The 72,089-nt window shown below is 35.8% G+C and overlaps 2 protein-coding genes across 2 annotated transcripts; both read right to left on the reverse strand.

Annotated features, from left to right (window-relative positions):
• Positions 1 to 32,658: 32,658 nt before the first annotated feature.
• LOC114181218 (lysine histidine transporter 1-like) lies at positions 32,659 to 38,748 on the reverse strand. The gene is made up of 8 exons (XM_028067610.1): positions 38,592 to 38,748; positions 35,296 to 35,447; positions 34,600 to 34,983; positions 34,057 to 34,450; positions 33,544 to 33,649; positions 33,357 to 33,448; positions 33,078 to 33,146; positions 32,659 to 32,986 (listed from the first exon to the last, which is right to left on the reverse strand). Exons 1-8 carry the CDS (start codon positions 38,649 to 38,651, stop codon positions 32,888 to 32,890), a joined length of 1,356 nt encoding a protein of 451 aa, XP_027923411.1. The 5' UTR covers positions 38,652 to 38,748; the 3' UTR covers positions 32,659 to 32,887.
• Positions 38,749 to 64,450: 25,702 nt separating this feature from the next.
• On the reverse strand, positions 64,451 to 65,794 carry LOC114180515. The gene has a single exon (XM_028066828.1). The coding sequence runs from the start codon at positions 65,792 to 65,794 to the stop codon at positions 64,451 to 64,453; it is 1,344 nt and encodes a 447-aa protein (XP_027922629.1).
• Between the last annotated feature and the right edge of the window lie 6,295 nt (positions 65,795 to 72,089).

The following is a 72,089-nucleotide window of genomic DNA, read 5'->3' on the forward strand; positions in this document are numbered from 1 at the left end:
ACATCTTCTGCTATCGCTCAAGCGAGCCAGGCTCGCCTAGGCGAAAGTAGGCGAAAGTAGCAGCGGCTCAAACCTGATTCTGCTTGAGCCTCTCGCTCAAGTGAAGAGCCCAACATTTTGGGCGACAGAGCATCTCCCTCAGGCGAGAATACTCGCCTAAGCGAGAAATCGTGAGAGAATTGTGTGTTTTGCTCTAATCGCCGCCCAAACGATAGATTTTGGCTCTGGGCGAGGAGTGATCTCGCCTAAGCGAGAGGGTGTCACCTAAGCAAGCCTTTGCAAATTGTCCCTGTGATGCATTTGCTCAAGAGAGAAAGCCCAACTTAAGCGAGTCAGACCTGATCACTTGAGCTAAGGTTTCTAGCCCAAGCAAGTTTAATGCAGTTTGTGTGTGTTGTTTGTACGCATTGATGCGGACATGGATCAGGGGATGTTGGGCCATGAGCGAGTAGGTTCATGGATGGTGGTTAACACGTGATGATATGAGCGGTAAGGTTCATATCCAATTACTCTCATGTGGGGATACGAGAGAGGTAGGTTCGTATGTTTCGTGCTCACATTCGAGAGATGTTGCATGCAGGGAGGTACATAGCTAGTGGATCACGTGTGTTGGACTACGAGCGACAGGTCCATAGAGTAGGACTACGAGCGGGGAGGTTCGTAGAGGCAGGACCACGAGCGGGCATGTTTGTGTGAGCATTATAAATCTTGAGTCCATGGCTAACTATGTTATGTGATGTGAAGGTTGAAAAGCCTTCGAGTGTTAAGAACTTGGCCAATGTCTAATTTTAATAATATAGTTGGGTGTAATTATATGATTGAACTTTTGTGTTTCTTTGTGTTTGGCGATGATCGTGTAATTATTTACATGGGAGTAGCAGATGATACAAGGGATGTTGCTAACGCTTGAGACGGAGAGAAAGGCTAGCTTAGGTTGGAGCTAGGGATTTTGTTATGCTTTTATTATTTATCAGAATTTTTACAAATTTGTAATAAGTTTATTACTCCACTTTTTTGTAAATTATGGCGCTTTGATTTATGTTTTGAATTTTTTCGTGTTGGGAATAAGAAAAGTTTGACGGTTGATGTTCTTTTCTTATTTATTTATTTTAATTAAGTAATTTCCAGTAGAGATGTTACATTTGGTATCATAGCAAATGTTTTAAGATGTTTGGGAAACTCTTGGGAGTGAGCTGATCGTGTTTCCTCCATGAAACTATTGTGTGATATTGATTGTTAACAATTGTTTGTTTTCTTATATAATTAGAGTTGTTTAATGTTAACAGCTGAAAAATATGGCGTGCACAGGCAATGGCAAATAGGAGACGCAAGAATAACGTTAGGGCTGATGAGATTGTGAATGCAATTCATAGGATGGTGGACGTTATGCAGCCTGTTGTAGCGCATTCGAGGGCGATGATTCCACCTGTCAGACCAGTGACGACGGAGGACTTCATGCGTCACAAGCCGACAAAGTTCACTAGCAAAGCCACCCTGGATGAGGCCGATGTATGGTTACATGAATGTGAGAAGATATTCCGGGTGATTGAGTGCACAAAGGCCTAGAAGCTTACTTTTGCCACCTTTTTGCTGGTGACTGATGCAGAGTGTGGGTGGATGGGGATACAGCAACAGATGCAAACCCGCGAGGAGAGGAGAATTGGGTCAACTTCAAGAAAAGGTTCCTGGAGATGTACTTCCCTGACAGCGCTAGACATGAGCGCGAAGGTGAGTTCCTCACCTTGCAATAGGGGAATATGTCAGTGCAGGCATACGTGGAGCGATTTGAGTATTTGGTAAGATTTTACTCGCAGACAGTTATTGAGGAGTGGCATTGCAGGAAATTTGAAAGTGGCCTAAAGCATGAACTGAGGCGCTTCATTGTACCACTGAGGGTTAGGGAGTTTCCTGTCTTGGTCGACCAGGCTAAGAGCGTCGAGCAGCTGGAGATGGGGCCCAGTAGGGTCAGTCGACCCCAGAAGACCAGCACTGAGGGCAGACAGTAGAAGAAGCCCTACAGTCGACCTTAGTCATCTTCACAGAAGTTACGATGCTATAACTATGGAGGAGAGCACCTAAGGAGAGATTGTACTCAGCCAGCAGACAGTGGGGGAAGCAGTGCTACCACTCGCAACTGCTATTCTTACAATCAGCCGCGGCACTTTGCTAAGAAGTGTCCTAATAAGAAGACTACAACAGGAGCACGACCTCAGCCACCCTCAACGGAGAGGCCTAGAGCAGCAGGTCGAGTCTTTGCCATGACCAAGACGGAGGGCACCCAGTCAGGTAGCCTTATACTCTACTTTTGTTTATTGTTGGGTAACCGGGTGTTATTGTTGTTTGATTCAGGAGCTTCGTACTCCTTCATATCTCACGACTGCGTGAAGAAGCTGGGATTATCGACTCGTGATCTGGGATGCGAGTTAATAGTCTCAACACCAGCATCAGGACAGGTTTCAACCAATTATGCCTGTGTTGGATGCTCGAATGAAGTGGAGGGTAGAAGATTCAAGGTAAACCTTGTTTACATGTCGTTGGAGGGTTTGGACGTGATCTTAGGAATGGACTAGTTGTCAAGCAATCACATAGTCATTGATTGTGAACGACGCAGAGTGGTGTTCCCAAAGTCTAAGGGGATTAAGTTGATCTCAACTCACAGAGTCTTGAAGGAGATTGAAGATGGAGCTACTTACTTCATGATAGTGGCTTAAGGAGAAAAGAAGAGTACCACCGAGCTAATCAGAAGTATCCTAGTAGTGGATGAATATGCCGACGTGTTTCTAGATGAAATACTTAAGTTGCCACCTAGCAGGGACATAGATTTCTCCATTGATCTAATCCTTGAAGCAGGTCCAGTGTCGGCAGCACCGTATAGAATGGCAACAACAAAACTATCAGAATTGAAAAAGCAGATAGAGGATTTGTTGGAGAAGAAATTCATTAGACCTAGTGCGTCGTCGTGGGGAGCTCCTGTGTTACTGGTGAAGAAGAAAGATGGAAGTTCTCAGTTATGTGTTGACTACCAGCAACTGTTAGACCAGTTGAGAGGGGCAGGTGTATTCTCAAGGATTGACTTGAGGTCTGGATACCAACAGATCTTAGTTAAACCGGAGGACGTCCAGAAGACAGCGTTCAGGTCAAGATTTGGACATTACGAGTATGTAGTAATGCCATTTGGAGTGACTAATGCTCCAACATTCTTCATGGATTACATGAACCGAATTTTCTGGCCTTATCTGGACAAGTTTGTGGTGGTGTTCATAGATGATATTCTCATCTACTCCAAAAATAGGGAGGGTCATGCGGACCATTTAAGAGTTGTCTTGGTAGTAGTCAGAGAGTATCAGCTTTATGGCAAGCTGTCCAAATGTGAGTTCTGGTTAAAAGAGGTAAAATTTATAGGGCATGTCATCTCTACCTATGGAATTGCAGTGGACCCAAGCAAGATTGATATTGTGTTATAATGGGAAAGACCGCGAACTGTGACAGAGGTACAGAGCTTCTTAGGATTGGCTGGATACTACAAGAGGTTTGTAGAGGGATTCTCTAAAATGGTGAGTCCTCTAACTCAACTCACTAGAAAAGACCAACCATTTTCCTGTACAGGGGAGTGTGAAAATTTTTTTGAGGAGATGAAGAAGAGGTTGATTACAGCTCCAATACTAACCATACCAGACACAAGCAAGAGGTATATTGCGATGCATCCTATCAGGGCCTGGGGTGTGTGCTGATGCAGGAGAAGAGGCTAGTAGCCTATGCCTCTAGACAGTTGAAGGTTCATGAAAAGAACTACCCCACCCATGATCTAGAGTTGGTTGCGGTAGTGTTCACTCTTAAGACTTGGAGGCATTATTTGTATGGCTCCTAGTTCCAAGTTTTCAGCGATCATAAAAACCTGAAATACTTGTTTGATCAGAAGGAGTTGAATATATGACAACGACGCTGGATGGAGTATCTCGAGGACTATGATTTCGAGTTACTCTACCATCCAGGTAAAGCAAATGTAGTGGCGGACGCCTTGAGCCGAAAGAGTATTCACATGTCAGCAATGATGGTAAAAGAGCTGGAGTTGATTGAGAAGCTCAGGGATATGAAACTTGGTATATAGCTGGGAGAGGATTTTATCTGGTGCAGTGCACTAACACTGACTAGCGATGTCTTGGGGATGATCTAAGATGCACAGAAGAATGATGCTAAGTTGCAGGAGTTTGTGAGTTGGTTGGGTACTGAGAAGGGGAAGGATTACAAGATTGGGATTAGATGGCATCCTGCATTTCCGAGACAGGGTATGTGTACCGGGAAACTAAAGGTTGAGGAAACAGATTCTAGAAGAGGGTCATAAAAGTCGTCTTAGTATACATCCAAGTATGACTAAGATGTATAAGGATCTGCAATAGTCCTTCTGGTGGAACGGGATGAAGACTAATTTCGTCGACTTTGTGGCATAATTCTTGGTGTGTCAAAAGGCAAAGATTGAACATCGGGGACTAGGTGGTACCTTGCAGTTGTTGGACATCCCGCAATGGAAATGAGATAGTATATCCATGGACTTCGTGACTCATCTGTCGAGATCGGCTAAATGGCATGATTCAATCTGGGTAATTGTACACTGGTTGACTAAGTGTGCCAATTTCTTGGCAAATAATTAGAAGATGTCAATGGACAAGCTGGCTGGGTTGTATGTTAGAGAAGTAGTCATATTGCATGGGGTGCCGGCTAGCATCATATCTAACAGAGACCCGGGATTCACTTCTCATTTTTTGCAGTCGCTACAGGCAACTTTGGGAACCTAACTGTGGACGAGTTCTGCGTATCATCCTCAGATGGATGGCTAGTCTAAGAGGACTATCTAATCATTGGAGGATCTACTACGAGCCTGTGTTTTGGATCATATGGATAGTTGGAGTGAAATGCTTTCATTGGTGGAATTTACGTACAACAATAGCTATCACTCAAGTATTGGTGTGGCGCCATATAAGGCCTTGTATGGGCGACGATGTAGAACGTCGTTATGTTGGAATCAGGATGGTGAGTCGCTGGTGTTGGGTCTAGAGTTCTTATAGCAAACTTCTGAGAAAGTCAAAGCCATTCAGGAAAGAATGTAGGCAACTCAGAGCAGACAAAACTCCTACGCAAATAAGAGGAGAAGGCCTTTGGAATTTGAGGCAGGGGATCATGTGTTCCTCCGAGTCACACCGACGGTTGGCATTGGAAGGGTAATCAAATCAAGGAAGTTAACTCTGAGATTTGTTGGGTCATATCAGATCCTGAGGAGAATAGCCACGACAACATATGAGATTGCCTTGCCACCGCATCTGGCGAACCTGCATAACGTATTTCACATTTCCCAGTTGAGCAAATACGTAGCAGATCCCTCGCATGTGCTGGAATCAGATGACATCCAGATTAGGGAGGATCTGACATTGAATACCAAACTAGTCAGAATACTAGACTCTCAAGTGAAAAAGCTACGGGGAAAGGAGATCCGGACGGTGAAGGTCCTCTGTGATGAAATTACTCAGGAGATGACTTGGGAGATGGAGGGTCGCATACCGCAATCCTACCAACACTTGTTTCCGGGTAAGTCTAATTTTCAAGGACAAAAATCTTTTAAGGTGGGGGGAATGTAAGACCCAAAAAATTTAAATAATTAATTAAATAATTATTTAATAAATACGGGTAACAGGAGCCTTTATGGCATTTAATACAAATGTTTATGATGTGAAAAAGTACTAGCTCAAGTGGTTGAGAGTACTTGGTTGTGTGAGAGGACTTGGGTTCCGGTCCTATGTATGCTAATCGTATGTTATTTTAAATGGTGCATTTTTTATGTTATATATTGAATGGGAATAGTGATAATGTAATCCTAAAATTATAGGAATTATCACGAAACATGAATTGGTTGAATTGGTTGTGCTTTGACTTTGAAATTGTAGGGTTGTGTGTTCAAACTTTGCTCAGAATGAAATTAAGCTCTTTATTTTTTTCTAGTATAATTGTGTCTGAATGTGGAAGGGTGGGGAAACCCTAGAGACAATGGGCCTCCAAGGGAGGATCGGAAAACAACCCATAACGGGCTGTTAAAGGCAATTATAGTTAATTAAAAAGCATTTTTCGTTTTTTTTCTTCATTTAACCATAATTGGGACCATATAAAAAGGGAAAATTAGGCAATTGGGAGGGTTTTTGAGACTACAATTTCGTGAAGGAATGAGAAGAGAAGTTTATAGAACCATTCTAATTGCTTCGGGAGTGTGAGAGCTAAGTTTTGGAGTGGCAAAGGAAGGCAATTTGGTATCATAAAGAAAAAATGGCTAAAAGACCATTAGGAGCAAGGATTTTCCAGGTAAGGGGAGCTAATTTCAAGTTTTATGTTCTGTATATGATTAAGAGTCATGCTCTCATAATTTTCTGATTGTGTGCTATGAACTTTCGTGCTCAATATGAGGTGAATTAGAGGATAGCTATTTTGATGTTTCTTGAACAATATCTTATGCAATTGTATGAATATAATGGGGGTTTCTGTATTGTATGATTGTTTGGCTCAATGTTAAATTGGGTGGTCCAATCAAGTTAGAACATGTTTATGCGAATTGCCACTGTTATAGAATTGCTTGGTGGTGTTGGAAACGTGGTTTGGCATTGTTTCTGGTGTTGTGCGTGCGTAAACAGGGAAAACTTTTGCTATTATCGCTCAAGCGAGCCAGGCTCGCCTAGGCGAAAGTAGGCGAAAGTAGCAGCGGCTCAAACCTGATTCTGATCGAGCCTCTCACTCAAGCGGAAATCGTGATAGAATTGTGCGTTTTGCTCGAATCGCCGCCCAGGCAATAGATTTTGGTTTTGCGCGAGGAGTGATCTCGCCTAAGCGAGAGGGTGTCACCTAAGCAAGCCTTCGAAAATTGTCCTTGTGATGCATTCGCTCAGGCGAGAAATCCCAACTTAAGCGAGTCAGGCCTGATCGCTTAAGCTAAGGCTTCTAGCCCAAGCAAGTTTAGTGCAATTTGTGTGTGTTGTTTGTACGCATTGATGCGGACGTGGATCAAGGGATGTTGGGCCATAGGCGGGTAGGTTCATGGATTGTGGTTAACACGTGATGATATGAGCGCGGAGGTTCATATCCAGTTACTCTCATGTGAGGATACTAGCGAGGTAGGTTCGTATGTTCCGTGCTCACATTCGAGAGATGCTACGTTCAGAGAGGTACGTAGCTGGTGGATCACGTGTGTTAGACTACGGGCGACGGGTCTGTAGAGTAGGACTACGAGCGGGGAGGTTCGTAGAGGCAAGACCATGAGCGGGCAGGTTCGTGTGAGCATAATAAATCCTAAGTCCATGGCTAACTATGTTGTGTGATGTGAAGGTTGAAAAGCCTTGGAGTGTTAAGGACTTGGCCAATGTCTAATTTTAATGATATAGCTGGGTGTAATTATATGATTGAACTGATGTGTTTCTTTTATTAATGAGCTCACCCTTTCTGTTTGTGTTTGGCGATGATCGTGCAATTATTTACACGGGAGCAGTTGATGAAATAGGTGATACTGCTAATGCTTGAGACGGAGAGAGGGGCTAACTTGGGCTAAAGCTAGGTATTTTGTTATGTTTTTATTATTTATCAGAATTTTTACAAAATTGTAATAAGTTTATTACTCTGTTTTTGTGTAAATTATGGTGCTTTGACTTTATGTTTTGAATTTTCCCGCATTGGGAATAATAAAAGTTTGACGATTGATGTTCTTTTCTTATTTATTTATTTTAATTAAGTAATTTCCACTAGGGATGTTAAACAAATTGCATGGTTGTGAGTTCGAACCTTGATAGACACAAACTAAGTTTACCTTTTACCAAAATTCTTTTTGGTATGAATGAGAGGGATCAAGAAACCCTACCTGTATGAGGAGCATATGGAAAGGCTGGAAAACCATTTCATAATGATTTATGAATGGCAATTAAAGTCATTTCAATTCCAATCTCATTTGTTTCTGCCATAAACCACAATTAAGGTAGTTAAGGGTCTAATTAAGAGTGTTATAAGGTGTTTTGGTGTCTACCATTGTTGAACATTGTGGGGAGAGAAAATTCAGAGTGAATCACAGTATTAGTGAGTGAAGAGGAGGGTTGAACTACAGGGGAACAAAGGAAGGTTTGGGATCAAAAAGCTAATGCAAGAAACCTCTAATTGAGCAAGGAGACCAGGTTAGGAGAGCTGGACCACGTTAATTTTATTTTTAGATCAACTGCATGATGTATAGCATGATTATGTATGATTTTTTTTCTGCCTTTGCTTGAATTTCGTGTCTCTGGAAATTTTTCAGAAACTGCCTGGCGGGCCTTCAAAGCCACCAGGCGACTCATGCTATTATTCTGTGAAATTTTGGATTCCTGTGAGGAACAACCTAGTGGCAAGAACCAACCGCTAGGCGACGCATGTATGCTCCCAATTTTTTCTAGGTTTTTGAATGAAGGGCTTGGCAGTGATGAACAACCGCCAGGCGACGCGAGCACAGTGACTCGATTGATGTTTCTGTGTGTTCTGGGTGGATTCTGATCGGGGAAGAAAGGAGCTTTATCTATGAATTGATTATTGGGTACTAGAAATTTGGGCAATTATACTGTCAATTGAGGTTGATTTGATAAAATTGTATGAACGCTCTTTTAGGGTTTGGAAATTTAGGGTTTTTATATCATGAGGTTAATTGGTGGTTGAAATGCACTGAAAAATGTTAATGTATGTTTTTAAATTGTGAAATTATATAATTGTAAGGAGAATCACATGCGAAGTCGTAGAAATATGCAGAGAAAGGAAAATGGGAATGTTGGGTGTTTTTACAGGTGCAAGAATTGCTGGAAATTTCTAGAATTCTATGCACCGCCTGGCAACACGTGGACGGCCGTCAGGCACCAAACGCATACCAATGGCATTGTGCATCTTTGGACGAGCAATGAGTTGAGAAATTTGTGTGAAGTCAATCTTGAGCATGAAGAAGTAGAGTGGTAATATGTTGGCTATGGTATTAGAAAGAATAAGTAATACAAGGACTGATGTACCACACCTAGCCAAACTCGACCAAATAAATAAACAATGCATATACCAAGGCAGTCAAGTATTCAGCCTAGGCCGAGTCAGCCTAACTTGTACCGGTTCTAACCTATACATCTAGAGGAATAACCTGCACCTCATGTAACCAATATAAGCCGTCAAGGTAGGTAGCCGGTCCAGGTCGGCTACTCCAGCAGACCTGGTAAGACTAAAGCCTAGGCCGACTACTCCAATAAACTCAGTATAATGAAAACCCCCTAGCGTTCAATAGGTCCTAAGGGCCTAGGTTAGGGCCCAGGCCCACTCATAGCCCAAGCTAGAGCCCAAGTCAAGGCCCAGCCCATGAGGTAATTAGACATCATTAATGTTCTATAAATACGCGTGGACCCTAGTAATTAAAGGTACGCATTCATTAATCACTGATTTGACCTTTTGAGAGCTTTGACTTACTTGAGCTTCGGAGACTCTTCTGCAGGTAACCCCTCCTGGGTTCAAGTTGACATGTACCAATCGGGAAGAGACCAAATGAGGAGATAACGGACTACATGGTAAGGTGACGCTTGTGCTTGACTCATCTTATTTGTTCTCTGCAGGAACAATTGGCGCCCACCATGGGGCACGAGACGAACACCTTTAGTACCCGCCGTTTTTCTCTGAAGATGGTTTCCACCCGTAGCAAAGCTGGAGTGAACAAGCAAGCAGATGCTAGTCCCTCAGGACCTGCTGGCATCACCCATGATCTGGCCGCCATCCTAGACGGCCAAGCGAAGATGCAGCAAGAACTCGCAGATCTGAAGAAACGCAGCGCTGGTGAGATGGAGGCGCTACGACAAGAGAACTCTCGCCTAAGGCGAAAGATCAAAGTTAATCCCAACCTGAAGGGAAAATCCAAGGAAACCTCTGAAGTTGTGAGGTCTCCGACCTTCCAGCCCACAGAGGAAGAAAGCGAGTACAACCCCACTCCTCACACCTTCACCACCACTCAACAAACACCCATTCCCTTTACCCATCCCCCTCACTTCCCATCTACTCAACCAGGGCTCACTGCACCCCCAACCCCTGCCGCTACCCTCCCTACCACCCAAATCCCCTACAACATACCCACCACCCTACACACCACACATGTTCCACCATACAACCCACAATACCTTCCGACAACCCACATCCCCCCTCACAACCTCACCTCCACCTTCCCCGCTATGATCAACCATCCCATCCCACCTCACCTGCTCCCTCCCCACCAGCCCAGACGTCGTCACCCCTTCACTGACTTTATCGCTAACACCCCTCTTCCGGCCCAGTGGGAACCTTTCACCCTCGACCGCTATACTGGCAAAACCGACCCTGACGAGCACCTTAAAGTCTACATCACCCATGTCACCCTGTACACATCCCAAGATGCAGTCTTTTGCAAAGCCTTCCCCACCACCCTCAAGGGCCCTGCCTTAGAATGGTTCACAACCCTTCCGCCTTACTCCATCGACAATTTCGACGTCCTCTCTGACATGTTCTCCACCCATTTCGCTGGCAGCCGCCCGCACCAAACTACCACCATCTCCCTCCTGGGCATCAGACAAGAACATAGCAAACCACTCAGAGCTTTCATAGATCGCTTCTGTAAGGCAGCTCTTCGTACACCACACCTCAATCAGGAGATGATCCTCCAGTGCATGGCCCTTACCTTACAGCCCGGCCCCTTCGCCAACAACGTCTGTCTCCACCCACCTGCCTCCATGCACGAGCTCAAGTTACGTGTAGCTGACTATGTCCGCATGGAGGAAATGCAAACCCTCCACACTAAATTCTGCAACGACTATGCAGCCACCACCGCCAACCCTACCCCACAACCTAACCCACATCTTGATACCCACCCACGCGAGCCCCACCAACCTCGCTTCACCAGATACGCCCCTCTTACCGTAGCCCGCTCCCGCATCCTCGACGAGGCCCTACAAGCTGACATAATCCCTCCACCACGCAAGACAACCACACCTCCCAACGCTGATATGACCAAATATTGCCGCTACCACCGCAACCATGGTCACACTACAGAAGAATGCAAAGCACTCTAGGATAAAATAGAAGAACTGGTCCGTGCTGGCCACTTTCGCCGCTTCATCCGTAGAGACGACCATTCCTCCTCCTCTCGATCCCGCCACCCCCTTGATCCGATCACAAACGTCCTCCACAAGACTCCCATCACGACAGACGCCCCGCCCAACCCACCAGTCAAGAACCGGAGCCGGCCCGCACCGACATCACCCCTGCCGACCCTCCCCTATGTGGCACCATTAACACCATCTCTGGTGGCTTCGCTAGCAGAGGATCCACTTCTTCTGCCAGAAAAAGACACCTCCGCCATATCCAATCCATCAACCACATCACCCATTCCCACCACAGACGTTGTATGCCTCCTATCATCTTCACAGATGATGACTTTTGCGGCCTCGACCATCAACAAGATGACACCATGGTTATCACTATGGAAATCGAAAACTACACTGTTAAGAAAGTCCTCGTTGATCAAGGCAGCTCTGTTGATATCCTCTACTGGGCCACCTACCAAAAACTTCAACTTCCTGACACCGCCATGGTCCCATATGACGAGCCAATCTATGGCTTTTCTGGTGAACAAGTATCCACCCGTGGCTACATTGACCTCCACATCGTCTTTCGGGAGGGGACCCAAACAAAAACCATCCCAATCCGCTTCCTGATCGTCGACGCGCCAACATCCTACAACATCCTCTTGGGTCGTCCTTCCCTTAATACCCTTGGCGCCGTCGTTTCCACCCCTCACTTGGCCATGAAGTTCCCTTCCCCATCCGGCGACATCCTTACCATCCACTACGTCCAACGCTTGGCACGCGAATGTTACATGGCCAACTTGCGACCACAACTCCCAATCCAACAAACCAACCGTATCGAACGACCCCCTGGCTCCAGCATAGCCCTATCCGGCGAAGATCTTGACCCCAGAATAGGCCGGGATGTTCGCCTTGAACCAGTTGAGAACACCTCCCCTCTAGAGCTTCCCAATGGTCACTCCATTAACCTAGGCACCAGTTTAAACTCTTACGAGCGTGCCACCATCACACCCATCCTCATCAACAACACCGATCTTTTCGCCTGGTCAGCCGCCGACCTCCCTGGAGTGGACCCTCAAGTGGCATCCCACAAACTATCCATATATAAAGAAACCCGCTACGTATCCCAGAAAAAATGCAAGCTTGGCGAAGAACGTCGACAAGCAGCCACGGTTGAAGCCGACAAGTTACTAAGCGTAGGATTTATAGAAGAAGCTCAGTACACCACTTGGCTTTCTAACGTTGTCTTGGTGAAGAAAGCCAATGGCAAATGGCGGATGTGTGTAGATTACACGGACCTAAACAAGGCTTGCCCTCGTGATGCTTACCCCTTACCCAACATTGAACGACTCGTGGACGGCGCGGCAGGGAACAAGGTGCTTAGTTTTTTGGATGCATATTCCGGATATAATCAAATTCCCATGGCCTCATCAGACATGCACAAAACCGCCTTCATCACGGACGATGCCAATTACTTCTATAGGGTCATGCCCTTTGGCCTCAAAAACGCCGAATTAACTTACCAACGGCTGATGGACAAGGTTTTTAGCCACCTAATGGGACACTGTGTCGAAGTATATGTCGACGATATGGTTGTCAAGTCCCCAAGTCATCGCCAACATGCTGAGGACCTGTCAGCAGTCTTCTTCGCACTACGCCAATACTACCTTCGCCTCAACCTTGACAAGTGTGTATTCGGCGTTGACCAGGGTAAATTCCTTGGTTTTATGTTAACCCAACGCGGCATAGAGGCCAACCCTGAAAAATGCAAGGCCATCATCGAAATGCGCAACCCCACTACTATTAAGGAGGTCCAACGTCTCATTGGCCGTCTCACAGCCATTTCCCGCTTCCTACCCAAACTAGCCGAACAAACCCAACCCATAATCCAACTCCTAAAGAAATCCACCCGGTTCACGTGGACTGATGATTGTGAACAAATTTTCCAAAAACTGAAAACAACCCTATCCTCCCCACCTATCCTCCACAAGCCGGACACACATCAACCCCTACTTGTATACATCACAGCCACCGATTATACCGTCAGCGCCGCGCTTGTCCAAGAAATAGAAGGCACGCAGCATCCTGTATATTTTGTGAGCAGAACGTTGCATGATCCTAAAACAAGATATCAGATGGTAGAAAAAGCTGGCCCTATCTTTGGTCCACGCGGCACGCCGCCTACGCCCATATTTCCAAAACCACACCATAACCGTTAAAATCGACTACCCAATCCAAAAAATATTATAAAAACCAGATCTAGCCAGACGCATGTCATCATGGGTCGTCGAACTGTCAGAATTCAACATCCGCTACGAATCCCATGGCACCATCAAAGCCCAGTGTCTCTTAGACTTCGTCAACGACCTACAGCAAACACCCATAGAGGACCAGTGGACGCTTCATATAGATGGTTCCTCAAATCCAAGAGGTGTCGGCGTTGGCATCGTCTTAGAAGGCCCCAACGACATCCTCATTGAAAAATCCCTTCACTTTGCCTTCAAAACGTCAAATAACCAAGCCGAATACGAAGCCATCCTCGCTGGCGTTTCCCTAGCCCGTGAGGTAGGCGTCAAGAGATTAACGTGCAAAACCGACTCCAAGCTCATTGTAGGCCATCTAAATGATGAGTTCCAGATCAAAGACCCCATCCTTCTACAGTATTACCATCTGGTCCGTGCAGTCATTCAATCCGCCTTCGAACAAGTCCGCATCGAACACATCCCAAGGACCGACAACATCAGGGTCGATATCCTCTCCAAATTGGCCAGCACCAAGCTAAAAAACCGTCACCGGTCCTTACTACAACAAACACTATCCACGCCTTCCATCACACACACTTGTCAAAATTTAACCCACGCCCCAGCTAACAACGTCACCCCCTCCCAAAGCCAAAACTAGACCACCCCCTACATCCAGTACCTCAAAACCGGCAACCCCCCTAGATGCGGACAAAACTTGGCTGGCTAAGGCCGCCAGGTACACCATGATAGGCGATGACCTCTACAAACACGGATATGGTCAACCCCTCCTTAAGTGTGTCACGGCAGAACAAGCGCAATATATTATCAAAGAGTTACAAGAAGGTATTTGTGGTTATCATTCCGGCGCACGCACCATGGCTACTAGAGTTCTTAGAGCCGGATATTTCTGGCCTACTATAGAAGCAGATTGTCAAGATTATGTCAGAAAGTGCAAACCATGTCAGAAACATGGCAACCTTATTCACCAGAAACAAGAACAGCTACACCACATACTATCCCCATGGCCATTCGCTAAGTGGGGAATGGACAATCTCGACCCTTTTTCACCCGGCAAGGGGCAGGTAAAATTCCTAATTGTAGCCGTCGATTACTTCACTAAATGGATAGAAGCCAAGCCGCTAACTACCATCACGGCCCAGCAAGTTCAACAATTTGTGTGGAAGGACATTATATGCAGATATGGTGTGTCACATACCATCATCACAGACAATGGCCGACAATTTATTGACAAAGAGTTAGCCAAGTTCTACACTGGCCTAGGCATCAAGCACATCACAAGTTCTGTAGAACATCCACAAACCAATGGACAAGCAGAGGCGGCAAATAAAGTTATCTTCATGGAGCTGTGCAAGATATTGGATACGGCCAAAGGCCGATGGCCCGAAGAATTAGTAGAAGTACTATGGGCTTACAGATGCACCCCTCAATCATCAACAAACGAATCCCCATTCAGCCTAGTCTACGGCGCAGACGCCATGACACCAGTAGAAATTGGTGAACCATCCCTACGCCGAGAACTATACGACCCAACCCACAACCACCAAAACATGGCCACCCATCTCGACCTCTTACCCGAACTCAGAGAAAAGGCCCAAATACGCAATCTAGCTGCCAAACAAAGAGCTGCCAGAAAGTATAACGCAAACCTATGTCCACGATCATTCGTAATCGGGGACTTAGTCTGGAGAATGGCCAGCAGTGCAAGAAAGAAGGATGGCAAATTCTCCGCCAACTGGGACGGCCCATACCGCATATTTGAAGACGCGGGAGGAGGAGCTTATCGCCTTGAACACTTATCTGGGGAAGATATACCCAACACCTGAAATGTGTCCCACCTCAAATTCTATTTCAGTTAAATGTATATTGTACTGAGCCGAATACTTTTAACCCTGGGTGTACTCTTTTTCCTCACCTAGTCTTTTTTCCCTAAGAAGGGTTTTGGCCAGGGAGGTTTTAACGAGGCACTCATATTCAATAAATAAAAAGAAGGGTTCTCAACTATACGACTTTTTCCTCACCTAGTCTTTTTTCCCTAAGAAGGGTTCCCCACCCTTACCCCAAGTAAGCGGCCTAGGTCGAACACCCTTATCTTGTGCTTAATTCGTTTCGTTTAGGTTCCCTACCCTTACCCCAAGTAAGCGGCCTGGGTCGAACACCATCATCTTATGCTTAATTCGTTTAAGTTCCCCACCCTTACCCCAAGTAAGCGGCCTGGGTCGAACACCCTTATCTTATGCTTAATTCGTTTAAGTTCCCCACACTTATCCCAAGTAAGTGTTAAAAACAAATCTGTCTAATACTCTTAACCACAAAGGGATCTGAATTGATTAATGAGTTTTTCACTTACTTAATGTGAATCTTGAAGGAGTCTTTAAGGTTTAAAACTCAATTAATCAATTTCGCAGTTCTGGGTTAATGGACTGTTTAAATCAATCAAGAAAGATTAAGAGAGAGAAGAAAGAATCAAGACACACAATTTATACTGGTTCGATTCAATGTGAATCTACATCTAGTCTTCTCCTAAGTAACACACTTAGGAGGATTCCACTAAACAGAAAGGATCCAAGAATTACAAGCACACCTATGTAATTCTAACCCCCAAAACTCAAGAACTTGATTCACCAATCAAGAACTCCCCCTAGGAGCAATGCATCCACACAATTGCACCTAGGCTTACACTTCAAACACTGAAGCAACCGTAATCAGAAATACAGTAAACAAAATCAAGAAACGAATACACCTATGTTGTGCAGATTTGACAAGATGCTCCTTGATTCAAGCAAGACCCATCATAGTAGAATCAACTATCAATCTTCTTGGATCTGCACTTGAGTGATCTTCCAGAATGTTCAGAAACTCTGTGATTCTCAGAAGGCTCTCTTTCAGATGGCAAACTGCGTGATCTATCAATTTTCTCCAGAACCAAAACAGATTCTAAAAACATCTTTTATACATGAATATTTGTTGTCACTAATTTGATTAGCAATTTACCTAATCGATTATCGTGAGTATATTTTCACTTCCTTTGTGCCATACTCACAACTAATCCATTAGTTAAAAAACTAATCATATGCAAGATTACACAGGAGGCCTAAAATACATTTGATAAAGAGAAGCTAATGCATATCCTAACTAGACCAAGCTATGTTTTATTCTAAACCAGTAGACATCATCAAAATCATTCTTCATTCATAGGTGAAGTAGCTCCCCCTACCAACAATAAGAAGCCTGGGTCGAACACCCTCATCTTATGCTTAATTCGTTTAAGTTCCCCACCCTTACCCCAAGTAAGCGGCCTGGGTCGAAAACCCTTAACATACAACCCATCGTGACACACATACACCACATATTATCAAAACTCGGCATACACAATAACAAACGGAACATTAATCACATTAAACATAAATGCAAAGTATACCAACGTAACATAATGTACCAGTTATTACAGACATAGGCTCAAATATTTTCAAATCAATAAAAGTTAAGGTCCTATTCTGCCGCGTCAGCTGCCACCTCTCCAGCATCAACCACCTCATTAACCTCTTCAGCCGCTTTCTCATCCACCCTCACTTCCGCTTCCTCACCAGCACTACCTTCATCTTCATTCACAAGCCTCCTGTCAATAGCATCCTTGTTGACATCAAACTTCACGTTCGTAACATCCACCTCCCTATGGAAAAATGCCGCTTGGCGTAATCCTTTCTCAAAACCGTTAATGTGTTCTTGTATGATGATATTCTTCAGATCATCGAGCTCACCAACAGCTCTGTCATACTTGTCCTTCAAATCGTCATAATCTTCCTCCAATTCCCCTATTCTCTTGTTCAATTTTTCCTCAGAATCCAAACAGTGGACCCTCCATGTCGCGAACCTCTTTCTCTCTACATCCCAACTCTCCTTCGCCTTCTCTAGCGCAGCCTTTTCCTCCTCTAGCTTGTCTACCTTCCTCTGCAACTCCTCCACCTTTTTCCAGCCCCCCTCCTTCACTTCCCTCTTATATAGCGACCCCACACGCCGGCTCAATACTAAAGCCTTGCTTCCAAACGCGACCATCGTCCTCACAATATGGTCCGCATTCATGCCGTCAATAGAATTTACAATGGTATCTGGGAGGGTAATTGAAATATCCTTCCTCACAGATATTTCTGGCAATTCGATCAAACTAGATTCCGGCCCTTTCTCCCCACTAGCCGACCCTGCTCCGCTAGCCGACCCAGTTCCGAGCAAGGTCGCCCTCACTTTTTTCACGTCTTTTCCCTTCCCATGTCGAGGCGGCAACTCAACCTTCCTCTTCATCCCGCCGTGCACATGCACCTCCACCACAGACTCCTGCAAGTTGGGAACATCAATCTTCCAAGCTGCCTTGGCCTTAGCGGCCATCTCCTTCCTAAGCGATTGGAAAAGCGCCAAGTTTTTCTTTCCAGATTGCGCCATGTGCCCTACAATAATACATTACAACTCGGATCAAAACAACTTAGAATTATTAACACAGTTTAAGTAATAAACAGATACCTTCGATATCTATTATCGGATGCACCGAATTATAAACTCTAACTAGGCCCTTAGTGGACAACTTATCAACAAACTTCAACATGATCTCCACCACCTTCTTATCACCAGCCGATAATTCATCCATCCCCATGTCCTTATACCGAGAAGGATTGCCTGTCCAACTAAAAGGGAATTTGCTACTCCCATCTGCGTTCAAAAAATGAGCTTTGTCTCCTTCTTTAACGACAACCTTGAAGTACCCGTCCTTGAAATGCTTGAAAGACTGGGAAAATGCATCCAGTTTGCTGATACTAGGGCGACTTATCAAGGATAGCCAAGTAGCCAGCCGGCGGGGTCTGGTGTCGTAAAAGTACAAAAAAGCGTAAGGAATAGGCTCCAAATATAAGGATTGGCACAAGATGCGGAAAGCCTGCAAGTAGGCCCAACTATTCGGATGCAGCTGTGTAGGTGCCACATTCAATGCGCGCAATACGCCCATAGTGAAACCATCTAACGGTAACCGCACATGAAGTTGAGAAAACTGGCACATATACATGTAGAAAAACTTCCCTGTAGCACCCTCCTGCCCATGACACACCCGGTCGATAGCACTGACTCTCTCCAGGGAAACGATGTCCCCACTGACGCCCTTGGAGATGACAGGTGTGCAGTTTAACAAGGAGTTCAGTAGACGAGACCATCGGAACAAAGATGATTGGTTGCAGACGTCGGCAGCCGCCCACCCATAGCCGCCTTTAGCCGGCCAGTTACTTTCTGCCAACTCTTCAGGGGGATCTTCTCGAACCTCCCTCACCGTCTCCATTGGAATCCCACTTGTCATGCCCCCAGAACTTGTACCCTCTTCGTCAAATTATCTACCCCTACTTCTCTCCGACTCTGTACTATCATTACTACTAGACGTAGATAACGATATACTATCGCTACTAGACATACCTATTTTCGTGTTTACGGGGAGATATCGGCTGAATTTGGGAACTAGTAGGACAGTATGATGCGCACAAGATCTCTGAATTCAAAACTCTCGCAAATGAACCAAGTAACCCCTCACCCGTTTTGAAACCTATATTTATAGTCCAAGATCCCAAACGACAAAAACCCTTTCCCGCCAAAATAATACCCCAGACCAATCGACACCATCATTGCGAAAGATATAACTTTTAAAAAACGACAACGCCAAAACTTCTTGATTTGACCCTTGACACCCCTTCACATACCTTCAGACGGTTACCACTTTTTAGCCTTAACATTGTTCATCACACTTAAAGGCTGGGGGACTGGTGTATCACACCTAGCCGGTTCCGCTAGCATACCAACACATATCACCCTTGACCGACAACTCATATCGGACAAGGCTGGGGGACTGGTGTACCACACCTAGCCAAACTCGACCAAATAAGTAAACAATGCATATACCAAGACAGCCAAGTATTCAGCCTAGGCCGAGTCAACCTAACTTTTACCGGTTCTAACCTATACATCTAGAGGAATAACCTGCACCTCATGTAACCAATATAAGTCGTCAAGGTAGGTAGTCGGTCCAGGCTGGCTACTCCAGCAGACCCAGTAAGATTAAAGCCTAGGCCGACTACTCAAATAAACTCAGTATAATGAAAACCCCCCAGCGTTCAATAGGTCCTAAGGGCCTGGGTTAGGGCCCAGGCCCACTCATACCCAAGCTAGAGCCCAAGTCAAGGCCCGGCCCATGAGGTAATCAGACATCATTAATGCTCTATAAATACGCGTGGACCCCAATAATTAAAGGTAGGTTTAATTATGCCTTTGGTCCCCATTTTGGAGTCAAAATCTCAAAATGGTACCCAAATTTTTAAAAGTCTCAAAATCGTCCCTTTCTTTGTTAAAACATCTCACGTTTGCCCTTTCCGTTAAGTCAAGGTTGACGTCGTTAGAGGGAGTGCCATATGTCAGTTCCTCGATTTTTTGAATTTTGAATTTTTTATTTTTTGAATTTTTTATTATTTTTATTATTTTTTTGAATTTTTTTAAAAAATCAAAAAAATTGCCACGTGTCAAGCTGTCATCGTGCCACGTGACAGTGACAAAGTGACATGGCAGTGACAGTGACACGTGTCAGTATTATGCCAGGTGTCATTTCCTTAGTCTCAATTTGGTCCCTTTATTTTAATTTGTCTCAATTTAGTCCCAATTTTTATAAAAAAAGAACAATTTTGTCCCTCTCCAAATTGAAATCAAATTTAATTTTATATAAATGTTATACAAATATTTTTATTAAATTTGATATCTTTATTCAAATTGATATTGTTATTATATATTTTTAACATAGCTAAGTTTATTTAAAATTATGTTTCACATTCAACTTTACTTAAAATTGTTTTCAAATTTTAAATTTATATGTGTTTTATTTTTACATGAACTAGTTAATTTATGATTTTTTTTCTATTAACATTATTTTCTATTAACAACTTTTAAACCATTTTAAATAAAGTTCAATGTAAAATATTAATTAAATGAACTTAATTTGGTTCAAAATATTTACTTGAAATATCAATTTTGATGGAAATATTTGTGTACATTTATATAGAAATTAAATTTGATTTAAATTTGGAGAGGTACAAAATTGCTCCATTTTTACAAAAAATGGGACTAAATTGAGACAAATTAAAATAAAGGGACCAAATTGAGACTATGGAAATGAAATCTGGCATAATACTGACACGTGTCACTGTCACTGAAACGTCACTCTGTCACTGCCACGTGGCACGATGACAGCTTGACACATGGCAATTTTTTGATTTTTTTAAAAAAATTCAAAAAATAATAAAAAATAATAAAAAAATTCAAAAAGTTGAGGAACTGACACGTGGCACTCTCTCTAACGGCGTCAACCTTGACTTAACGGAAAGGGCAAACGTGAGATGTTTTAACAAAAAAGGGGACCATTTTGAGACTTTTAAAAATTTGGGTACCATTTTGAGATTTTGACTCCAAAATGGGGACCAAAGGCATAATTAAACCTTAAAGGTACGCATTCATTAATCACTTATTTGACCTTCTGAGAGCTTTGACTTACTTGAGCTTCGGAGACTCTTCTGTAGGTAACCCTTCCTGGGTTCAAGTTGACATGTACCAATCGGGAAGAGACCAAATGAGGAGATAACGGACTACATGGTAAGGTGACGCTTGTGCATGACTCATCTTATTTGTTCTCTGCAAGAACAAGTGAGATTAGGGGGAATTCTAAATTCAAAGTTGGTGTTGAAAGATTTGAGTATAATGATAATGCAGTAGAGGAAATTAAACCAGAATCTTGCGGAATGGGGCATAATATAATTAAGAGTTGGGGTTGTGTCATTGAGTTGCGTAACATGAATATGTGTTATAATTTTAAGCTAAAGTTTAGTTGTTATGTTACTTGTAATTGAGTAGGGATTGAAGTAATAATTGGGAACAATGATGGATTAAAAGTACTATTAGTTGATTATGGCATATCACGGATGAGCAAGGTTGACCTTAAGTAAAAATTAATTGTGGGCAGTCTAGGATTGGTGAATCTATACGAAAATAGGAATATTGGTAACAAGTTGGAAAGTGCGGAAATAAAGAATGAATGATAAGTTGTGAGTAACTTAGTAAAGGTTATTGTGTATGTGATGACTAAATTAAGGATACAATCAGTGTTGTTGTGCCAAAACTAGTACTGTGCGTGTACTGGTGTAGCACCTGGTGGTGGTGGTTAACCCGCCAGGCGATAGCTACAATTACAGTAGCTTTGGGAACGTGTGGCACCTAGCGGCAGAGTTCACTCCTCCAGGCGATAGATGCAAAAACAGAGGCTTCAGAGGCGAGTGGCGCCTGACAGCTTGTGTGTTCCGCCTGGCGATTTGGAACGCAATTTCACCTGGCGGCTCTAGAGCAACGCCAAGCGATAATGCGGGATCAACATACTTGTTTGCTTGGGATGTGCGTGGTCTACAAGGCTTTGGTGATACTTTAAAGGTGGATTGTTGGAGTGTTCCTTGAGTTGTGGCTTGGGATAGGGGTTAAACACATAGCATTCCTTGAGTTATGGCTCGGAATGGCATCTCTTGAGTTGTGGCTCGGGATGACGGATGAACACAAGGAACTCTTGAGTTGTGGCTCGAGTTGGCGAGTGTTTTCGGTGTGAGTGTACGAGTTGTGGCTCGTACGGATGGGTCCAGATAGATTGCCCTCCTTAGTATTTGGCTGACGAGTTTGGTAGTCTTGGGACGTTACGAACTATGTTCCTATTGGAAACTCCACCTGACGTTACGGAGTATGGTTCATAGCAATTTTCTCGCACGTGTTCTAGAAGTTGTGGCTTATAGGTGTGGCAGCAAGACATCTTGAGGTATTCATCCAAAGACGTAAAACATGGATTACTTGGTGGTGACTTTTTGGTTTAGAATCAAGGGATAGTGTTCCTTTGATGTGTTATATATATATATATATATATATATATATATATATATATGAATGTTATGTATGTTTTATACTATTAGCTTACCCTATCTGCTTGTGTTTGGCAATGATCGTGTATTTTGTTACATGTGACCAGATAATGTTGCAGGTGGATCTGGTGAGGCATAGAGTCGGAGCGGGACTAGTTTGGGAGAAAAGTTTTTTCCAGAGTTTTTATTATGATTTTGAATAAATTGTAAACTTTTATCTTATCAAACATGAATATTGGATTTGGATTTTTTTAAGTATGGATTTAAGTTTATTTTACGATGAAATAAAGTTTTAAATTTTTCTCGCGTTTTTGGGAAAGAAATTCATAATAAATGCAGTTTTTCTTTTATTTCTTTATTTTGTTACTTAAATTCGTAATATTCGAGTGGGATATTACATTTTTTATTAGTTTACACGTGAGAACACTTAAAACTATATATAGATAAGCATTTTATAGAGACTTCATCCATTGAATTTAATAACAATTAATTGTATTATTCTTTGTTGTGTATGAAAACATAGGTACAACAACATTAGAAATTGTGGATCAATTGCCATGTGCCACTCACACTTTACATGTTTTGTAACATGTGTAAAATATGTTAAAGGTGAGGTGTTCTAGAAGGAAGGTTCGACTTAGTATTGTAATTGGGTCAATTAGAAGCCAAGTTAAAATACTAGGTGATCTCCCATGATCCAATCTAATCTACAACCCAATTATTTAAAGCAAGGCCCAAAATACATGGCCACTAACACAAAAAAGGCTTTTTACGACTGTTATTTTAGGCTTTTTTTCATATGTGGTAGGTCAGACGTAATAGCGGACGACGTAAATTTACATTTGTTGCATTTATAAGAGACGTAATATTATGTTTATTGCTTGCAACAGACGTAAATTCTTTTTTTTTCCAATTTCACCAAATCTCTTCATCTTCTTCTCCTTCTCCTTCTCCTTGTTTTTCTTTCTCTTCTTCTTATTCACGTTCTTCTTCTTCTTCTTCTTCATCTGCTTCTTCTTCGATCTCTCCTTCTTCTTCATCTTTATCTCCTTCTTCTTCATGTTCTTCTTCTTCTTCACAACATAAAGGTAAAATTACCCAAACATAACACATCTAATGTAAACCAAATTTTATGAGAGAAAACACAAAAGTAAAATGCAAAAACCAAGCTTTCGGTATGGAGAAACACCACCGTGGTTTGCATCGTCACTATAGTTGGGTGAAAACACCTTCATAGTTGCTCCTCTTGTTTGTTGCTGTAGGGTGTAAGTTTTGGTTGAAAACCTTTCGCGCAATGTTATGAAGAGTCAAGCGTTATTTCTAGGGCTTTAGAAAACTCAATATTTACGTCTGACCAAATAGCAACAGATGTAAATTTACGTTTGTTGCCCTCTTAGACGTAAATTTACGTTTGCTGCCCTCTTGTCCGTCGTAAATTTATGTCTACTACCCTCTGGTCCGACGTAAATTTATGTTTGTTGCTCTTTGTTCGATGTAAATTTATGTATGTTGTTCTCTGGTCAGACGTAATTATTTATATTTACGTCTGTTACAAAGACAACAAACATAAATATTTTGCAATTAATTACAAGTATGCCACTAGTCATTTTTTACGTCTGTTTCTTGTGGGTCAAACGTAAATAGGGAGACGTGATAGATCAAATTTGTGTTAGTGAGCACAAAAAAAAAAAAAAATCTATGCTACTAGTCCAAATACAAGTCCATCATATTTTAATATCCTCATTGGCCCAAGTGGATAATAGTTTAAGCCCATGAGGCACACTTGACTTAGTGTCCTCCCATCCTTTTGTAATTTTCTAACTAGAGATGTCAAAATATGTTCCAACCTATGAGTCAACCTAGCTCACCACGGGTTTGAGCTGGATTGAATTGAGAAAAAATTGGTTTTTTCAAAAGTGGGTTGAATTGAACCCGACTCACTTAATAACCCACATGTTAACCGAGTTTGAGTCGAGTTAAAGATGGTTGACTCACTTAACCCACCAACATTTTTTTTACAATTTTTTTTACATTTTTTGTTATAATTATTTAGTACTTCTAATTATATAATTTCACAATTTCATATTTTTAAATGTTAGAATATTGCTCAATAATATTTGAATAGTTTGAGTGTTTAATTAATTTGTTTGTCAAGTTATATACGTTGATATTTTAATCTTTAACTATTATCTTTATAATAATATTTCAAGAATTAGGCAAACACTTTGATTCAACTATTATAAAAAATAAATTAAGTCAATTCACTTTCATTGTAATGCAATAAATATATTAAATAAATTGCAAAAAAAAAAACATTCGTAAATGAGCCAACTCACCAACCCGTGGTGAGTTGGACCGGATTCCAAAATTTCTAGCTCACCAGAAAGTGAGCCGAATTGAGCTAATTCTTTTTTAGCTCAACCTATGGTGAGCCCACCGTGTGAGCCAGGTTAGCTCACTTTGACACCCTTACTTTTAACCATGCTCCTAGTGATTAGGCCTCTTGCTTGACCAATATCATCACTTCATCTATTGAAATTAATAGCAATTAACTATATTATTCTTTATTTTGTATGAAAACACAAGTACAACAACATAATTATAATCGTTTACCAAAAATGGAATAACTTATTATTGAAGAAAAAAATGTTTTTTTAATAATTTTGAAACTAATTAAGATCAATATAATTAATTATTTAAATAAATAATCAATTAATTACATGTTTAAAAAAATTTAAAAATAACTATTAATACTAAATATAATCAACTATATTACTAACAATCAATCATCAATTATTTTATATCTACAACATTTTTGAAATATTTTTTAAATCAAAATTTGATACATGTAATTCTTATTCCTAAACTTTTAAATATAGAGAGATCGATAGAGAGATGGGATTTTCCTTTTTAGTATCCACTTTTTTTTCATTTTTATCTTTTAAGTTACCGTTTTATATACGTGGGAATTCTCCTTTTTGTGTTATTTTTTTCACTTTTACCTTCAACTTATCATTTTATTTAAATTTAATTGATTTTTTAAATTTAACTATTGTTCCAAATTAAATAAATATAAATTATCTACTAAATAAATGAAAATCATCCATAAAATAAATAAAATTACCTATAACTAAATTGTAAAAATATTTATATTTACTTTTATCACAAAAAACTACGTATAATTGTAAGGCCCATTTTATTTCTTACCTTTATTTTAAAGGTTGCCCCAAACGGTTGGGCCTAAGGGCCGGCCCAAAAGGGAAAAGGAGACCCTAAGTCTGCCCTCACACTTCCATTCCTCTTACTCTTCAGATTTTCGCAGTCGTCAAACTCCCTCTTTTCGCAACAGGAAGCTCTGCTAGGGTTTGATCCCGGCTCCTGGGCAAGACAACTTTAAACTCAGCTCTGCTCCATGTAAGTAAATCTCAAGCTCGTGCTTCTCACTCTCTAGGCATCCTTTCTTTTGTTGATCAGTAGGGACCTTGTAGTAATCTCGTTCCTAATCTGCTTCCCTTCGTTTTCAGCCCTTCGGCCTACTCTTAGGACTGTGGTGCTCTCTGTGTGCGTGTCGGAACTTCCCGCTAGCTCGTTTCCAAGTAAGGGAAGCTAGGACTTTCGGTTTCTTGTGTTTTTCCGCTGTTTTGCTGTTGTTTCGTGATTGCATGGCTTGGTTGTCGTTGTGTCAGATTTGGATTAAGTTAAAGCATGTGTTGATTCGTGAGTTTGGCTATTGTACGAGAAAACAGTGGCGAGTGCTGGTTCTCTCGCCCAAGTGAGCTAGTCTCGCCTAAACGAGATTATCAGAGGCTCGCCCAGGATTTTTGCTACTCGAATTGTCGCCTAGGCGACGTGCATTCTTTTTTGAGTGAGGAGTGGTCTCGCCTAGGCGAGAAGGGGCTCGCCTGAGCGAGACCTCGCAGAGTCCACTGTTTCCTTGTCGCGCCTTCGCCTAGGCGAGGTGGGATTCGCATGAGCGAGAGGCTCCCTCTTGCCTGAGCGAGCCCTGTTAGCTTGAGCGAGGCAGCGGGCAGGTTTTGATGTTATTGTTGAATGGTTCACTAATGTGTGGCTTGCTTGTCTGATCTAAATGCTTTACTAGAAAGGTTGTGTGATGATGGCATGATTAATATATGAGTTTGAGATGGAAATGGTATGTTATTTTATTGGGTATGAATTGGAAAGCATGAGTTGTATGATTTGTTGTTTATACATGATATTAATGTTATGGGAAATTCTTGATTGGTGGGTGGAACATGTATAAAGTATGGGTAGGGCATAATTCCATGACTCTTGTAGTGAGAGATCTTGGTGGCGCCTCATCTGTTGGACGTAATTCCATGGACCCTCTTAAGGGGAGTTCCTGGTGGTACCTCGACAAAAGGACGTAATTCCACGGGGAGTCGTGGTGGTGCCTCAAGGCCAGGACATAATTCCACGAAGGCCACGTGGTGGTGCCTCTTGCAAGGGTATAATTCCGCGAAGGCCTCGCGGTGACACCTCACTGCTAGGACGTAATTCCACTGCCACGTGGTGGTGCCTCATTATGCGTATCCAAATAGTCAAGTCTTGGGGTCTCATATGTTTTGATAGCTCTGGTGTGATGCTTGTTATTTATGTTTAGCTTTGAGATTACATGTGGACTGTTATAATATGAGTTTCCTTTACATTAGCTTACCCTTTTGCTTGCTTGTATGTTGTGTGTGGTCTTCTCTATTGCAATGATCATCAATTTTATTGATGTGAGCAGATGTGAGGACCCCTGGCAGTGGTATGGATAATAGGGATGCGGCAGCTTGATGGATTGGATGAGTATTGGGCCCACTGTGGGGCCCATCACTGTAGGATTTTTATTAGTTATGTTTCTTTTGTCCGCACAAGACCTAGTATAGCTTTTCTGCTTTTCCAGTGTACTTTGTTTAGGCCGTGTGGAGCCTCTTTTATGTAATCTGGGAAATGCTTGGCGTATTGTATGCCTGCATACTCCAAACTCCTTACTCTCTAATTATTCATGTATGTGACGTATTATCAAATTTGAGGTTATCCAGTTTTTGGGATGTTACAATAATGACATCCTCTTTTGCTATCACAAAAAAGTGAATTAACATTAATGCTACATATATTTTCGGTTTAATTACTCAGATAATACCCACTTTGGTAGGGATGTGTGAATTTGGTACTCGTTATTAAAAAAATGTCAATTACGTCATAACTTTTGAAAAGTATCTCAATCAAGTTTCTTTTAGAAAAAAAAAACGGTTATTAATGCCATTAACGATACACCACGTATCACTCTCTGAATTTTTTATTATTTTTTTTATTTTATTTCTATTTTTTATTTTATATTTTTGCAAAAAGATTTTGTTACCACTAGGGATGTCAACAGGGCGGGTAGGGTACGGGTAGTAGCTCCCCCGTACCCTATCCACTGGATAAATATCTACCCCATATTCGTATCCATATCCGTCAGGTATCCATTATGCGGGTATCCGCCTATTTTTTTTTCATATCCACGGGTACCCGCGGGTATTTGCAAAATTATTTAAAAAATAAATATTTTAATCATAAATTCAAATAAAATAAAATAAAATACATCACTATCATAAATTTTAAATAAAGTTTAAATAAACTCAAGTTGATACAAGTCCAAATAATTGTAAAAGTAAATATAAAATGACATTCAACATAGTAGAAATTCTTTAATTAGTGCTTTGATCAGCAAACTCACTTTCTCCGATTGGTTCCTGCAAAATAGACAAAATAAGCAAATAATAAACCTCAATTGTCATATGCCAAGTATTCTTATTTTAATTCCATCATTTGACAACAAACATACCATAAATGTCATTGTCTATATAAGGTTTGATGTATATGCCCAATTTAATCATTGAAATATATTTTTTAATCTATTTTTTATAAGATTAAAACTAATTAAGTATAAATATTATTAATAAATTAAATAGTTATATTTATATTAAAATTTAGTGATAAAAAATGTTATAGTAATAGAGCAATATACGCACCCAATTTTTTTTTTCAATTAATGTTATACTAATATTTTTGTAAGGGATAAAATAAATGTTATACTAATATTTTTTTATTAAAAATAACCTTTTAACATATTACATTATTGTATATTATTAACGCATATTTTGTTAATCATTTCTTTTAGTAATTTTAATATATATTAGTACTTAATTTTGTAAAAATACATATACTTAATTAGTTTTAATCTTATAAAAAATGGATTATATAAATATATTTCAATTATTAAAAACAATTAGGACAAAATTAAATCAAAAACACAAAAAGTGGAACTAAATTGAATCATGGAGACACATTTGGAAACTAAATTGAAATGAAGACAATAACATTTAGCACACATGGCATTGTTCTGTCACGCAAACATTGATGCGTGTCATACTAAGAACTTGACATGTGATAACAAAAAAAATTTTGCAAAAAATAAAATTTAAAATTTAAAAAAAATTAAAAAGCATAGGTTGACACGTGACGTGCCGTTAACATTGTTAATAATTTTTTCTGGAGACCTAATTAAGACACTTTTCAAAAATTAAAACTCAATTGACACTTTTTTAAGAGTACGTACCAAATTGACACATCTCTTCCAAAATAGGTACATCCGAGTAATTAAGCATATATTTTCACTTGTATATATAATTGTACACAAGCATTCATTCAAACGTGAAAATTATAAACTATACATTGTTTTTTGTCATCAAAATACAAAGTTAAACTAATTCTTTCGATTTTGAACATTTCTAGTCAGCTTTTGATAAAGAAAAGAAATCTAATATTTATTTATCTCATCAAAATAAATGATAAAAAGACTTGAAATTTCCTAGTTTTCCTTTTCATTCATTCAATGTTTATATTTATTATCGTTATAATATGTGCACCAACTTACTGACGCATTTAAACTAAGGCTTAAATATAGATTTAATCTTATTTTGGTTGTTTTTATTAATTTGATCCTTATTTTCATTCTGTATTCAGTTACGTTCTCATTTTCGTTAATTTTGGTCAATTTGGTTCTTTTGACTAACAGTGTTTAAATAGTTAACATTTTTTAACCGTACATGTCACGTGTCAGCTCCTATTTTTTTTATTTAAAAAAAATAATAATTTTTTTAATTTTTGTTTAAAAAAATTATTTTTTTTAAAATTTTTTTAATTTCAAAAAAATTGTCCACGTGTTAAATCACAATTGTGCCACGTATCAATGCTAGTGTGTGTCAGTTTATGGTTGTGTTGTTTTTTTTTGTTCAATTTAGTCTTTATATTCGTTATTTTTATTCAATTTAGTCCCATTTTTTGTTAAAATAAATCAATTTTATCCCTTTCAAATTGACACCAAATTTAATATCTTTTATAAAAATTATATTAATATTTTTTCTAACATTGACATTTTTATTAATTATTTTTTAAATTCAATTATAAATTATTAAATTTAATTATAAATTGAATAAAATTATTATATTTAATTGCTAAATAGAATATAATTATTTAAAATATTATAAGAATATAATTATTAAATTATTTTTTTTAATATTTATATTCTAAAATACTTTTCAAATTGATATTTAAAAATATTTTAAATATTCAAAATATTTTAGAAAAGTAAACTAATAATTGTAAAATTAATATTTAAAGATAAAATATTTTAGATTTTAATTTCTAAAATGCAATAAAAATATTAAATATTTTAGATTTAAATGTCAAGTTTACAAATGTTAATATATATTTTTAATATTTTAATAATTATATTTTAGTAATATTTAAACAATTATATTCTATTTAACAATTGAATCTAAAAATTAAATTCAATTTATAATTAAATTTAATAATTTATAATTGAATTTCAGAAATAGCTATTAATAATGTCAATTTAAAAAATTAAATTATTCAATTTTAACAAAAATTGGGACTAAATTAAACAAAAATAACAAATAAAGAGACTGAATTGAACAAAAATAACGAATATCGAAACTAAATTGAACAAAAAGAAATAATACAACCACACACTGACACGTGACATTAGTATTGACATGTGGCACAATTGTGACTTGACACGTGACAATATTTTTGAAAGTAAAAAAAAAATTAAAAATTTTAAAAGTTTTTTAAAAAATGTTTAAAAAATTAAAAAATTAAAAAAAAAAACAGAAGCTGACACGTAGCATATACTGTTCAAAAAGTTAACTATTTAAACACCACTAGTCAAAAGGACCAAATTAACCAAAATTTGACGAAAATAAGAACCTTATTGAACACAAAACAAAAATAGGACCAAATTGAAAAAAAATAACAAAAATAAAGACCATATTTAAGCCTTAAACTAATAAATAACCTTTACCACATTTTTATCAACTCAAAATTTTACTTGCAAACCAGTATTATTTGGTGAAACAATTTATTTCAGTAGTTCCTAATGTTTTTTAATTGCTACTACATGTAAAATTTCAGCTTATAAGTTCCTATTTTTTATAATCTCCATTTTTATTAATTTTTACATTTAGAAACCCTTAATACTCATTCACACTTTCTACCAAAGATCATTTTTCAAAATATAGTAGTGAATCATTTATACTATCTCATTTCATTTATTCACTTATTTTATATTATAATGAAACTTCCACATAATTAAGGGCTATTGGGATTTTTCTTCTTCAACTTCACAATTTCTTCTTTAATTATGTAATTTGCAACTATCCAAAATATATTTACAAAATTAATATTATACTAATAGAGCAATATAGTCACCCAATTGTTTTTTACAAAATTAAATATATTTATATTAAAATTTAGTGGTAAAAAAATATTATACTAATAGAGCAATATAGTCACCCAAATTTTTTTTTCAATTAATGTTATACTAATTTTTTTGTAAAGGGTAAAATAAATTTTATACTAATATTTTTTTATTAAAAATGACCTTTTAACATATTGCATTATTATATATTATTAACCATATTTTGATAATAATTTAGTTTACCACTAAATTTTTATATAAATATTAGTATTAATTTTGTAAAAATACTTATACTTAATTAGTTTTAATCTTATAAAAATTGGATTGTAATAATATATTTCAATTATTAAAAAAATAGGACAAAATTGAATCAAAAACATAAAAGTGAGGACTAAATTGAATCAAAGAGACACATTTGGGAACTAAATTGAAATTAAGATAATGACATTTAGCACACGTTACATTGTTCTGTCACGTGACACTGACATTGTCATGTATCACACCAAGAACTTGACAAGTGGCAACAAAAAAAAGTTAAAAAAAATTAAAAAAATTTAAAAAAAAATGAAAAAACCAGAGGTTAACATATGATATGTTGTTAACGGCGTTAATAATTTTTTTTTCTGAAAACCTAATTGAAGCACTTTTCAAAAGTTGGACGGAATTGACACTTTTTTAAGAGCGAATACCAAATTGACACACCCTTACTAAAATGAGTATCATCCAAATAATTAAACCTATATTTTTTTACCGGTACATATAATTGTACTAATTGGCATTCATTCAAACGTGAAAATTATAAACTATACATTTTTTTTTTCATCAAAATGCAAAGATAAACGAATTCTTTCAATTTCAAAGTTTCTAGTCAGCTTTTGATAAAGAAAAGAAATCTAATATTTATTTATCTCATCAAAACAAATGATAAAAAAACTTGAAATTTCCTAGTTTTCCTTTTCATTCATTCAATGTTTATATTTATTATCGTTATAATATGTGCACCAACTTACTGACGCATTATAACTAATAAATAACCTTTACCACATTTTTATCAACTCAAAATTTTACTTGAGCAAACCAGTATTATTTGGTGAAACAATTTATTTCAGTAGTTCCTAATGTTTTTTAATTGCTACTACATCTACAATTTCAGCTTATAAGTTCCTATTTTTTATAATCTCCATTTTTATTAATTTTTACATTTAGAAACCCTTAATACTCATTCACACTTCCTACCAAAGATCATTTTTCAAAATATAGTAGTGAATCATTTATACTATCTCATTTCATTTATTCACTTATTTTATATTACAATGAAACTTCCACATAATTAAGGGCTATTGGGATTTTTCTTCTTCAACTTCACAATTTCTTCTTTAATTATGTAATTTGCAACTATCCAAAATATATTTAAGATTACTGATTTAGAATTATCATATGAGATGCTAAAATATGTAATTCATAATTATATTTTAGGTTACATAATTTAAAATAACCATATTTTGAATTACACCATCCATAACTAAATAATTGAGAGCAAAGACAAAAATGGTATGCATTGCTATAATGAAGATTACAAAGGAAAAAACATTTAGAAATTTTACTTTCATTGATTAATTCCACGGAGAAAATTTCCTCTTCCACCACCAACACACAATACTATCTATACAAGCAACTTTCTGCAATGGTCAAATAAACAGTGACCTAAGATAATAATACCTTACTTCACTTATTAGTATGATACACTTATACCTTTCCATGATCAAGTGTTCAAGAGTAAAATTTGTAGGTCTTGGCTTTAATTATGATTGTCCTCAATCCTCCAATTGGTGATAAAATCATTAAGCAGAGGCCAAGAAAAATGCAGATCTGTAACAATAGGAGCAAGATTAATCTTTGCTTAAAATGATTTTTTTTTTTAAAAGGAGAATATATGAAACAAAAGTTTTTTCAAATATACCCAGTTAGTGAACCAAGACAAGCTGAATCTCTTTGGTTTGTGGATTACAAGCCACATGATACATGGGAGCTACAATAAGAAAACCAAACAGTTAAACACAATAATAGTAATCTCACAAAAAAATAGGTACATATTTGTTAAAGATAAAACTAATTTATAAATAAAGTAAAACTTCAATTTTGTAGAAACTAATAAGAAAAATAATATTTATAAGTTCACTTATAAAGAAATTTATTCTCAAAGAGAATTAATGAATTGAGATGCATATTCATGGCTTACAAAGTATGTTGTTGGAGCAAAAGCAAACCCTCCAAAAAATCCTAGGAGACCATCGAAAAATGGAAAGGTAATAGCAATGAACATTGTGAATGCTGAAAAAAAAAAATGAAAAAGAGGATACATTAATATCAATGCACATAACCAAATGAAATCCATAAGTGATATTAAGAACATGTACATTACTTACCCACATATACATTCCTTACAACAAAACGAAGTATTGTGCTTGGTTCAAAATTCAACTTCTTCACCATCACAGTCTCAATCATGTCAAACACTGGCATTGCATAAATCTACAAAACAGTAACAAAGTTAGCAATTTGGGTAGTTTTAGTTTCTTTAGCATCAACCAGAAAGAGGAAAAATCATTGGAGTTTTTGCTCATGATTACTTTAACTCTTTGTGTAACTTGTAAATTTAAGTTTCGACCAACTTAAATGGATAGGACAAATATGTTGTATTGTAGCAGAAGTCTGTAGTAAAACTCAACTCATATTTGAATTAGAGACATTCAGAAATCCAAGTATGAGTTGAAATGAGAAAGTTCAGTGACATTTTAGAAAAGAAAAACCCAGGGAAGTGGTGCAATAAGCAATAATCTCTTCATAACTCATACATCAAAAGTGGTAAATTTCTTTAGTCTATTCCAGTAAAAATATTTCTGACACAAGTATGAAGCATAAGAGAAATTGAACTTTACCTGATAGCTTCCAATAACATGAATAACAACAAACAAGTTAGCCATTGCAATGAGCCATGCTGGTTTCTCCAAAGAGATGAGGATGTCAGAATCAACCTCATTGCCAAACATCCAGTAGCCAATAAGAGCCACAGGGAAGTAACATACAGCCACAACTATGTAGGCCACAACCACTCCTCTCCACATAGGAACCTTGGATGGTTTCTCAGGTGTGGATGGGATTGTGGCTTGGATTTCCAACACCACATTGTGCCCAGCATAGGCAAAAGCCACAGTGCCAAGAGCATTAAAAAAGTTAAACACTGTCCCTGCAGTACTCTCAGCTTTGTAACCATATTGCACATTTTCTTGAACACCCTTGTCTACACTAGCTGCCCAAGCAATTGTAGAGTAACTGCAGCAAAATGCAGACCAAATCATCATGGTCATTAGTATTTCACTCTTGTTCTCATTCCACCAACAGAACTAAATTGGTTCACAGTTCTCAAATGTAACCAATAAATTTGTGTCCATAATGAAAAGAATATGGTTAATTAGATGTACCTTAAGGACATGACTGCAGCTGCCAAGGATACACCAGTAATGGAGTTGAAATCAGGGAGATGGGACAGGACAAAGTGAACAGAGGCAAAGATCATAATAAAAAAGGTTAATTTGATCTTTTTGCAGTCTGAACAAACAGTATCATGAAACTTCTGCAATGATGTTCCTCCAGTAACCATGTACACAATGTTTACCCCAATTTCAACCACAAGCTGTTGAGGCACCACGATGTAGAGGCCAAGCTTCTCGCCGAATGCATACTGACCCAGTTCATGGTACCTGTCAAACCTTTTCCCGGGAACCATTTCATGCATCTCAACCATTTGCCATAATGTGTACAAGGTGATGATCCATGAGAGTATAAGTATTGTCACACCAGGACCCCTGTGTAATTAGTGACAACATTGTGATTCTCAAATCAAACACAATTTACAAAATTGGTGATTTGTTCTGCACTCTGTGCAGAAGCTCACTTTTATCACGAGTTAAATTTCAGTCACAAAATATATAACAATTCACCCATTTGAACACTTGAGTTTATAACAAATCACACATAATGTTCAATCATCAACCCTCTAAAAATTGTATAATAAGCAAAGAGTAGAGTATATATGGGTTAAAACAGTATAAAAACAACATTACTTTACTTTAAGGAAAAAAGTTGAAGGTGTAATGCAATTAGGGTTTGAAACATACCATCCAAGCTCAGACATGGCATAAGGAAGACCCAGAACACCAGCTCCAACCATGGCAGTGACATTGTGGAAAGCTGAATACCACCATTTTCCATTCCTTTTAGAAGTAATTGGAAGCCAATCATCAATTTTCCTCTCCCTCTCTGATTTTTCCTATTTTATCAACAAACAACAAATTAAATCACCTTCTATTTTCAACCTTCATATACTGTAATGGCATAAATTCACAAAAAAAAAAAAAGAAAAGGTCTATATGCTAAAAATAAATAAATGCAAGAAAGTGTGAAGAAAAAAATAAATGTAATGGGGACTGTGGTGTATTCAACATAAAGCATGTTCAACTTTTTGCTGCCTTTTATAAATGCATTATTCTGTAAGGAATAATAATTTTACACCTTTCAACCTATCCAAAGAAAAAAATTATCCAAGAATTTCACATTTTAGACTTAGAGGTTAGGCGGCTATGATATGTAGATTATTATTTACTCAATCATATATTTATGCATATTTTAGATATTTTTAAATAAAATTACTTAAAAATTATTTTTTGATATATAAATTTAAACAAAAATTATTCCTAGAATATAATTTAAATAAATTTTTTTATAATATTAGTACAAATAATTTTTTTTTATAAAAATAAATTCAACTATTACTTTAAATAAAACTAATCTTTTTATAAATGGTTTTAATTTCAAAAGTCTTAATAAAAAGCATTAACTATAAACAAATTTTCAACTGTTAGGTTTTCCATTATTAATAATTTTGTCTTGTTCACTTAATTTAAAAAAAAATGAATAAAGATTATTAAAGGCCGGTAACATATATAAAATTGTTTTCATTCGTACTGATCTATTAATAAAAGTAATTAAATTTTATATTAAAAATACTTGTTTAATATTTATTTAGAATTTTACTCACCAATATTTGCAAGTATAGTTTTTGTTGTCGTCCTATCATCGAAGAATTGTGGTTTGTGTACTATGGAAACTTGTGTGACATGTATAAGTAAGAATTAGTAAAATGAATCTTTTTCTATTTTTTTCTCAATCTTTCTTTTCAATTATTTTTAAAAATATTCATGTTCAAACTATTCCATTTTTAAATTAATTAAATATTGATCAAAACATCATGATCTGTGTGTTCAAAAGCAACTCTTATATTATAAGTTACAACAAAAAACTAAATGACAACATAGTAGTTTTACGTGTTTTAACAAATACACTCTAATTTTAAACAAAAACAAATATACTATTAAATTATAAATTAAAATATACAAGTTAGAGAATGCTTTTCCTCACACTAAAACATTCTTCATATCTTTATTCTCTTAAATGTGTATTTCACACGCTAATTTCACAACTAGTTACAACAATTTTTTTTTTCTCAAATACCTCTTATCACTCTGCTAATTTCTATACAGAAATTAAAGTTTAATAATCTTTGAAAAATTGTTAATAATGAAAAAGATTACCGCATATCAAAATTAAACATGTAGTTTATTTAAAACAATTTATAAATTAAAAAAATTCGTTTATTATATAATTTAGATATATTTATTAATAAATATATTTATACATATCCTCTTCAATAAAATGACTCTAAAATGTAATCATTGGTCTTTTGAAACTATAAAGTCAATGTTTTGTGTTTAACTTTGTAGATAATAAAATGGGTATCATTTAAACCATACTCAAATAAGCAATCTAATCACTCCATATCTTAATATATAATTCTATTTTTGGTTTGGTTTTGGGTATGCCAATTATGACTTTTGAGGTTTGAGCACACGTATGACTTTGACTTATTTAAGGATTTTTTTTTAATGTCGTTTTTTTTATAAAGTCATCATTGCAACAAAAAGTAATAATAGTTTTGTGTGGGAATAGAGTGATAAAGTGGTTTTTAGCACTTAAATCTTTGTCCATAAAAACAAGGTTTAGTTTACATAGTGTTTTAATCCAACATTATGACGTTTTTACAATCAAGTCACCAAATTTGTAGTAGGGTTTGTTTTGATATTTTATCATTTTATTGTAATTTTGTTCCTATTGAAAGATGTTTAAGGAGGGAAGGGTAAAAAATTTCTACATAAACTACAACTCTAAGATTATAAAGTAATAATCAGAAAGTTATTATAATTTCTTTACATTATCTTATTGACAACAAAATATGAGAAATACAATAAATTTTAAAAGACCGAAAACCTGTTTATTAAACAAAAAATTAAACTAAAAGATCATCAAACACAAACGGCATGACTCAGCTGGTGAAAAAAATAGTTAAATTAGTTATACTTTTTTTTTTTTAATCCTCAGTGTCAGGTGATAAGAGGGTTTTGATGTTTTTTATATATAAAATAATTTTTGGCGTTGTTAAGATATTCAGTTATTATAATTCAAACAAAGTAGGTCAAAAAGGAAAAAAACAAAAACAAAATCAGGGGACTTTTTCAACTGCGTGTTTGGAAAACAACTTCATCTAGCATCATGAAGTTTCCTTAGTTCACACGATAGAGATTAACTGCACTCAGATACTAATTTTCTCTTACATAATTTATAAATCATTCCCATAATCTATAAACTTAAAATGTTCACTATGATCATCTAAACAAAACAGCTTGCACCCAGGGAGCAAACCACTTTTTTGCTGAGCATTAATTTATTTTTTTTGTTTTATATTTGTATATGTATTCGATGCAGCGTTGTTAGTCTCTGTGTAAATTAACAACGTTGCTTCAATCGTGATATTTTTTATATGAATTGAGACACATCAAATATGTTATATATATATATATATATATATATATATATATATATATATATTTCATCATCCATTATGCTACTATATCAGAGAAAAAAAGTTACTAAATCTGGTTTTACACGCTACTGTGTTAATATAGTAGAATTTGGTGTAAATCAGCTTCATTAAACTAATTAAATAAAGAGAAATTTATATATATTATAAAATGATGTTAATTTTAGATAATGCAAAATTTTAAAAAACAGTCGTATGCTTAGGAAACAAAATAAGCAAAATGGTTTCCGGTGTTGATGGAACCTCTAAAGAAGTGTGGGCATTTCCAAGGCATGGAAAGAAGTAAGATTTTTGTCTAACAAACTTAATTTGAAAACATTAATGGAAGCATACACAGAAGAGGTTAAAGGGAAGATGAAAATTGGAAAAGCAATTGCAGAGAGGAAACATGGTGAAGAAGAAAGATAGAATTGGTAGTGTTTGATTTAGAAAGTGTGATGAGAGAGAGAGAGAGAGAGAGAGAGAGAGAGAGAAACTGACAGTATTTTTGTGAGGAGCAGAGGTGTGACCATTTGTTGCTTCGATTTCCACACTTGCCATGGCTGCAGAATGAGATGCCCACAAGTTTTTCAGAACACAGGACAGAGAACAGAACAAACTGTGTTCAAAGTTACTTTGTTACAGAAAAAACAAAGAGTGCCTCTCAGTTTTCAAATACGGGAATGTGTGGGTATTTATAGACGACAACATCATACAAAAACAAAACAACTCAAAACACAAATTAATAAATATATTATTTTAATATCTTCTAACAATGAGTTAACTAAATTGTATGAAAATATAAATTTTGCTAAGATAATTAGTTTTCTCATTTTAAAACTTACACGTGTGGTCTCTTATTTATTCCAGAAATAAATGTTAATTTTTGTATAAGTCTAAACTTTTTCTACCCAATTTTATTTATTTTATTCTTGTAATTTAATTAATCAAATAACTTTTTCTTATAATAAATATGTTATGTGAGAGTGAGGCCCATTTTTATATTTGGTAAGGATATTTTTAAGTTAAATATAGACTGAAATTCCTACTCGTGTTTAAAATATGTTAAAATTTTAACTATTTAGTTTTGTTTATAAAATCCTATTCTTTTTCCTGATTTCTTTTCTAGAACTATCTCTAGCTTCACTTCAAAATTATGAAATTATTTTTCATATTTTTATAATTGGAAGTCTTAATTTAGAAGATATTAGTAATTGGAATAATTTGAACCGATTAGATTATATTTTAGTAAGTTTTTGTTATTTAATTTTCTCTTTTCTTCTATTTTTTTAAACAAGGGTTTTTCTTCTATTTTTATAATTTTCTATATTAGTAATTGGAATAATTTGAACCGATTAGATTATATTTTAGTAAGTTTTTGTTATTTAATTTTCTCTTTTCTTCTATTTTTATTTTTATTTTCTTAAAACAAGGTTTTTCTTCTATTTTTATAGTTTGTACGTATAGATTTTAGCATGTATGTGATGTAAGCCCCCTTCTTAGATAGGCCTAAGGGCAGCCCGCTAAGTTCTCCAGAATCTCCCTTTCTAGCTTCTCACTCTCATTTTGCTCATTTTTCAGAAACTGTTCCTTTTCTCCCTCCCCTCGAGCAACAAAAAACTTTGTTAGGGCTTGAACAAGTTTCCCCTTTTAGCTAGTCAATCGCTTCTTCTACCATATAAGTTGATCCCCTCTCTTTGTTTCTTTTCGTTTTCAGCTCGTAAGGCTTTGGTTCTACATTAATCTCCATCAAAGTCTTAGTTTTTTTTACGTGCTCATATGTCTGTTTTCAATTCCTTAAGTTGTTTTTGTCTTGGTTCTCCTCCACCAAGAGTCCCTTAAAGATTAGCTCCACTCAAGGTAAGGGAAGCTAGGGTTTGCATTTTTTTTTTCAATATTCTGCTTGTTTTGGTTTTGTTTCATGTTTATGATGCTTGTATGTTGTTGTGGTTGCGTGGAAAAATGTTAAACGTCGTTTGGTTTTGAATGCATGGTTGTTGCATTCGTGAACAATGGAGAAACTTGGTGTTTTCGCCCAAGTGAGCAAGTCTCGTCCAAGCGAAAGTATCAGAAACTCTCCTTAGTTCCTGCTCGAACTGTCGCTCAAGCGACGAGCCTTCGTTTTGAGCGATGAGTAATCTCGCTTAGGCGAGGAGGTCTCGCCTAAGCGAGAAATATCAAGACCTCTCTCACCTAAGCAAGGGCTTCCAGCCTGAGCAAGACTGGTGCAACGTCATGCTCTAATTTTATTTTCTTATCTGATTTGGTTGTTTGCCTACATGATAGAGTGTTTTACCGTAAAAGCATGACGTATGATGTCATGTATGTTGTATGAGATTAAATGAGAATGAGATTTTGCAAAACTATAAACCAGATAATCGAGTCAAAAGGTCTTGCATTTGTTTGTTATCACAAGGTTTAGGTGCCTACTGCCTTGTTTGTTTACATCCTGATTTAATATTTACTTGCTTAATAACATGATGAAAAATATTTTACTCTAGCTTACCCTTTCTGTTTGGTGTCTGTTTCTCTGTTTGGTTTTTCCTTTTTGCAATTATCACCAAATTAATTGGTGTGAGTAGATGTGGAAACCCCTAGTGGTCATCAGGATAATGGAATGTTGCGGTTTAGATCGTTGTGAGTTGGTGTTGGCTCATTATTGAGCTCCTTTTGAAGATCAATTATTGTTTTGTAATTTTGTGCTCTATGAGCAATCCTTCTGGAAACTGTTAACTTTTAAGTTTTGTTTTTGGCATTGTTTTGTGCCTTAACCTTTCTTCCAATATATTATGGATAATTGTAATAGTTGGTACCTATATACTACATGTTGTGTGCTCTTTTATATGATATTTATGTGATGTTTGATTTAGTAGATTTATTCTACATTAAATGGGATGTCACATGTGACATATTAGTTTAATAGATTAGTTTTTGTTTGTCTATACAATGATATTCTTTATTTGTAAATCAAGATATATGTTTTAAATTGACAAAATCGTATTGATTGTTGTAACTTGTTAAAATCATTAAAATTGGTAGAAATAGTTTTTTTTATTATGTTTTGGAAAGTCTGAGTTGTTGAACAATTTTCCAAGCATGTATTTTTACTAAAGCAAAATGTGTATTTTCTTTATTTTATCACTCAAGTGACATATTTTGTGATGAGTATATATATATATATATATATATATATATATATATATATATATATATATATATATATATTGTGATATTTATATATGCTGTGTTTTTGAAAAATGTGATTAATATAAATGATATGTGTTCCTTTTGTGACTTTTTTATGAGAATTTTTTTCTTATATGAATGTTATGGTAAGGATACCTACCAAGGTATCATAGCCATTAAGGGTTAGGTATTAAGCATGAGATTTATTAAAGACATTATTTTAGTTTTACTAATAGTGTAATCACATGGATTAAAACTACCAAGGAAGTGAGAAGCAAAAGGAAGTCTTATTCCAAGCCATAGGAGTTGAGGTCATTCTAATATACTCTAGAACAATATTAATATTAATCTTTTAGAAACATTGTGTAAGTGAAAAATATTTGTGGATGTGGTTGTAGATTGAATGGGTTATGTGTGTGTGTTTTGTAAATGATGGATCACAGTCGCCCAGCCCATTAGGTCTGTCTGGATTATTTGGCTCATTGGGTTTGTCCGTGTCGTCGGGTCTGTCAGGCCTGTCTGGATCGTCGAACCTGCCTCACCCTTCAAGGTAGTCAAGATTGTCTGACAATTCGGGTTGTTTGACCCGCTAGGCCCGTCTGAGTTGTCTAGCTCGCTAGGCCCGTCCAGGTTGTCTAGCCCACTTCGCCCGTCTGGGTTGTCCGGCTCTTCAAGTTCGTCGGACTTGTCCAGGTTGTTGGGTTATTGGGCTCGCTCGGCCAATCCGGATCGTTGGACACATCTAGGTTGTTAGGCCCGTCTGGTTCGCCTGGATTGTTCAATTCATCGAGTCGTCGAGCTCGTCTAGATCTTCAAATCAGTCCGATTCATCAAGATCGTCCATCCTGTACGGGTTGTCGCGTCCGCCCAACCCGTTAAGGTTGTGCCGGCGATCAAGACGACCTAGGTCAACGTCCAAAATCTTATATATCATTGTATCATAATAATCTCATTTCACTCGAGATACATCCAAATCACATCTTAAAACAAACAACAAAAGAAAAAAAAAATCAATTCAAATCATCTAATATGAAAATAATTAAATTAAAACATAAAAACAATAGGAAAGGAGTGATGTTTAACCAAAACTTTCTCAATTAGTGTCATCCTTTTACAGAATAATGAAACTATGTCCCTTTCTCGCTTGAGTGTGAGTATGTCACCTGAGACATATCATATCGTTTAAGCAACAAGACTACCACTAGAACTACATGTTCTTAATAGAGAGATAATGAACATTAACTCTTGGTCGTGCAAGCATTTAATTTGAAAAGAAAGTTTTATGTAATCAATTATAATTTCAACTTAATCAATTATATTATAATACATAATCAATTATATCATTATTTTTTAATATTATTTTCGTTTTTATTTATCACAAAAAATAATATAACATCATTAAAATAAAATAAAAAATAAATATTTTTTCAATCAAATCAACTATATCTTTCCACTCAAATTTATCCACTTTATTTTAATCGACACAATCTTATTAGATTTTCTATTCTTGTTTCCTTTTTTCTTCTTTTCCTCTCCACCTCATTCTAAACTTACTAAAAAACATAACTGACTAGAAATGACTAGAAATAAGCTAAGTTTAGTCTCCTCCTACCAGCTTAAACTTCATTAAAAAAAATAAAAATAAAAATACTTCACAAAGCAGTCAAGAAAGAAAAAGTCTAAAAATAATTTTATAAATAAATAACGAATCAATTAAAATGATAATTTATACCCTTAAAATACAACTATAATTTTAGTATGCATTATTCAAAATTATATTCTAAAATTGGTAAGATAAAAACTGAACGAGATCTGAATGTCTGTGCAAAGTGTATAAAAAAGTTTTTAGAGAGTGACGTTAACACTTCTGGAAACAAATCTACAAAAAACACATTTAATATAATAATAAGAAAAGAATATTAAATGTATTATAAATAAAGTGAGTCATATCTTGACAGAGAAGCTAAACCTAAAAATATATTTGGTGACAGTGAAGAGAAAATCTTCTTCTTGCATGTCATTACATTTATCATTTTTGTTTTCTTATGCTCCTTTCTCTCTCCAACAAACTATGGACACATTTTCAAGAGAAAATTGAAGGGATAAAAAAATATTGTAGAAAGTAATGGAAAAAATATTGCAAGTATATCACTGAGTTGGTGGTTTATGTGGGCACGTAAATTGTACCCATAGATATATAGTGTTTTTTTTTTGTTATTTAAATTTAGGTTATATATTATTATTAATTATGATGATATCATAATCAGAAAACAATCATATATCATTAATATGAAATAATTTATTAAAATAAACAAAAAAAAATGAGAGACCAGATTAAACTTATTTTAAAACTTATAAAAGAAACTCGCTAGAGAAAATTAAATAAAACGAAATAAAGGAAGTTCTTAACGGATTAATTAATGTTTATTCCTCTACTATATGTGTATTTTGAAGTGAGTTCTTGGACGAAAATTCAGTGAAATGAGTTCCCATTTCACATGTTAGTATATTGCAATTCAATCTTTACACGTATACTCCACTGAATTGAAATTCTGAAATAGTATAATATATTTGCAACTCAATCTTTACACGTAATATTTAATAAATATATTGATTTAGTTTACATGAACCTTCCTATTCTTAAACACACTATTTTTACATGTGATTATGTTTTATAATCTTAAAAGTGACTTGAAAATATAAAACTCACAAATATCATGTAATAACTTGTGCAACAAAGATATAACAAAATATATATATATATATATATATATATATATATATATATATATATATATATATATAATTGTATTAGTTGTGAACTAACTGAGTTAGATCATATTTTGGATTCGTAGTAATAAAAAAAAGGTTTTGTAAAGAATAATGTCTTAATTTTAACGTGTGTTCACGCAAAGAGAATGAAAGTCAGAAGAGGAGAGACGTGACGTACGTGAAATTTGTACGATATAATAATCCATTGGAAAGTTACATAGAAATTTAAAAGGGGCAAACGTTGACTTTGAAGTCTAATTTTGCGATAGCTACTTTCTTCCTTTTGACCCAATTTTTGCAGAATAATACTCACATCACAGATTTTGTAGCTAAATGCTAATAAAATAAAAATTGAGTGATAAAGCATGAACATTGTCATTTACAAGGTGTTTTACTAAATCTATTTGGAGTCGAGTAACAACTCTTTTAAACATTTAAAAGAATAAAAGTCTGTTTTTTATTTTTGCAGCAAATCCTTTTAATAAAATTCAACAAATTTTTCCTACTAATAACATTCTCATTCAGAAGAAACTCAAGAAAGTTGGATGATTTGAGTATTTGAGTATTTAGTATAGCCATATAAAGTAAAGCACAGCTCTGAATCACTAAGATTAAGCATCTATCTAAATAAGAAAAAGTGGTTTTTTAATACTTATATGTGTTCAGACTAATGTTCTGTGCTAATTTGAAAACTTCTTTTGCATCTACTTTTGTATTTCTAGAAACAAAATTATTTCTATGATTCTAAATGTCCCGTATAATAGTCACTCATATCCATTACCACACCTTACATTTATTGTTATACTCAAGAAGTTTAAACCGACTAAAACACTACCAGAAATATCGTATTTAACGACGGATATATACCGACAGATATATATTCCTCAATAAGTGACCTTTACTAATGGGCTTACTGACGGGCTTACTGACGGGCTTACTGATGGATATCCATGGTTGTCATTACCGACAGATTAATCCGTCGGTAATGTCTTGTTAGAATATGTCGTTTTCATTTAATTCCTAATACCACACGTTACTTAAGCATTAATTATTTATTATTTACTGCTTAAGTTTTGAAGACTCTTCATATGGCCTATTTACTGGTTCAGTTTTGAAGACTCTTCATATGGCCTATTTACTGGTTCAGTTTTGAAGACTCTTCATATGGCCTATTTACTAGTGCAGTTTCTGAAGACTCTTCATATGGCTTATTAACTGGTTCAACTTTGAAGCCTATAATTAACATCTCCATGACTTGAAAAAATATAGAAAAACATTTACAGAGACACACTTTGTAATAGACACCTGAGTGTTTTTTGGTGAGGATTCTTGTTCCCATTTAAGAGCTTTGTACTCTTCTTTTCATAGTGGAACTTTGTTCATTATCGTCCCGTGGTTTTTCCTCTTATATTCAAAAGAGGTTTTCCACGTAAATCCTTGTGTGTTTTTTCTCTTGCTCTTTTATTTGCTTCTCTTTAATTTCCAATTGTCACGATCCTGCGCTTCCGCATGCTACGATACCATAACAAGTGGTATCAGAGCTTTTAGTTGGAAATTCCAAAATGTCTGCAAAATTTGACATTGACAAGTTTGATGGCAAGATTATTTTTTCTATTTGGCAAGTCCAAATGAGGGTCGTTCTAACCCAGAGTGGATTAAAGAAGGCTTTAGATGGAATACAAAATAAGCTAGCTTCCATGATTGATGAGCAGTGTGAGGAGTTGGATGAAAAGGCGCTATCATCAATCCAACTCTCTTTATCAAAGGAGGTTCTCCGTGAAGTAGCAAATGAAACAACCACTGCTGAATTATGGCTAAAGTTAGAGTCTTTATACATGACCAAGAGCCTTGCAAACAAGCTTCGTCTCAAAGAACGCTTGTATACCATTCGAATGGTTGAAGGTACCCCTATTCAATCTCATCTTAATGAGTTTAATTCTATCCTCTTGGATCTAGAAAATATTGATATTAAAATTGATGATGAAGATAAAGATGTTTTGTTGGTTGTCTCTCTACCTTCTACCTATAAACACTTCAAAGAAATTATGTTGTATGGAAATAATGATATCTTATCCTTTGAAGATGTTAAATCTAATTTATTGTCCAAAGAAAAATTTGATCTTGAAGTTCATTCTGTGGACAAGGGTGAAGGTTTAAGTGTCAGAGGTAGAACTCAAGAAAGAAGGAGTACAAGTGCCAAAAAGTTCAGATCCAAGTCTAGGGGAAGCAAATCCAACAAATTTTGTCGCTATTGTAAGAAACCTGGTCACGAGATTTTTGATTGTTTTATCTTGAAGAAAAAACAAGAAAAACAAGAAAAAGGAAAAGCCACACAATCCCCTGAAGCTGCCAATATTGAAACTGACTCTGACGGTGACATTACTTTATTTGTTGTCTCTTCTAATAAGAGGAGTAAAACAGAATGGATCCTTGACTCTGGATGTACTTTTCATATGTGTCCCTATAAGGACTTATTCACTACTTTTAAATCTGTTGATTGTGGTTTTGTCTTGATGGGTAATGATGCCCAATGCAAGATTGCAAGAATAGGTACAATTCAGATCAAGACTGATGATGGTGTCGTTAGGACTTTGTTTGATGTGTGCTATATACCCGAATTAAAGCGAAACTTAATTTCACTTGGCACTCTTGAATCTCTCGGGTGCAAGTACTCAGTTGAAGGTGGAGTTCTAAAGGTATCAAAAGGTTCTCTTGTTCTCTTGAAAACTAACCGAATTGGAAGCTTATATGTCCTGCAAGGGACTGTTGAGACAGGTTCAATAGCTGTATCATCTTCTATGGCTGAAAATGATGCCACTAAATTATGGCACATGCGCCTAGGCCATATGAGTGAAAAAGGCCTGCATCTTCTAAGCAAGCAAGGATATCTTGGTAAGCATGTCATTGGGAAGTTGGATTTTGCAAACACTGTGCTTTTGGGAAACAAAAAAAGGTTAGTTTCTCTACAACAACTCACAGTACAAAAGGTATTCTTGATTATATTCACTCTGATCTTTGGGGGTCTTCTAAAGTTCCTTCCTATGGAGGACGTCGTTATATGATGACTGTCATTGATGACTTTTCTCGTAAGGTCTGGGTCTATTTTTTATGACATAAAAATGAGACTTTCCCCACATTCAAGAGGTGGAAAACTCTTGTTGAAACCCAGACATGGAAGAAAGTAAAGAAGCTCAGAACAGATAATGGATTAGAGTTTTGTAGTGGTGACTTTAATGAGTTCTGCACAAATCATGGTATTGCTAGACACAAAACCATTCCAAGGAATCCCCAACAAAATGGTGTTGCAGAACGAATGAACAAGACTCTACTTGAGAGAGCTCGTTGTATGCTCTCAAATGTTGGGCTGTGGGATCGACATGATCTTTGGACTGAGGCAGTATCTACTGCATGCTACTTGGTCAACCGTTCTCCACATTCGGCACTTGACTTCAAAGTTCTAGAAGAGATTTGCTCAGGTAATCCTGTTGATTATTCTAATTTAAGAATTTTTGGATGTCCTGCATATGCACATATTAATAATGGCAAATTAGCTCCAAGAGCTATTGAGTGCATATTTCTAGGTTATGCATTTGAATCTAAGGGGTATCGTTTATGGTGCTCTGAATCAAAGTCTCAAAAGCTAATTTTTAGCAGAGATGTAATTTTTAATGAGGATGCATTATTATCTTCTGGAAAACAGTCTTTTGTGTCTTCTTCTACCAATACAGGTACTACATAGGGTACTAATGAGAAGGTGGAGTTTGAATTCAAATCTGAAGTTCCTGGTATTGATGTCCCATCTTCCTCTACAAATGATTCCAATATTGCTAATCATCATGATGATGGTGAATGTGATGATAGAACCACTTCTCCTATTCAACAACAAGGAGATGATTATTATATTGCTCGGGACAAAGCTAGAAGACAAATCAGAAAGCCAGCCAGATACACTAATGATTATTTAACTACCTATGCATTATCAATTGCACAAGAGGTAAATGATGGTGTTGAGCCTATCAGCTACACTGAAGTTGTTTCTTGTGTTGAGTCTTCTCAGTGGCTAGATGTTATGAATGAAGAAATTCAGAGTCTTTATAAAAACAATACTTGGACTCTGACAGAACTGCCTAAAGACAAACGTCCATTAAAGTGTAAATGGATTTATAAGAAGAAAGATGGCATTCCCGAGGTTGAAAATGCAAGATGCAAAGCACGACTAGTGACTAGTCGTTAAAGGCTTTAATCAAAAGGAAGGTATTGACTTTAATGAGATATTTTCACCTGTTGTTTGTCATACTTCCATTCGTGTTTTGCTTGCTTTTGTTGCTTTGTTTGATTTGGAGTTAGAGCAACTAGATGTAAAGACAACATTTTTACATGGAGAGCTGGAAGAAGAAATTTACATGGAACAACCGGAGGGATTTATTGTTCTTGGAAAGGAGCATTTCGTTTGTCGTTTGAAGAAATCTTTATATGGCCTCAAGCAAGCACCCAGGCAATGGTACAAGAGGTTTGATTCTTTCATGATTGGGCAAGGTTACTACAAGAGTCAATTTGATGACTGTATTTATTTTCAAACATTCCAAGATGGATCTTTCATATACTTGTTGTTACTATATGTTGATGATATGTTAATTGCATCACGTGACAAGTTTTCTATCAGGAAATTAAAAACTCAACTAAGCAATGAGTTTGAAATGAAAGAATTAGGTGCAACAAAGAAAATTCTTGGTATGGAGATTCGCAGGGACCGTCAAGCTGGTAAATTGTTTTTATCTCAACAAAGGTATATTGAGAAAGTACTTGATAGGTTTATCCTCAAATCTTTGCCCAGATACTCAAATCTTTGTCCACTTGCTGCACATTTCAAGTTATCCTCAAATCTTTGCCCAGATACAAAGGAAGATATGGAGTACATGTCACATGTTCCTTATGCTAATGCTATTGGCAGTCTTATGTATGCCATGATATGCACCAGGCCAGACCTTGCATATGCTATTAGCATGGTAAGCCGGTATATGCATAATCCCGGCAAGAAACACTGGAATGCTGTAAAATGAATTTTTCGGTATCTAAAAAGTACTTCTCATGTTGGCTTGGTATTTGACAAAAAATTGGCTACAACTGATAATGTTGTAGGATATGTTGACTCAGATTATGCTGGTGATCTTGATAGAAGAAGATCTCTCTCAGGTTACATCTTTACCCTCTGTAATAGTGATATCAGTTGGAAAGTAACACTTCAATCTATTGTTGCATTATCTACAACCGAAGCAGAGTATATTTCAGCCATAGAGGGAGTGAAGGAGGCTATTTGGCTCCGAGGTTTGGTAAATGAACTTGGTCTAACACAAAAAGTTCTTACTGTGTTTTGTGATAGCCAAAATGCTATTCATTTAACCAAGAATAATTGTTATCACGACAAGACAAAACACATCAATATAAAACATCACTTTATTAGAGATGTTGTTGTTGTTGGAGAAATTATGGTTGAAAAGATTCACACTTCTGAGAATCCAGCACACATGCTTACCAAGCCGCTTCCAGTTACCAAGTTTGAACATTGTTTGGACTTGGTTGGTCTATACAGCATTTGAATGCCCTTTGGGGCTTTATCGGACGATGAACACTTGTAGAATTCGAACCAAGGTGGAGATTGTTAGAATATGTGGTTCTCATTCAATTGCTAATACCACACATTACTTAAGCACTAATTATTAATTATTTACTGCTTAAGTTTTGAAGACTCTTCATATGGCCTATTTACTGGTTCAGTTTTGAAGACTCTTCATATGGCCTATTTACTAGTGCAATTTCTGAAGACTCTTCATATGGCTTATTGACTGTTTCAACTTTGAAGCCTATAAATAACATCTCCATGACTTGAAAAAATATAGAAAAACATTTACAGAGACACACTTTGTAATAGACACCTGAGTGTTTTTTGGTGAGGATTTTTGTTCCCATTTAAGAGCTTTGTACTCTTCTTTTGATAGTGGAACTTTGTTCATTATCGTCCCGTGGCTTTTCCTCTTACATTCAAAAGAGGTTTTCCACGTAAATCCTTGTGTATTTTTTCTCTTGCTCTTTAATTTGATTCTCTTTAATTTCCAATTGTCACGATCTTGCGCTTCTGCATGCTACGATACCATAACATGTATGTATGAAGTTGTCTTCTTAGTTATCGACGGATTAATTTGTCGGTAATGTTCATGTGAAATAGGTCACTTATGCACCGACAATAGTGACATACTTACCAACGGATGATATCCTTCAGTAAAGTTAATGTTCATATGATTAATAGAGCATCTTCTATTTAAGTTTCACAAATTTGTCATATTCATGAGACCACCTTACAAGAAAAATATAGATGACTTACAGTCTCATCGATAGTATCATACCGAACACATGTATTATATTTTCACATGTTAATTTCCTATAAGTCGATTTGACTGTATAATATTGTGTTTCATCATCCCTCCAATGCAACTTATTGAATAACATGAAATATTCAACAAAATATTTTTTTTAAAAAAAAATATATGTCCCTGCTTTCTTTTCTGCTTCATTAACAAAAGAAATAAAAATAGTTTCTTAATATTTTTTTAACATGCAACTCTTTTAAGAGAACAAAAAATGACATACGTTAAAGAGACAAGCATGAAAAAAAAATATTTATGAACAATAATATATAATAGTAGAAAACTATTCATGTTGGAAATATTTTAATATAATTTAAAAAATAAATAGTTAAAATAAAAATTCTACTGTTAGTCAAGTTTTTATGAACTTTTAATTTTATGGATTAATGTTATTTATGACTATCGACTATATTCTTATTACAATTTATTCTTGTGTCTATAAATACCACCTAGTTGCATGGAAAAGAAACAACAAAAACAACAAACACTAGAATTTTTTGAAAAATGTTCTTCTTTTCTTCTTTGTAATATCTCTCTCTTAAAATAATGGTGTTCATAAGGTTCGGAGGTCCTTCGCTACACTCGATCGATCTGACGAGATGACAAATAAACCTGCCCCCGTGGGTATTGCCCGAACTCATCCCCGTCCGGGAAATCCCCGCATTAACTGAGTATGGGTATGGGTATAGGGAATCCCCAAGTTTTTCAATTAGGTATAGGGATGTATATATCTCTACCATAATACCCTTCCCTCCCATATCTCAGTTCTTGTTTAAATTATTAAAATATTCACAATTAATTAAGTAACTATATATATATATATATATATGCATACTTTCTATTTTTTATTTCTTCTAATTATTTGGTTTGTCATGAAACTCATTCGCATATTCAACATATTTTCATAAACCTTTCATTTACTAGGTAATATAAAAAAAATTATTTACTTATTATTAATTTTTGTTTCATTTGAAGAACTATTTTGTTTCATTAAAACATTTTTTATTATTTCTCAACCATTGAGTATGTATGTTGATATTTGAAAAATTTTCTTAGATCTCTAAGGTATTTTTCATCTTATCATACCCTTAATTATGCATTTGTTTCTCTATGTACAATTTCTTTCAATAGTCTCTCAAATTGTTTATAAGACACACATTTGTTAACTTTTTAATATTTTTATTTGTTGTTTATTTTCATCACGTAGAATACTATTTCGATATATTTTTATCTAATTATTTTTTATTTTATAACTTATTATCAATCATATTGTAAATTTTTCACTATAGTTGTATGAATAACTTTTATTTACTACAATATAAAAATTTAATGTAATTGTCATGAATATTTTTTTATCACCATCCAACATATAATGGGAGTTCAAAGATACAAGATCTATGTTAAAATTTTATTATTATGCTTACTATTTGTTCTTTGCGTCATTTTGATCAAGTGGTGTATTATAACTTTTATTGGTGTATAAAAAAGAGATTCATTAGAATTTAAAAAAATTGAAGTAAACAAACATTTAAAATATATTTTAATTTGAATATTTGTTTTCCTTTTATATTTTTTAAAGATATTTTTAAATTTTATCAACTAGGTTTCATTAATGTTTGCAAATTTAATAAATGTTTTGGTTCTCATGAAATTTTATTTGGTATTCTAATATAAAATGTAAACAATTATAATGTATTTCAAAGTATTTGATATCAAAGAAACAACCATCCTCCTAATATTGAATATTTAATAATATTATGTTTCCTTTACCATAATTTTTTATTATTTTATAAAACTTAATTAAAATTAATATTGAAGCAGTAAGAAAACGGTACAGGTATGGGTATGAGATTATACCCATTATCTGGTGGGGATGGGGATGAGACAAAAGTTTGATACCCGTTGGGTTTGGGTATGGGAATGGGAATGAATTTTTTTTACGAGGATGGGTATGAGATAGTGAAACTCGTCCCCGTCTCGCCCCGTTGAACCGCATATGATTTTGTTTTTCTTGGGTTTCTGATTAATATTCTTTGATTCATATACATGTTAGTATTATTATTGCTCTAATAATATTATTATAATAGTTTTATTATTATTAGTATTATTTGAGTAATATTTTCTATAATATAATATATATATATATATATATATATATATATATATATATAACTTTAAAGTAGAGTTAATATCATAAACCTAAAAGCTAGCTCGATACTACCTAAAGAGGCCCAATAGTTGATTGGCCATTGTAGTAACAACAACCTACTAAAATGTTAAGAAAATATGTTGTTATAACAACCTACTAAAATAGCATCCAGAGGTCCAGATATCGGAGATCTTTCATCCACCTCATAGGCTTTCCACCAAATTTACGGTCTTGATTTGTGTTGTGGAAGCTATGAAAATTAAAGACTATGAGAATATACCTTCAAGAAATACTAAGAAATATAGAACATCTTGAGCCAATCAAATTTCATGAGATAAGCAAGATGATGATTCCCTACCTTTGCTCTAGCTTACAAGATAAGAATCAAGAATGTTTAGATGGGAAGAACCTTATGTCACTCAACTCCATAAGATAAGCAAGTATGGAAAATTATCACTTTATGACATTGTTTACAAAAATAAAAAACCCTAAGTGAGAATACTCTTAAGAATTTGGATTCACACCAAAGCACCACTAATAATAAGCTAAAAAAAACACCATAAAAGATCATCAATGATGATAATCCCTTTCGGCACCACCAACAATAAGCTAAAATGAACACCATAAGAAATAAGCTAAATAGTTACACTTAAGATAAGCCCACCTAAGAAAAGAATTCTTCAAATGGATTTCATAATATGATCCAAGTCATCACAAAGAGTAAATAAACTCTTATATATCGAATGTGGAGGAAATAAATTAGTAGAAATCATAGCCTTTCTGATTCATATAAAAAACATAGAAAACAAAAATCAGAGATAACTTACTTTATTTCTACTGAACTTAATATTTTTTATTCATTTTAAGAATCATAGTAATAATTATTATTAACAATATGTAGATAATAATTAAAAAAAAAATTAAATTATTGATGTATTGATGTATTATATAAATATTAAATTATTATTAGTGAGATTTTAAGGTCTACTAATATTTTCGGCCAAATAGCAAAGTATTACGTGGTGGAAATATAAAGATTTCTTACATTGAAGTAAAGAACATCAATACTCAACAATGATAATAGAACGTATGTTAAATATGCAAAGAAAAAATTACAAAAGATGGAGTTCCACATAGTTATAGTTATTGTGATGGCTTATTGAAATGTGGAGAAAGAAAAGATCATGTGGAAAAAGAAAATATAGGGTGTGGAAAAACCATTGTAAGAATATTCTAAGATTTCGTCGAAAACATATAAAAATAATCTTAGTCAACACTCGACATCATGTTGTGCCACTTGTCGTTTGTGTTCACCTAAGTCCACCTCAAATACTTTCCATGGTTCCGTCCAAAATTGACATTTTTTTCTGTGTTGCTTGGCAAAGTTTGAATAGTAAGAACTCGTCTTAAGAATTATGTACCCAAGCACTTGACATCGACACCAAAATACTATAATGTTCAAACCTTAGATTAATTTAAATTCAAACATCACCCATTACTCGTTTTTATTAATGTAATAATGATTTGAAATTAGAGAAAGATTAGTATGCTTATCACACCTTTTCCTAAGAAGTATGTGTTAGAGGATTAAACACATACATTTTAAGAGAGTATTACAGAAAAGGCATTAGTTATACATTTAAGGTAAACTCTCAAATTCCAGCCAAAGATACTTAATGGTGAAATATTGGTTATATTAATCGAATAAGTTCCCTCAACGTATTATCAAACTAAAAAAAATTAATTGGATAAATACAAATAGAAGAGTAGAAATAATAACAATAATATATATTATTATGTAATCATTCGGTAACTATTTTCAGTATTTTTTTAATTAGATAATTTTACCTTTTCAATAAAAAAACCATTTAATTATAATCTATACCAAATTTCATAATTTTGTTTTATCTCTATTCATATTTTAAAATTAAAAGAAAATTAAAAATGTTAAAAGTAACTATCTACACACACTTTAACCATAACACAACACGTTACAAACCACTCACTTTTAGTAATATAATATATATACAAATCACCTAATGTTTTCTTAAAACATATAAACCCTTTTCAACTATATATATAACTAAGAAAGGAATGTACTCAGAAAATATGGTCATACTTATTATCTGGAAGCGTAGTCATTTTATTGATTTTTTTCGTCATTTACTCATTTATGTGCTGTGGAAATACACAAATTCAACATACTTATTTTCTATACACGTATACATTTGAATGGTTTTCTCATCACTTTTGGATGTCCAATACAAGAATTTAAGGAGTTAGAGTCCAAATATTAGTGTTGGTTTTATCTTGCACGTTATTAGAATAAAAAAAAATTAAGGGACAAGAGATACAAGATAAAATGTCAAGCTTAGTTTGGATGGTAGAACTCTAAATAATCATTTTTAACGTTTTTTGAGCGATGCTAGTTGCTCAATATTATAAGAAAAATATATTATAAAAAATATAAATTTCACAGCAAACATTAGGGGACACAATTGTATTTTAGATTAGCATCGTTTAAGAGATGTTTTGATCTTATTTTTAAAAAAGAATGGAAAAAGCTAAATTAAGACACAATCAATAGCATCAGTTAACTGATACAAGTTAGCAAAAAAAATTAATTTTGCGGAGATGGTTTGGAATGACTTAAAAAAGTTATTATTTTATAGAGGATAGAATGGGTTGACCGACACTTTTACCTTATTTTTAAAAAACAATGAAAAGAACTAGATTAAGATGGTAGGGAGGGCTAGGGAATGCAATCAATAGCGTCAGCTAGGCGATGCAACTTAATAAAATTAAAAAAAAAATAATAATTTTGTAGAGATGACTTAGCCTAAGTTAAAAAAATTATTATTTTATAGAGGATAGAGTGGGTTGGCCGATGCTTTAAGAAGTAGGTGGAAAGTTGACAGAAATTTTAACTTTACCAATTGTCTCATTTTAACTTTACCAATTTAAACTCCATTTTCGTTTTCAATCTCGTGCGCTTAGAGTCTCTTTCTCTCTATTTTATTTTGCTTCATCTCCATTTTCATTTTCAATCCCTCCGCTCACAAAGTTTCAATCTTTTTCTTCTTTGATTGGCGCTCAACCCAAAACTCATTTAAGCTCATGTGAGCTACCCAAGTATTAAAGTGAACGGTGGTTACTGAAGAGCGATCACGTGGTGGAGTTGTCCATTGTTGGGCCCTGAAGACGCGATGTGTTCATGTTTGTGTTCTCTTCGATGTTTCTTCGGTGTTAGAGGAGGTGGGTAGTGGACACCGAAAGGTAGACAATGGCTTCGATATTTTTCTCGCGTTCTTTGTGAAATGAGCTAGTGAGTTCCAATCCCTCATATTTGAATATATTTATCATTTGAAGAAATTGGTTTCCCAATTGATTGAACAACTGTTTGGGAGCTGTTTGGCAGCTATTTTCCCAATTGAATACCCTATTTTGCAGTTGTATTTATCTACCTAAGTGAAGGTTAGATGGTGGGAGGCCAACTGAAGAAAAAGGGTTGTTAATTTGCACCTTAAGACTATCCTAGGCTCTCACACAAGGCGCAAATTCTTAAAGTCCCTATCATTTCCTTCATACCATCAATAATTAGGGAAAACCAAACACATTTTGTGTCCCGAGACCAATTTAAATTGGGGAATTTTCCTAGTTAATCTTCATCACCTCATTCATGCATTTTCAAGCCCTTGGTAATTTCATGCATGTCATTCAAATAGTGTTTCAAAAGAAATCATTAAAAAAAGGTATGGTTTGGAAAAGTAAAAAAAAAAATTAAAGTAGAATGATTCCATGAATTTGAAATAATAATGAAATGGAGATCAATTCGAATTTGTTTTCAAAAAAAAATGCAAAAGAAAAATTAATACATAAGGTATTTCATACATCATACCAAGTCATGCATACATGAGTCATTTAACTTTTTGAATAAAATATTTTTCACCTTTCTGATCAAAATCCTCTTCACTCATATGAATGGTTATCGAATCATTTCCTTTTAGAAGGAAGAAAATTTTAAAAAAATACACAAATTTGTTTCTATGATGTTTCTTAAATTTATAGTCCTCTTCATTCATATGAATGACCAATATACCCTAACGCTAGTTTCTACACTGGCCCCAGGCGCAGTTTCCACATTGGCCCTGAAGCCTGGTTTCCACACCAGTCCCCAAGCCCATTTTCCACACTGGTCCCCAAGCCTAGTTTTTTCACTAGTCCTCAAGCCCGGTTTCCACACCAGTCCGCAAGCTTAATTTTCACACTGGTCCCAAAGCTCAAATTCCATACTGGCCCCCAAGTCTAGTTTTCACATTATCCCCAAGCCTAGTTTCCACACTAATTCCCAAGCCTAGTTTTCACACTGCCCCCAAACCCAGTTATGTTTAGCCACAAGCCTAGTTTTTTCTAGCCTTTAAACCTAGTTCCTTGCTCTCAAATTAAAATAAAGGAAAAAAAACAAATTACACCCATGCATCACGCATTCATGTATGCATCATCATATAAGTTCAAAAACAAAATCATAACATGTCATGCATCATCACATCATGTCATCCATCACACTTTACAAAATCATTGAAAATAATTTAAAAATAAAGAAATAAAGAAGTTTGAAACAAGTCAGCAATGACATTTTTTTTTGTAAGTCGCACCTATGTTAGTAATTCACGCAGTGTTTGTCGACACTTTATGAGCAAAATCCAGGTTCTCCTTTTATACGTCAAGACCCTCTACGAGGCAATGGTTATTGATTTCCTTATGTTTACATCAAGACCCTCTACGAGGCAATGGTCATTTATTTCCTTATGTTCACATTAAGACCCTCTACGAGGCAACGATCATTGATTTCCTTAGGTTTACATCAAGACCCTCTACAAGGCAATGGTCATGGTTTTTATTTATATTGAGGCCCTCTGCGAGGCAATGGTCATCGATTTCTTCACACCAAGGCCCTCTGCAAAGAAGTGGTCTTTGATTTATTTCCTTTTGACATAGACTCTCTCCTCGAGATTAGTCTAACATGTTTTTTTCAAAAAGTCAGAAAAGAATATGTTGCAACCAAAATCACGATGGAACGACAAACCAAAAATTAAATTTGGAAAAAATAGATTTTGGAGTTGCCACCATAGTTTATTTTGGAAAATTATGGAAAAATCGAAAAGATAAGACAAGATCCGCGAAAACAAGATTTTGGGTTTGGAAGTCGGTTACGCGTAGGGAAGATATTAGCACCACACAACCCCCGTCCTAAGACAATACCTTTAATTAAATATGCAAAAGGATGTGATTTTGCTAAATGTTTATTTTCCCAAAAAAAAATAATAAAAGAATGTACAGAAGAAACAAAAATTATATTTTGATCTTTTGGTCCCGACAAAGTTTAATCCTCCCTCCTACGTATCTCCATTTATAATGGAGAATCAGGGGTTACGTAGTTCTTTATGAAAAATCTACTTGAAAAAATATTTGATTTTTATTTTAATATAATTTTGAAAACTTTTATTTTGTTTTTTTTGTATTTTGAATTATTTAAAAGTTGGTGTCATGTGACACGAGCGACCAAACAAACACTAAAGAAATGGGGAAACATATTTTTTATGATTAAAAATAATAATAATAATGAAAATTGGAAAACATAAATCAAAAGGAAAAGAAACTGACACTGACGTACCTTCACATTTTTCAATATCTCTTCTTATATATCAATCTTACCTTCTCATTGTGTATATTACATCTATCTTTTCTCTTTTCTTTATCTTGCCTCCTTTTTTAAGATTCTTTTTGTTTTTTTCCAAAGAGAGAGATGAAGATGAGATGTGTTTGTGTGGGTGGTAACGAGAAAAAAAGAAAGAAGTGTAGAATTTTTTTTTCTTTTTTCTGATCCCTTTTTATATGACAAACTGTGTATTTATAATCACACATTGCAATATCAATGTAATCGTAATAGTAACACAATACGGGAAAGGAATAAAATCATAACAAATCAGAGCACAATATCAATCATCATCAGTAATATTGATTCTAATTATTAGAACGAATATTACATCTAATTATTAGAATCATATCACTATTTTCTCTATTAGGAACAAAGGATAGTAAAACAAAGAGGGATGACAAAAATAGGTTGAGTAGTTGGGCTCATGAGGAAGGGTGTGGTAATTAAAAGAAATTGGGCTCTTCCTTCCTTTTTCCTTTTCTTTTTCAACTCTCTCTTTTTTTCTTTTTCTTTCTTTTGCTAAAAGTTTGAATGTTTTTGAAGTAAATTTTTTTTTCACCCTTTTTTTAATTTACCATTAATTAAAAACATTTGTTTATTTTTTGGTTTTTTTTTGTTTTTTGAAAAAGAAAATTATTCACCCAAACAACAAAATTGAGTGTTGATAGCTACCTCTATTTACTTAGATTTTATTATATCGTAGTAAAAGATAAGTAAAAATAGAAACACTAATTTTGTTCGGGTTTCAAAAGAAGACAGATTTAAAGACAAACTTGATCATTCCAAAGGAAAGGGTTTTATCTGAAAGAAAATGACTAGGTGACCATCACCAAGTACAGGGTCTCGATCCTACACACCATGTTTTTTTACTTTTTGAAAAAAAAAAACAAATTAGACCAATCCTAAGGAGATGGTTTATATCCAAAATATTCGACAACCATTACCATGTGAAGGGTCTCGACCTGAAAAACCATACTTTTCTTTTTTTACTTTTTAAGAAATAGATTAGACCAATCCGAGGATAAGGTTTATATGTAATGGATTCGGTGATCATTACCATGTAGAGTGTAACATCCCTAGGGAATATTACTTAAAAATAAATAATAAAAGAAATAATTACATTAATAGTCATCTCGATAAAAATCCCAACGCGGGAAAAATTTAATTTCATGAACGCACGCGCCAAAACTTATAACATAATCAGTCAAGTGTTACAAGTTCCCATTATTTGTGTTTATAATAAAAACATAAAGTAATACATATAAGAGAAAATCCTAGCTCTAATCCCATGCTAGCCCTCACTCCGCCATCTGAACATCCTCAGCACCAACTGTATCAACATCTGCTCCCGTGTAACGAATTACACGATCATCGCCACACACAAACAGAAAGGGTGAGCTGAGAAAATAAAATAATTAGCATATAAAGATTTTCAATGATTTTGTTGAGTATGATGAATTACATGATGTGAATGTGTGTATGTTGTATGGTATGATGAAAAAGATTGAAAAGATTCTTTATGTATTTTTCATTTTTCTCTTTTTTTATCAATCTAAGAAATGTTGGAGGAGTATGCTTATGCACATGTTATGAATCACTGATGATGTCTGACATGTTATGATTTTCTTTTTGGACCCTTATTTGCTTTTTTCATTTTTAGGAATCTAGGCTTAGAGGCTAGAGAAAACTAGGCTTAGGACGAGGCAAAACTGGGCTTGTAGGCAAATGTGGAAACTAGGCTTGTGAGCCAATGAGGAAACTGAGCTTTTAGGGCTAGTGTGAAAACTAGGTTTGCAGGCCAGTGTGGAAATTAGGTTTGTGGGCCAGTGTGGAAACTGGGTTTGTGAGCCAATATGGAAACTAGGCTGAGGGCCAGTATGAAAACTAGGCTTGGGGGCTAGTATGGAAACTAGGCTTGGGGTATATTGGTTATTCATATCAATGAAGAGAACCATCAATTCGGGAAACATCATAAAGACAAATTTATGTCATTTTCTTTTAATTTTCTTCTAAAAAAAAGGAGGATTCAATAACCATTAATATGAGTGAAGAGGGTTTTGATTAGACAGGTGGAAATGATTTATTTTAAGATGGATGATGCATGTATGCAAGACTTGATTCCCAATTCATTGTTATTTCGAATTCATAAAATCATTCTACTTTGATTTTTTTTTACTTTTCAAATCATTTCTTTGGTCTAATCAATTTACTAACGAACCTTTTTTTAATAATTTATTTTGAAACACTATTTGAATGACATACATGAAATTTCCAAGGACTTGAAAAGGCTTCGATGAAGTGATGAAGATTAACTAGGGAGTTGCACCACTTTGAATTGGTCTTGAAGCGCAAAATGTGTTTGGGCTTTCCCCAATTATTGATGGTATGAAGGAAATGATGGGGACTTCAAAAATTTGCCTCTAGTGTGAGAGCCTAGGATGATCTTAGAGTGCAAAAGCGATTTTACTTTTCCCAATTGAGGTGATTGAAAAATGATGGGGTCTTCACAAGTTGTCTTTATTGTGATCACAGTCTTCAATGTAAATAAATGCCCCAATTTAGAATGAATGATTGGAATATATGAATTACAAACAAAGTGGTTGCCCCAATTTAGGTATGGAATCGATAAAGATGGACTATTTTAAGGTTGGTCAGGGTTTAGGCTTAGAGCGAGGGATAATGTACGAGCAAAGATGGAGTTTACTGAAGAATGAATCGAAAACAACCCAAATTTAGCTTAATTGTCTGATTGCTCGTACCAATTTGGAAGCTTTGAAAACATGTCACCAAAGAATAAACTACCCTAATGTTTAAAAACAAATCTTTGAACAAACTTTTTCAATCTTTTTTCCATCATTTTTTAGAACAAACATATTAGCAAATCAAAATTTTCCTCTGAATTAAAACCTTCCAAAAATAACAACCATTTTTTCATCTGTGTGGACTTTATTAGGCTTGTATCGTGACCAAGGCTTCGAGTTTGAAAGTAAATGATAGTAAAGGCCCAAAAAAGTATTGTGAGGGTTTTCCAAAACGAGTATCTTTGAATAATGTTTCATTCAATATTTGTTTGACTTCTTGTTTTTCACCTTTTGGTTCTCTTTTTTTTTTCTTAATATAACCATATCATTTCTTTCTTCTTCTTCTTTTTTTATATTTTTGTATTGGTGAACCACTACAACAAATTAAGGTAAATATGACGATTTTAATATGGCGGTTATAAAAAATCGCCATAATTTGCTTCATAATATGACAGTTTTGTAATTGTCACATTTTGTATGCAAAATATGACATTTAGAAACGCCATTATATTCCCATTATCCATTTGGCCATCTTTTCCCATGGTGCCATCTTTCCCTTCGCAGTAATTGTTTTATTCACTTCTCTTGTTTATTTTTTTTATTTTTTAATTATAAAATGAAAAATGAATTTTAATATAGTGTGTTTAGAGGACAAGAAAAAGCTCTCTCTCAAATTAAGACAAAACCCTAAAATTACAAAATGCTCTCCGTCAACCATTTTCGTCGAAGCCAACACTCGTCGTTTCCACATCACCTTACCATCGGAGAAGTCACTGCTCAATCTTTCCATCAATGCCTCAACTTTGTCGCGACTTCCTTCGCACTTCGATTGTGACCCACCAACACCTCCACGTTTTCACATCACCTAGTCGTTGTGGTTATCGTCTTCCTTGTCAGAGATCGTAGAACCAGTGGCTGCAAGTGGACTACCTCGCGACTTCCTTCGCCACACAGCTCCAACGACTTTGACAACTCCAATGATACTAGCGTCGAACAGGTTTTTCTCTTTTGCTTTAGCCACAAGCCATTTCTTCTTCGTATTCACCAGTAGTCGCCACAAGCATCGTTCTGCATCTGCTCATTTCCGGCAAAGCCATTACTGGTACGGACGAGGTCTTTCCCTCTGTTACGAGTTTCTTCCATAATTAAATTTGAGTGTGCTCTATTGCTTTTGATTGAGATTGAAAATATTAATGCTTTTCATCAACACCGACAAGGAAACCCTTGAAATGTTCCACTCACGAATTCAACGACATTCTTGCCAATTTTGTGTTTTTGTTCTGGATTTTTCTCTTAATTTTAATTAATGGAATATGTATTGTAACATAGTGTGGTGATTCCCGTGCAATTTGGAGAAATAGAAAAAGTCATACTTGCTTTTGAGTATTGGATATTGATTCATAGTTATGTTTCTTCTCTTTATTAACTATATTTACAATATCTTTTGCAGATACTAGTAAACTAGAGATTAGCAACAGGTCTCGATAAAAAGCAAAGAAGAAACATTTTTACTCTTCATTTTCAAATTAATACATGATATAAGGTGAGATGAAATTCTTTGATAGTCAAACTTTTTCCCGGTAAAAGATGATTTTGAATATCGTTTGGTTTCTAAGTTTTAACATTTTGTTTAGCAGGGTGATAAACTGATATCATGGTGATGTTAACTAAAAATGATTTGTCAAGTGACAAAGAATATCTTCATGGTAAGTATCTGGTGGATAAAGAGCACCTCGAAAGAATGACCTTCTATACTCAAAGCGCATCTGAGCTTTTAGCTGCCGACAAAAAGAAACTCAGACGAGAAGGTGAGTAGTTTATGATTTATATTTCTTTATTGTTATTTATAAAAACCATTTCATTTAATTGTTATTTATAAAAGTTAATTCCACGAGTATTATAAATTAAAATTTACACTTTATTAAACTTATCTATAAAAAAAATAAGGAAAGATTTCTACAGAACCATGAAATGATGAGAACCATGAAATGATGAATACGTAATGCAATTATTAGTTATGTAACTCTTTCATAACTTTTGGTTTACCTTGCTGAATTTGGTTACAATTATGCCATTGGACATGATATTTAGCAAATGATGCCGCTAATATCTAAGAAATAAAGGTAATAAACATATGTACACTTTTTTTGTAAATTCTTTTAGAGTGTGGAGGCTAATAAAGGATAATAATGATATGCTACTTCAGTATTGTTTGACTACTATGGATGGTAGTTATGTATATGTTTAGAATCTTTGTATAAGTACGTTGGTTTGTTATAGTCATGATTTATGCTAATTAGGTTAGATTTGATTGATTATTCGTTTCTTCAAGTTATTATTGACTCTGTTTTATAAATGTTGTGAGTAATCTATCAAATTTCTGCTTGGGGATATTTAATCCTTCAATCTATTATTTATTTGTCAGACCAATAATAAATATTTCCTTTTATCACTGGTTTCAATTGGGATCTTGTGTTATCTATACCTATAAGTTGTTATATTTCTTTGTAGATATATTACAACACTTAATTGTCTTCCTTAAAAGTCAGCAGAGCAATCAACCATGCCAGAAGGATTACCGGCGCCCCCATGGCGATGCACTCGGCCGGATAAAGTACTTCTCAAGCAGATCCTTAATCTGCTTCTTCAACTCTGCCAACTCAGCTGGTGTCATCCGATATGGTGCCATAGATACTGGGTCAGCCCCAGGGATGAGATCAATGGTGAAATCCACATCCCTGCTTGGTGGCAACTCAGGGATTTCGTCAGGGAAGACATCCGCGTATTTAGGGATGGCAAAAATACTCGTGCTCGCAGATATTCGCGGATAAAATCCGCGACGGATAGTTACTACCCGCGGGTATTTATTACCCGCGGGTAGCGGGTAGCGGGTATTTTAATACCCGGTTATAAACGGGTCGGGTACGGGTATCATACTATCTGTACCCGCGGGTACCCGTTACCCGCAAAAAATTAAAATTAAAATTTAATTTATATTTTATTAAGTTAAATTTAATTAAAATTAGAAGTAACAGTATATTTTATTATGTCAAATTTAATTATAATTATAATTTAATTTAATTTATATTTTATTTTTATAATCTTATATTAAAAAAATTATAAAATACATATTTTTTTAAATATTTGCGGGTATCGGGTATCCACGGGTACCCGCGGGTTTTAAAAATATCCGCGGGTATTTTTTAAGCGGATACCCGGCGGGTAAACGGGCGGGTAACGGGCGGATTTTTTTTTAGCGGGTCGGGTACGGATATCATACTATCCGTGCCCGACCCGACCCGTTGCCATCCCTACGCGTATTCATCCACCACAGGAATCAGACTAATCTTCTTGGCAGTACTCTTCTTCTCCGTCTGAGCTACTATCATAAAACATGTAGCCCCCGATTCAATCTCCTTCTCTGCTTGGTTGGATGATATCAATTCCAGTCCTTCTGCATCTGGAAACACCACCCTGCGTTGCCCGCAATCAATCACCACATGGTTGCTGGCCAACCAATCCATACCCAGAATCACATCTAACCCTTCCATTGGTAAGCAAATGAGATTCACCTTGAACCTGCGGCCTGCCACCTCTATAGGGCATCCCACACAGACAGACGTGGTGGATACCTCTCCCGACGTTGGTGTCGCAACAATTAATTCGCACGCCAGCTCTCGCATTACTAGATCGAGCCTCCTCATGCATTCATTGGATACGAATGAATGGGTAGCTCCTGAGTCATACAACACAACAACCTCATGGTCAAATAACAAACAAGTAGTCTGCACGAGGTTACCTGACTGGGCGGCCTCGGTAGTCGTCAAGGCAAAAACATGACCAGGGGCTCTAGGTCGATCCCCTACTGGTTTCTTCGCTGGTGCACCTCCAGTTGGTTTCTTATTCGGGCAGTGTCGTGCAAAATGGCCCATCTGATCACAAAGGTAGCACTTGTCAGTGCTACCACTACCACCACCACCACCGTTGGAACTGCCTGAGGGTTTTGGAAATTCCCTCCGATAATGCTCCCCACCACAGTTGTAGCACTGTAGTTTCTTAGCCGATCTTTGTGGCCTATCATACGGCTTCTTCTGCTGCCGTGAATCCGAGGTAGTCTTCTGTGGTCGAGCCCCTTTGTTGGGCCCTATCTCCAGCTGCTCTACAGCCTTGGCCTGCTCCACCAAAACTGGGAACTCCCTGATCCGGAGAGGTACAATAAAGCGGTGCAACTCGTGTTTCAACCCGTCCTTATATTTTCGGCATCTCCAGTCCTCGGTAACAGTAGGTGTGTAGAACCTGGCCAAATACTCGAACCTGTCTGTGTATGCCTGCACAGTCAGGTTCCCCTGCTGGAATGTGAGGAATTCTGCCTCCCTCTCATGCCTGGCACTAACTGGAAAATATTTCTCCAGAAATCTCTCTCTGAAGGAAGTCCATGTAACCTCCTCCCCCCGGGTCTGTATGAGTTGCTGCATGCCTGTCCACCAGTACTCTGCGTCAGCTACCAGCAGGAAAGAGACAAATGAAAGCCTCTGATCATCTGTACAATCAATCACCCGACAGATTTTCTCACACTCTTTAAGCCAAGCATCGGCTTCATCTGGAGAGGATTTGCTCGCAAACTTGGAGGGCTTATGTCTCATAAAGTCCTCCATCGACACCGGACGTGGGGGTGCTACCACGGCTCAAGGTTGCGCTACAATGGGCTGCATCGCATCTACCATCCGATGTATCGCCTGCGCGATCTCATCAGCCCCAACATTATTCCTCCTCCTCCTATTTTCCATAGCTTGAGCATGCCACATGTAACTGTTCACATCAAACAGCTTGGTTAAGACTTCATACTAAAAGTCAGATAACAAACAATGATCAAAATGATCTCACAATAACACACACGGTAAGCTCACTCCCCATAGACCCCAAAGATCATTTTGAAAACAAAGCTCTGATACCAAATGTAACATCCCGTCCGAATATTACGAATTTAATAAAATAGATAAGTAATTATACATCAGCATCATTTATTCTTTAAAAAGTAGATAATAATGTTGCATTTAATAATACCTCATTTCCCAAAACGCAGGAAATTTAAGTCTTTATTTCATATATCGATAATGAAAATTTAGACAAGTGTTCGTCAATTATGAAATAAAAAGTCCAAGAACATAAATGTTTACAACTGATTCAAAATCATAAAATAAAATCCCCAAGCTATCCCCTCTCCGTAGCTAAGCCTCACCTGCTCACATGTACCGCGTACACGATCATCGCCAACCACAAGCATATAGGGTGAGCTAACAGTTAAAACATACAAGAATATATATCAATATACATATACATGTTTAACCAATACAAATAATATAACAACAACACCAATTCTTTCTTTATACTGCATGGTCACCACCATATTGAGTATTCTTTATTTTCCCCACAAAGTCTTACTCTATTTCCATCACATGGCCACCACCATGTACACCGATGCACCTAAATGGAAGTCACGTTAATTTCCCCCACATGGCCGCCACCATGTATATTAAGTACATCAGGGAACCTCGTTCCATTTCTTTCACATGGCCACAACCATGTTAACAGGGTTCTACATCTTCTAGTAAGTATCTCAAGGTGTCTTGCTGCCAAACCTATCGGCCACAACCGATAGAGCACGTGCGGAAATCATGCTACGGATCACACACCGTAATGCCAGGTGGAGTTCCCAAATACGAACATAGTCCGTAACGTCCCAAGACTACCAAACTCGTCAGCAACCACTGAGGAGTGCAATCCATTGGACCCATCCGTACTGGCCACAACCAGCACACTCACACCGGCACACTCGCCAACCCGAGCCACCACTCAAAGTTCCTCGTGTCATCCGCTATCTCGAGTCACAACTCGAGAGAAGTCATTCCGGGCCATAACCTATAGAATGCCACGTGCTTAACCCCTATCCCGAGCCACAACTCAAGGATATGTTCCGGGCCACAACCCATGGAACACCAGCAAACCCACCAATAAGATATTCTAAAAGCCATATAGAACACCTCTCACAAGTTTCATCTCGTCTTATAAACACAACAGGTACATCTTCCTTAAACGTACCTCTTCACCCTTGCTTAAATTAGAGCCTTTGTTTAACCATTAAATCACACCTCTTATAGCTAGGCCCTCAATCTGTGCAAGTCTCCAGAACCATTGCAACCTACGTATTCTTGCTTAAGCGAGCTCATGCTCGCTTGGGCGAGACTCTCGTTCGCACAGGATAAAAGTGCCTCGTCTAGGCGACGAGACCCTCAAAACCACAAACCTTCCCTCACGATCTCGCTTAGGCGAGAGGGTCTCGCCTGGGCGAGATGTACTCCCGCTCAAAACAACAATCACCCTCGCCTACGCGAGTTGTCCAACAAAACACATAATCTCATATGATTTCTCGCTTTGGCGAGTCTCACTCGCCTAAGCGAGATGAGTCCTCGCCCAAAACCCAAAACTCTCCGCCCGAGTGATGGCCACGAGCAGATTGAGGATTCGCGTCCCTGCATATCTCGCCTAAGCGAGCCTGACTCGCCTAAGCGAGTATTGCAGGTTTTGACGCTGATTCACGCACACAACAGCAACAAGTTCACCCAAAATACACTCCAAATTCATACCATTGCAATCATCACAGTCCCATTAATCATGCGCACGTAATTGAACACTGAAACAGACCCCCCAGCAGCCCCAAACATGCATAACCACAGAATAGACAGTGCATACCCTATTATTTTCATGCTTTTTGGCCAAAGTTCAATAAAACAATACCAAAACCCATAACCCCTAATTCCCACAGGTATAACACGAAATTCAGGACACAATTCCATCATTGATCATACCAACATCAATATAAACATGGAAATTCGGCTCAGCTCCCCTAACCTGGAATTTCCTCGCTTAAAACTTGATTTTTGGGAACCTTTCCTGGAACACCAATGCCCTTTCTTCGCTTCTCTCCCAAATGGCTCTCAATCGCTTCAGACCTCACTATTCACTCTCAATTTTCGCACTCCTTCTAAGCTTCTCAGAAAACAGCCTTCCAAAACCCTATTCTCCTCTCAAATTTTGCCTTTTATAGGTCTTACTAATTGGTTAATTAAAAAAAAACGGGAATTAACTTTTATTTCTATTCAAGGCCCATCACTTAATGGTTTTTCAGCCCCTTTTAGCTACCCGCTAAGGTCTTTCTCATCTATTCATATTCAGCCACACAACCTTTTAGCAAAAAGAAGGTTAAATTTGAGTCCACCCAAGTTCGAACCCACACCATGCCAAAGTTAAATCAACTCTAAACCATCAGGCCAACCCTTGTTCCTTGGTAACACATACAATTCAAGCATTATCTCATACTAAGTGTGGCCCAACATATTATTAAAACATTAATAACAAAATACACATAATTGGCATACATAGGACTCAAACCCAAGTCCTCTCACACAAACCAAGTACTCTGAATCACTTAAGCTAGTACTTTTCCACGTCACACATAACAGAAATTAATGTCATAAATGCACAACTCACCCGCATTTATTAATTAATTATTTATTTAATTAATTAATTTTCGCGGATCTTACAATATTTAGCAAATGATGCCACTAATATCTAAGAAATAAAGGTAATAAACATATGTACATTTTTTTTTGTAAATTCTTTTAGAGTGTGGAGGCTAATAAAGGATAATAATGATATGTTACTTCAGTATTGTTTGACTACTGTGGGTGGTAGTTATGTATATGTTTAGAATCTTTGTATAAGTACATTGGTTTGTTATAGTCATGATTTATGCTAATTAGGTTAGATTTGATTGATTATTCGTTTCTTCAAGTTACTATTGACTCTGTTTTATAAATGTTGTGAGTAATCTATCAAATTTCAGCCGCTTGGGGATATTTAATCCTTCAATCTATTATTTATTTGTCAAACCAATAATAAATATTTCCTTTTATCATTGGTTTCAATTGGGATCTTGTGTTATCTATACCTATAAGTTGTTATATTTCTTTGTAGATATATTACAACACTTAATTGTCTTCCTTAAAAGTCAGCAGAGCAATCAACCATGCACTATCATGTAAGTGTTTGATTTAACTTTCGTTAAGTGCCTGCTTATTTTAATCCATTATAATTTTAAATTTATATTGTTATAGAACAAACCCTCACGTTGGTCCTCCTAAGTTATGTGTGTGTTAGCTCATAGGTCTTCCTTAAAGATTTATAATCTAAGCTACTTTCTAAAATTTAAAATAGTCAAATTTGTCTTTAAGTGGATTAAAATGATGATACTAACTAACGCACGTATGTGACAATTTTATCACTTCGAGAAAGGATGATGTCATGCTTCCTCTTTGAAACAATAATCAAACACAATTGTCCAATTGGTAAGGAGCATCCAGTCGGGTCAGAGGATTGTCACATGGTGCTTGTCCCACTCTTGCATTTAAGTAATCCACTACAAGGTTAAATGGTATGAATTTTGCTTCATGTAGTGCAACATCAACAAATACAAATGAGAAGTTTTTGAAGATGGAAAATGAGCTCATATCGCTCAAAAACCAAATGCAAACATTGGTTGCCTACATTGCTTCTAGAGATGACGTTCTTGAGCATTTTGCAGCTATGGCTACTGGTTTGGTACATCCCTCAGTTAATCAAGTAAACTTTAATAGTTTGTTTAACAAATTACATAAGTTTATTATAATACACATGTAAATTTGAATAACTTAAAAGTCTTTTTTTTTCTATTGCAAGTACTTGATGTTGGAAGTGGTGCTCTATCACCAATTGGCATAAGAAGATCAAGCGAGGCAGAAAAGAGTAGTTAGGAACATAGCTATAGAAATTTAGTAAAATGTATTATGTATAAGATCTTTTTTTTTGTTTCCAATATGCAAACCTATATGCAATCTTTTAGATGTTGTTTCATAGTATCGACTTGTTTTAATATGAATTATGAATGAAAATATTAATGATCAAAATGTTGTCTGTGTTTTTTATACTTTTCTTAATTTTAAGCATAACAGGTTAAATAATAATGGAAAACGTGTTAAATATTTATGGAAAGAAGATTAAATAAAAATTGATTTAAAAAATTCACATTCAAATTATGACAGTTGAAACATCGTATAATGTGTCAGTATAGTGCAAATAATGACATTTCTAACTATTGTATTTCGCATTAGATTTCTTTTAAAATAAACAAATTAGGATAGTTTTAACTACCATTATTTGAGCACAAAATACGGCAGTTAGAACTGCCATTATTTGCATAGTACATTTAATGGCGTGTGTTATGGCGTTTCGTCCAAGACCGCCATATTATTCATTGTGGCAGCAGAATATATGGCGGTATCCGAACCCGCCATATGCGCAAAATATGACAGTCCAAACCGCCATTTTATACCCCAAATAATCGCCGTAATTAACAACTTTTTTTGTAGTGAACTACCAGTTGGATAAAACAAAGGCAAACATTATGTCAACCCTTAGTGTGAGGGTGACCCCTATTTAGTGTAATTTGAAAGATTTTTTTTAAGGCTCAAATTGGATAGCAAAGGATAATTATTATTTTTTTTATAAAGAAACATGGATACACATCATTTCAAATCATGATTTTTCTCAAAAAAAAAAAATAATTCACAGGAAAACAATTTATTTCCTATGACAGGATGCCCCTTGTTTTTTTCTGTTTTTTTCTCACTTGTTTTGTCTTATTTTTGCCTAGAATGTTCTTCAGAGTTTTTAGTCTAGCTGATTTTTCTTTTGTTTTTTTTTTGTTTTTTTTTTTGTTCAGAGAGTTTCTTGTAATCATGTAATCATTTTAAGGTATGTGTCCCCTTTATGATAATCCTCCATGGAAATGAAAGCAAGGTTTGTAGTGCAATAGAAGAGCAAATTTGAGCAATCTCATGCATGTAGATTAGATTGATGCTTCAAAAAAATGATATTAAATATTAATTTTATGTATTTATTCAATCCACTAATTGACCAAAGAATGCTTCATTATTTCCTCATGCATGCTATGTGTTTGAAACTATGGACAAGGTAACATGAATGACCATAAAATGGGAATGCAATGCATGGTTGTGCCTCGTTGGACATTTATTCACATGATATGCTAATGAAAATGTATGTTTATGCCTTAGGAGGCATTTTTTCCTTTCTTTTTATATAATGATGTGATGATAAAAATTGTGATGGATTTATTACTATATACAAGCAAAGGTGACGGTAAAGGACGCAAATAGTCCCTTTTGTGTCTCAACAAAGGTTTGACACTTAAAGATTAAAGTTCTAAGGCAACGTATATGTGCTCACAAGGGTAGTTCCCTAATACCTAAAGATCAAGGTCACTAGGGTTATGGCCCACTTTTCATGGCATTTCCCACGACAGTTGGAAAACAACAAGGAGTGGGAGTACCAATGAAGCAAACAACTCTAGTTGGGGTTTTCACAGTGACCACTTGGAAGTACATCCACCGTGACATTGCTACACAATCCCCTCTAATTCTAAGCAACTTAGACCCGGGTATAGGGTCTCACTCATGTAATGAACAAAATGTGTATGTGGGAAAGGAGAATGCAATGTATACTCAAATTCCACCTATAATCATTCCAAATACCAAAATAAAGAAGAACATGCACATACAACTATTCCAAATATAAAAAAGAGACAAGAATATACATACCTAAAAAGAAAAAAAGGGAAAATAAAAAATATGAAGCAAAACCACATCAATTTTGCACACCCAAATAAATGGCTGGACTCTCTTGTATCTCTAGTGGAGTCGTCATCTATCGCAATCAAAATCGCGACGGGACGACAAACCAAAAATAAAATTTGGAAAAAAATTGTTTAGAGTCGCCACCATAGTTTATTATAGAAAACTACAAAAAAACTAAAAAATAACAAGGTCTGCAAAAAAT

This window comes from Vigna unguiculata, chromosome 4 (assembly GCF_004118075.2).
Source record: "Vigna unguiculata cultivar IT97K-499-35 chromosome 4, ASM411807v1, whole genome shotgun sequence".
Classification (NCBI taxonomy): Eukaryota; Viridiplantae; Streptophyta; class Magnoliopsida; order Fabales; family Fabaceae; genus Vigna; species Vigna unguiculata.

What these genes read in the sequence shown, in the direction of transcription:
- LOC114181218 (XM_028067610.1), bottom strand. Translation starts at nt 38,651, where the DNA reads ATGGCAAGTGTGGAAATCGAAGCAACAAATGGTCACACCTCTGCTCCT. An exon ending in ATGTTATTGGAAGCTATCAG is followed by an intron (nt 33,650 to 34,056) that starts GTAAAGTTCAAT and finishes ACTGTTTTGTAG; the next exon opens with ATTTATGCAATGCCAGTGTT. An exon ending in TTGCTCCAACAACATACTTT is followed by an intron (nt 33,147 to 33,356) that starts GTAAGCCATGAA and finishes TTCTTATTGTAG; the next exon opens with CTCCCATGTATCATGTGGCT.
- LOC114180515 (XM_028066828.1), bottom strand. Translation starts at nt 65,794, where the DNA reads ATGGAGGACTTTATGAGACATAAGCCCTCCAAGTTTGCGAGCAAATCC.